Consider the following 61,808-nt stretch of genomic DNA (forward strand, 5'->3'; position numbering starts at 1 on the left):
AGTTAACTCTTAAGTTGACTATTGAACAAACTTTTGACAGAATTAATTGATGAAAATTAAGATGTATTCATCGAAACATCCTATTTTTTTTGCCCAACAACGTGTATATATGTGTGTGTGTGTGTGTGTGTGTGTGTGTGTGTGTGTGTGTGTGTGTGTGTGTGTGTGTGTGAGAGAGAGAGAGAGAGAGAGAGAGAGAGAGAGAGAGAGAGAGAGAGAGCCTTGTTGTAATTTTGTAAATATTTACCAACATTATGGTAGTGTTATTATAAACATGCATGAAAGAGTCTTAGAATCCTAATTAACTACAGAATTACACTCAAATTAATCTAATTTTAATAAATAATTGTATAGATTTTCGTTGATGCCGATGCTTGTATTTGTCAGGGTTTGGGACATTTTTGTGCATCTAAACTTCATGACGTCTTCTATGTACTATTTCTGTCACAAAAATATCATATTTATCGTCACATCTCCTATTGATATTTTAAAATCGAGTTTATTAAAGGATAGACTGAGAAAGATGCTCAACTAACCAACTATAAATAAACTTTTCAATGAAAATGATAATGACGTCAAGTTTAAAATATGAAATTAAATACCTACCAGTGCGTGCAAAATGCTTTGTATTCAAAATTTATATCCATCGTGCTGAGTCTTGAATACGAAAATCCTTTTTTTTTTCATACAATATAGGCACATTTTACAGTTCTTTTTTAATGCAGCACCTGCAACGCTCTGTGTTCTTTGATTTCTATTTTTTTCCAGCTTTATCAATTCCTAGTTCATTGGAGCAGGGTTGCTTCCTCTTTTTGTTGTCGCCTAAACCGTTTAGTTTTGGATGATCGGTCAAAGATTCTGACAACCAGCGGGGAGAAGCACGACGCCCAGCCGGGGAGGGAGCGCAGGAGGCCGGACAGATCTACTGGGCTGCATCGGGGAGACGCACCATTAGACAAGGGAGAGCCATGCCTCACAGCGCTGGTCGATCAGGTAAGGATTTGTCCGTCTACCTCATACTAATGTCAATGTTTGTTTGCAGGTATGTTGCCTGCACTGTGTGAGACAAAACTGTTTGGAGGTTGCAGCTCTCTGCTTATGTAGTTATCTGTGTTTGTATTTTATTATATTTTATTGTTCTCATTAAACAAAGCATGGTGCGCTTTTTGTTCCAGATTGTGCAGTAACTTCATATATTTATACTTCGTTTTTTATTATGCATAATGTCAGAAATGTAAGATCAGGAAATTATTATTATTATTATTATTATTATTATTATTATTATTATTATTATTATTATTATTACATAAATTAATAGTCTATTAAATTCACCTTTATGCTCGGGGCTTTAATTGAAAACATAGATCACAATCTAATTCACCTCTCAATTTTGGGTGTAGATGGGAAGATCAATGGAAAACAGTTGTAATGATCTAATTAATTATGGCAAAATTAAAAGCAAGTACAAAATCAATCTGTGATGGTGTCGAGGATGGAGTCAAATTGATATCCATCTGCTCCCGTTATAAAGCACATGAATAAGCAATCTAAGGACACAGCTGATATCCTGCAGTTTGGCATAGCCTACCCATATGGCTTTTTGGGTGTCAGGAGACACCAAATCATTGTGGGGTATTGCAAGTGACTCCCGATATGATGCTGATGTTTTCACTAATAGGAAAAAAATGGGGGACATGTACACAGGACTGCCGTTTTTCTACGTCTGACGTGCCACGTAATGAAATGAGCTTTTAAATAGAGGCTATCTAATGCAAGAGAGTGAAAGTATTAGGTGTCAGTATTAAGGCCTAACTCACTGACACCTGGATGTCCTCGTTGAGATGATAACCTATTTATTTCTAGATGGAGTTTATACATCTAAGAAGTGAAAATTGAGATTGTTTACATTTTTTTTATAAAAAAAAAAAAGCTCATACAGATGAAAGTAAATGCATTTATCATTAAAATGGCTGCACGGTAACGCATGGTTTATACACAAATTCTTGTACAGGACAGAAAATGAAGTGAACAGGCTTTACACGTTCAAAGTCAAACTGTGAACTTGCAGTGGCTCCCAAACTGGGGGTCAGTGGACATCATGCTCCCTGAAATATATTTCAAGTTTCCACCAAAATAGTTGAAACTGTATTCATTTTATGTCACTCTCCAACCTCAACTATGCATAATAGGGTTATTATCTTTAAACAGACAATCAAAAATTGAAGTCGATGCTTAAGGGACCTTGGTTTCAAATGTTTGGAAACCCCCCGCATCGCCTCACACACTCAGAAAAGACACAGCAGGAAGATGAAAAAACAGCAATATCGATTGTTGACGTGAACGTGCGTTACAGGCCACATGTTTCACACAAAAAAAGAAAAAAAAAACGGAAGAAAAGGATTTGTTTTATCCTCCGTGGAAATTCCTCATCCACCCCTCCCTCTTTCATTTTTGTCTGTCTTTACAACAGATGTATTATTAGGATTGTAATAATAATAATTATTATTATATGACACAGACGACAGGCATATTATATATAGCATATTGAGGGGACAATTTAAACTCAGCTGTAATCAATAAAAAAACATTATGTTTAGAAAGCAGGAACGTTTTTTATAATTGTTGAAAGTGTATGAAATGTGTTATATATTATCAACAGTTCTCATTGTGTGTGACAACTGTGCCGACTCTCTTAAATGTCTAATGCAAGCCACAAAACAAAAATCGAAGACAATAATCGCATTAGGTCCTCGGTGGCTCTGATTTTCAAAGGGGTGAAGTCGGGACTAACAGTTTCTTAATTATCACGCCATTTGTTTTGCTGTACTGTGACACGCGGACGTCATCATAGCAGCGCAGAGAGGTACGGGGGGCAAATCGGGTGTTGTGGGGGGAAATAGCAGCAGCTTTAGGGCAAAAGTGCACTGACGTGTGAAATTACAGCCCATGGTGCTACATATTGTACCAGAAGCTCCCTCCCAAAAAAAAAAAAAAAAAAAAAAAAAAAGCAGAAACAAAAAGAGGAATCGTCCTCAAACTTGTCCAGAGGGCAGCTGGACGCAACACGGAGTCTTGCCATGAAGTCTACAAAGCCTCTAAATAACAGCTACAGATTTGTCATTATTATTAGCATTATTATTTTTATTTTATTTTTTATTTTTTATTTTTTATTTTTATACTGCTGTGTCTTTAACAACAAATGAATATTCAAGTAAAAAACGGGAGCTTCAGACATTATTTTGGATAACTTTACCACAGTGAAACACTCCACAATGTCCACAAACACTCTGATAATAATATAGAAATATTTTTTAGACTATCATGCTGGAAAAAACTGCAGCTACTTTAGTTGAATAGCAGCCAGCTATAGAAATACAGAAGTTACTATAATGCCATACTAGAGACATTTAAAATCTATGAATCTTTGATTGAGTGCTTTTTCTCTCTGTTTTCTTTTGGATTGAGTTCTACCGGAAGAGATTAAGAGTGCATAACTCGGCCACAGTAGGTTTACCCACAACCTTTGACCCGGCCAACCCTCAGCAGCAGCAGCACTAGCAGCAGCAGCAGCCTACCTGCCTGCCTGCCTGAGCACAGGGGGCTGTGTAACCTACTGTAAGAGCGCCATCTACAGAGCGATGCTGCACACAGGCGGTGAGTGGATGATGATGATGATGATCATGATGATGATGATGATGACCTCCTGACTGACTCTCCCCTCTGCAGGCTCACCTTGCACACCTCCTCTCTGACCACACACATGCTAATTTGACTGTCTTTGTCGAGGCATGAAGTACAGAGGCTTTTTTAGTGCTGATAATGTTTTACAATAAATCGGATTCATTCTGTACTCAAAGACATGAAAAGACACGCAGGCCTCTTCGTTAAAAAGTGTTTTTCTGGTCATTTTAAGAGCAGGAAGCTATATAAATACTGTAAAAAAAAACACACAACATTTTCAAAAAGTAGAAGGGATTTTATTGAAAAACTGTGTAATTTGTCTGCTTCATATTTGGAAACATAATTAATTTGTGATATTGAGATTCTACACTTTGAACCAGAGGCTCACAAAGTGGGTTATTGAGGGAAAAGTTGAATTTTATTGTTATTTAATACATGGGAAATTTTTGTATGTTTATGATTTTACGAATAACTTGTTCCAGGCTCATTAATATCACTTTAGAAATTTAGTCCCAATAACAAAAATCTTCCCATGTGCGCATCCCAGTCATCATGTGTTTCTATTTGGAGTCCTTCATATGAAAAGAAGCATCACTTTAAACAACACACACCAGCCTGACAGTGTTTTACCTCTCTTCTACCCCCCTGCCTTTAATTTCCTTGATTCTTCACCCCAAAGTCTCATCATTTCCCATTTCGTCTCCCTCCCCTTCCTGGCTGTCGGATGCAGGGACCTCCTCATTTGAGCTGCAGGTTTTTACGTGGGCGAATCACAAAGTGTTGGAATCTATTGCCTTTGTCTGACAAGTCATCCATCTCTATGCGAGGGGATCTGTGGGATGGAGGTGGGAGGAGGAGGAGGAGGAGGAGGAGGAGGGGAGGGTGGTGGGGGGAGGTGGAGGGGGGGGTGATCTGTGGGACTACAGCTTTTAGAAACAGACACACAAGGAGAGGGGTTTCATTCTCAGCCCAAAGCTTCGCTCAGGCACAGCCCATTCCGGAGGAGAGGGGGACACACTGCTCTGTACTTCGCCGTGTCCATGTTGTTGTCATCTCCGCCCCTATCTGATTAAACCACAGAGTCCTCCATCCACGCCGGCAGAGGAGAGGGATTTTTTCGGCCGCAGCGGACCCGTGGAAACTCAGCTATTCTTTTTTTTTCTGTTTTCCTCATGATGTCCTTTAAACACAAACTGTGACCCGGTTTGAGCCGATGTTGCTGCGACTGGTGCGCTCTGCACACGCGTGGGTCATGCGCTGCACCTGACAGCCCTTCTGCAGACTTTTGAGTTTAGACTTCAAACAGGAGGAAAACTTAGCATCGCCGCCAGTAAAGCTTGTGCTCTGCTGCAGCCTGCGGACTCTTCCCACACGGACTGTTTTACACAAAAATATAAATCCTTGTTGTTGTTGTTTTTTTGTTGTTGTTGTTTTTTCATTGCTTTAAAGCTGCACCACCGAGGCGAAACGGCGACCTCAGTCGATTACCTTTCTTTCCTTTGCTATCCAATGGATATTCACTGCAAAGCAGACCCCTTCTCGGCGATGCACCGTGAGTATACTGAAGTAGTTTGTAGACAACAACAGCTCTGTGTTGTGACTTTTATTCCTGCGGGCTGATTTGCACAGAAAACCAGCAGTAATACATTTAAAATGGCCTTATATACAACCTATGTATTTAATATTTAAGTTTATCACGTGTTATTTTCCAACGTGAAGTACAGCTCTCAAACATTTAACATGTTAGTATTTGCCATTTTTTCTTCAACTATTTTTTTCTTCTTAAAAAACATTGGCAAAGTTTTCCCAGAAGAGTCTTTTAAAAATAGATTTAGTAATGTTAATTCTGACTATAGAAATTAAAGTAGGAAGCACAGAAACTATTTAGATTAATGATACATTTTTAAACAAAGAATTCTCTGTTTAATTCTTAAAAGCACAGGTGTTATCCAAGTGTTTTGTTTTTATTTTTTTCAGCACTGATTTTTCTGTGTGAAGCTTTGTCTTATAGAGATAAACTGACATGGGAATATATGAGCTGTTTACAGCTACATTTACTGTTAAGTGAGAAAATGGAAACTCCTTAATTTAAATACAAAGCTTTTTATCACCTGTGACATTACTGCAGAGAGAGACAAGAGCACGTTGTGTGTAAATTGACGTGTCACTTTATGTACCATCCCTCACTTTAAACTCAGGTGGTAAAGAATAAAACTGACGGCAAAAAAAAACTGAAACAGTTGCTCCAAGTGTTGCTGTTTTCCTTATATGTTTTCCTCCATATGATATGGGTAAAGAAGACCCGGACTCTGCGTAAATTATTTATTCCTCCTCTCATTCGCACCATCCGCGTTTGTAATATGAGTTATCAAAGCTCATTTTAATTATTTACAATAATTGTGCAAGGAAAATTAAACAGGTTGAAACGTAATATGTGCGACATGTGTTAGGCTGCAGTGGAAGAGGTGATCTTGGAAAATATTACCTAACCAGGCCAATGGACAGGGAGAGAAGAGCTGCTGTTATTGTTCCAAAAGAGCCCTGAAAGTGAATTTATTTTGCGCATTTGGAAGCAACAAAAATACCAGAATTTTATTATTTTTTATTATTAGGCTGCTTCATTTTCTACTATGTTTTTTAAGCAACTATTATTCTTATTCTTATTCTTATTCTTATTCTTATTCTTATTCTTATTCTTATTCTTATTCCTATTACTGTTATTATTATTATTATTATTATTATTATTATTATTATTATTATTATTATTATTATCCACTAATAAATCGTTCAGAACAGGAGTTTAAAATGTATTTGTATGTGTATTTGTTTGTGTCTGTAGGTGTGTGTGTGTGTGTTAACAGTAATGTGATTTAACCTTTAGATAGAAAATAAGAACATGAAACACACACTGTGCATTTCTCCCAGACAATAACAGAAAACCAAAATGTGAGGACGTGTCTCCTGCAGGTATGTAATGTTATGCTCTCCTGTGCTGCTGTTGTATCCCACGCAGGGCACGGCGGTGTGAACCAGCTCGGCGGGGTGTTTGTGAACGGCAGACCCCTCCCGGACGTGGTGAGGCAGCGGATCGTGGAGCTGGCCCACCAGGGCGTCCGGCCCTGCGACATCTCCAGACAGCTACGGGTCAGTCACGGCTGTGTCAGCAAAATCCTCGGCAGGTAAAAGGGGGGAAACCACTACCAACAGAGCCCTATGTGTGTCAAACATCAATCTTCTAGCTCGTATATGCGCACCCAGCTCTATTTCAGCCTCAGTCATCGGTTATATAGGCAGGTCATTTTTTCTTTCTTTCTTTTTTTTTGTTTTTTGTTTTGCTTGAACACAGCAGTTCTACGTACGAAATTTTCTATCCATCACCTACAGCCTTACAAAAGAAAAGCATCATAATCACGAAATAAATCTTAGGAGGAGAGTTTACAGCTAAACATTAAGGATAATAAATACCCCAGAAGAATATGAGGCTGTATTAAAATTATAGGAGACACAGATGATAAAGAAAATACCATAAAGTAACATGAGGTCACTTGAAAAACGACTTTTCAGTTTAAAAAAATACCGTAAACACATTCTTTGCGCTCCTATATTTTCTCATCAGTGCGAAGTTTAAACCTGAGAAATTAGCTCTACATAATTTTTTTTTACATCAGAGCACAAATGCTGTGAGATAATATTTTGAAATATATTTTTTTCAGCTATCAGAAGGCATTTCAGAGGTATTTTCATTTCACACACACTGAATGTCTGTCACCAACATTTACCAGTAGGTCATGGTGGCATGTCGTGCATGCTACTATAAGCTCATAGAGACTAGAAATTAGGTCTAAACTGTGCTCTTACAGCTAAACTGTCCTTTGTTCTGTCCGTCTCACTGCTTATTGTGTGATTTTAATTACACTGCTTTTTTTTGTTGTTTTTTTTGTTGTTGAAAATCCGCTCTGTTCACCCTCCAGCTGACACTCAATTAGGGCCATATAACAGCACACTTCCAGACTAATTAATAGATTAAAGCCGCCATCATATTTGTAGGTAATATTTTGCCCTACATGTAACTGCAGAAGGTCGGCGCAGATTTGTTTCCACACAAACGATTTCAGGCCACCTTTCCCATCAATCAGACGACTGACTGGATGTTGAATTGAAGGAGGGATCCATTCAGGAACACTCGCTCTGTCCCCATGCAGGTACTATGAAACCGGCAGTATTAAACCCGGAGTCATTGGTGGCTCCAAACCAAAGGTTGCAACCCCGAAAGTGGTGGATAAAATAGCAGATTATAAGCGCCAGAATCCAACCATGTTCGCTTGGGAGATAAGGGACCGACTACTGGCTGAGGGCGTCTGCGACAACGACACTGTCCCCAGCGTTTCATCCATCAACAGGTAGGTCCATAAAACATATATTTTATTTTATCTTATTGGAGAAGGCATGCAGATTTTTTTTACATATAGAGAGAAAATGATTTATTATTTCTTCCTAAATGTGTGCATGCATCTAAGAGAAAATTTGTGTGCCAAATACAAATGGGGGGAAAAAAATGAGATAAGAAGCAAGAGCGAAAAAAAAATCTTGTCATTTATCATGCGTGCATGCTTTAAATCGAGCCTATATAATAAATAGAAAATAAGCAGAGAGCCATTGAACTATAGTCAATTCCAGCCAAGCCTATCCGGGGTGGTCTCACACGTGCAATTCAATCCCCTCTGTGGCCCTCCACAACACAGCCAGCACGGGAGCGGAGGCTGGGGCCACGAAAAATCACATCTGTCTCGATAAAAACCGATCAATACCGCGTAACCAGATCCAGAGGCAGAGGGAAATACCCAACAAAGTCGTTCAATACGCGGACCACACTGCGACAGAGACGGCAGACTCTTTATTGCCAAGCAATTGCTCTGTTTTCTAACACCGAGGTGCATGTGGAGCAACAGCAGAACACACATTACTTTGGTTGGACAATTCTAAATTAACCACACATAATTAATATTATTGATATTATCATAATTAATTACAGAATAATTAAAAGAAGTCTAGAATAATATAGAAGATGGAAAAATTCAAGTATTAAAACAGTGTTGATGCGTGAATGTACTATAAAAGAGTTTCTGTTCCACTGAAGCAGATAAAGAAACAGACACCCTACACCTTCACCTTTTCACATGAAGTGGGACAAGCAGTGGACAAAGTATCTTTAGACAGAGGACGGCGAAAACCCCAGTGCATGTGTGCAAAGTAAAAAAAAAAAAAAAAAAAAAAAGCCCCATAGTGCCTGGCGAGTGAAGAACTTTGGTTAGGAGGCACTGTTCCAGAGAGCTGGTCATCGGCATTACATTTTAATGAGCTAAAGAGAGTCTCATAACACATCCAGCTAAATGCAGGAGATGGATGAATATCCTCAAAAAAAGAGAGAGAAATCTTAGAAAAATTAGGCAGGCATGGAAATTGTGGTTTCAACAGGTCTCTCTGCCGCTGTTCTCTGTTTTCACCTGTTGTTCCTAAAACTGAAAACATGTTTTTAGTATGTATATTATATATATATATATGGAATACTTTTAGAAAAAAATATGATAATCTCCTCAGTTTGAGTTGTGTGAAACAGCACTATTAGGAGAAAATTGTGTCATTTGAAACTAAGTTGGCCTGCGCATTAATAATTAACACCAGATCTTGTGAAATTTTTATTCTTAAAGCAGGGCCTCACAGATCCTAACATAACAATCAGTAGGTCTCACTCTTGAATTTTTATTTCATTCCACAAGCATTTAAGATGTTAATTTATATTTATTTTAAAGCCTAAAAATTACAGAGATTGTCTATAAAAATCTAACCATAGCTCTTTTAAACCCTGTTAATTCTCACTATGCGTGCACTTTTAAATGTTTCATGTTTTTCTTGCTTTTTTTTTTTTTTTGGTTATAAGTGTTGTTGTGGAAAGGAGTGTTGGGAAAGATGTGGGGGAGGAAGACCGTGAAGTGGAGAAGTAAAAGGAGGCAGACAGAGGGAGAGAAAGAGACAGTGGACCCCTGGTGGTCTTTGTGGTTAAGGTGGCTGACCTCTGCTCTGTTGACTAAAGAGGATGTCCTGGCTTTAAACACATTTTTCCTGCATGAATTATTAAAGATTACACAGAGACAGGGTTGCACTTTGTTTTGTTGCCGCAGAGAGGAGTTTCCACCCACTGCACCATGACCGGTGGACAGAGGCGTACCCATAAGGTCCTGAGCGGCTTTCAATCATATTGATCCACATTTTAATATTTCTTTGGGGATGTTGTGTTTTTTTTCTACAACAGCCAAACGCCAAAGTCATTAATTCACCCATCCAAATTGCTTATTCAATATCAACAACATAGACTCGAAACAAATTCCTTGAATTTATGAGGCTCCCTCGAGTCATGAGGTCAGATAACTGTTGTGGTGAGATGTTAGAAATTCAAATAAAATATTGATGTGTGTTTTCTGGAGGAGGCTGCGAGCCTTTGTTGCCCTGCCTGAAGGAGAGAGTATGGAGGACACACGAGATAGCGAGGGGAATGAAAAGAGTCTGATGTACATTTTGCCCCTGAGGAAGTTAACCCCTATAGCTGCCGGAGTCAGAATTGATAGCTTATTGCTCAGTGCCGCATGCACACGAGAACGTCGTTTGCCTCATCTGCAGTCTGTAAAAGTCTGTTTTTTGTCACATCTCTCGAGTGAGAGGGCTTCTATGTGGGATTTCTGTCTGTAGACAACGCTGATTGTTATTCAATGATCTCACGTTCGTCTGTCAATCAAAAGATTACCATGGTCATGGCTTAATGTAATACGATCATGTCCCAAGAGCTAAAGCTGAGCTTGTGTAAATCCCACTGTACTGTGAGTTTTACTAAAAGAATTACAGCAATCCTCAAATTTACAAATGTAAAATTATCTTAGGCCTCTAGTTTTTGCATCCGTACAACTGTTTTATAAAATGCACAACTCTAAAGTTTAAAGATTATTGTGACTGCTGCTTTAATTTCTTTTCTTTTTTCTTTTTTTTTGAGAAAGAAAGACATTGGATGTGGCATTGGTCTCAGGTTGGGCCAATAAGACACTATTGCTTTCCTGTCAGATATTATTTATAGATCTCCATTTGCATTTGCTGTTCCTCGCTGCCATTTGTTGTCAACTTTTCTATCCCGGAGTCCCAATCAATAGGCTGTGATCCTCAGTGAGCCTGGAGGATTCCTGTGTGCAGTAAAAAGACCAAAAACTACAACAGACACCAGAGAGGTGACAGAGAGGAATAGTAAAAATGAATCGCAGAGGAGTAAAGAGAGAAAGAAGGAAAAGAAAGAGATGAGGGGTGTGAGAGACACACAGTGTGAAACACGGGCAGTAAAACAGTGAGCACATTGGACAGTAGGGAGAATGAGAAAAGAAGATGAGGGTGGGAGTGAGAGGAGTGAAAGATCAGGTTTGAGAGATGGAGAGAGAAAGAGAGCGAGAAGAAAAGAGGGAGTGGGGAGCAGGAGAGGGAGATTATTAGAGTTGGCCAGGTAGAGTCAGTGAAGCTGATCATTGAGGTGAATTGATGTGATTTCATGCTTTGTTTGCAAGATCATTCAGACCAAAGTGCAATGAAGACTTTCCCGCCACATCACATCTTACTGGTATGGGGACTTTATCATATTTCTAACCTCAGAATCCAGCTAGATTGAATCCACAATCTCAGGGGGCAGCTCCTATTCAGCCTCACACAGGAGCACAGAGATTGCCCCTAAAGCCCAAAGATTGGCTATTTGTGACGGGGGCCCCAAATATGAGGATACAAGCGCCCCAAACGATGGAGCACTTGTACATGCACAGGTGTAAGTGGACGTGATGTGCCATGTTTAAGTGTCCCGGGGCGGCTGGGCCGGTGTGAAATCTCCATGCTCTGGAAGCAGTATTGATTGATCCGTGTCTGTTGTTCACTTTACCAGGATTATCCGCACCAAAGTCCAGCAGCAATTCCACCCTTCCCCTGACGGATCTGTCACGCCGCTCTCCACGCCCGGTCACACCATAGGTGAGCATGAATGAGGCTACGCACAGATTACAGCATAGTCAAATGAGCCAATCAGGGCGGCTGTTTGTGGTAGAAACTAGAAATAAAAGACATAAGCATTTATACGCACTGACCCACATACACACACACACACAAATGACCTACTCACACAGACACACATACATACATACTGTGCACACCCACTAACTCAGCTTTCTCCATCAGTGCCCAGCACAGCCTCCCCCACTGTGACCAGCGCCTCCAACGATCCCGTAGGATCCTACTCCATCAACGGCATTCTGGGTATCCCCCGCTCCAACGGCGAAAAGAGGAAACGAGACGATGGTAAGGGAGATACAAGATCCCTTTTGTTTCCGTCCTTTTAATTCTCTCCATCACTCGTCTCCTACTTTTTTTTTTTTTTTTTCTGTGTGTGAAGAAGATGGCATTTATGACAGCGCTGCAGCCAAGTGTGTTTCTGTGTGCTGTCTCCAGTGACTTGTTATGTTGTATATCAGGCAGGGCGAGTGTTGAGAGTGTGTTGTGATTCAATCAGCTTTCTGATGCCCTACGCTTTACCATACGCCTACAGAGCTGCATCTCAATTTTATACCAGACATACTGTAGATATCCCATATAGCTGTCATACAACTCTAATCCCCCTTGGCAAGGCATCAATGCTGCTGGCTCTTGCTTTCATTTCTACAATGTTACAAAAGGCAGAAAAAGTGTGATTCTTTGCCATGATAGTATCAGTTAAATACCATTTACTTAACGCACAAAATGCATTTTTTGACTAATTAATATTTTTGTATCATATTCTGCGGTGCTGAACAGCATGAAAACATTCAATATGAAGTATTTTTGTAAGACTTTATATTAAAGTATACACTACCAGGGGACTGGCAAGCAAATAGACCTAGATACGCTCAAAGATTAAGTGGAAGCCTATCCGGTCCAAGCCAGAATTTCTCATTCCTAGGCAAGGCAAGAGAGTGGACACACACTGCCTGAGGGCTAATAGATTATCGGTTGTGCAAACAATTGGCTTTTTTAATGCCTATGAATTAACATGTCCCTGGTGGAGGCCTGAACAGGTGTAGGAACAGACCGGTGGAGGCAGGGTGGGGGCTGCGCGTGTGTGTGTGTGTGTGTGTGTGTGTGTGTGTGTGTGTGTGTGTGTGTGTGTGTACATGTGTGTGTGTGTGCGAGCATGTTTGATTCTGGGGTACTGCTTTGAGGTGGCTGATGGTGGGATGACATGGTTGAAAATTATCTCAAAGAACATTCATCAAAACAGGCCACTTCCTTCTTTTATGTTTCTGTCTCTTTAGTTCTCTGGAGTGGCAACCACTTGGATGGGAGGAAAATAGGACATTGTAAGTTGAAGTTAGACAACCTTCTCTTTTGCTTTGGTTAATCAGATCATAATACTCTCTTCTTGACTGCTGTTTTTGCTCTTCCGGGGTTGTGAGCTTACGAGGAAAGAGGCGGGGGACGATTTTTTTTCCAATAAACAATCTCCTGAGAAATTAAAATAAATTAAGCTAAACTGACTGTGGAAAATCATATTTTACATGTAATGGCATGCAGTTCAATATACAGTAATGCACCATGTAGCTAATTTAAAATTATAGCTTTGGATTTCAACAACAAGAAGTAAATTGTTATAAACTAAAATTTACTTTTTTATGATTCCTCTTAATTTGGCCTGTGATGTCAAGAAACCCACTGCAGCTCTTGTGTTAAGTTATTCATGGTAATTTCCAATTGCCAAAAAAGGTTTTATTATTTCAGCATTAAAAAAAAAGCAAAAAGGCCTTCATGAGCTGGCTAAGCCCAAGTGTCACAGCAGTAGTTTACCTGCTATAATTTTAACATGTTACATTGTCAGACACCTCATTAAATACACAAATTAGTAAAAAAAAATAATTAAGTCAGTGAATAAATAAATTAAAAACTAGTGCAGCAAATAGTTTTCATATTTTTTTAGAATATTTTACAAATGACTCAGTGGACTTTGTTGCATATCTGAAAACGAGTCAAAGATTTGTGCCTACATTGTGGTAATTTCACCATGATGAACCTGAAAAACACTCTGCACAGTCCTCATACTGTTGGTGTCGCGATGCTGCTGGTGTGTGATCCTGGTGTGGCTGAAGTCAATGGTTGCCCTTTGAGGGAGAAAAAGGTCCCCACGACTGGAGGGCTGTAGAGATAATGTAGTGTGACACGTGTTATGTACACTGGGTCCCCCGTAAGACGAGCTTCAGGGACATAGGTGCCATAAGAGCCATTAATCTGTCCTTGTCATGTGTTATTGCAAATTAAAAGTAGCATGTTACACTGGACAGCTTCGAGTGAAGACGGGAGGAGAGAAAAAAAGAGAGACAGAGGAGCAGGGAGGTGGGGGTGAGAAAAAAAAAGTGGGTTTATGAGGGGAGGAGGGATGAAAAAAGTCCTGGCAGCCTCAATGAGAGTTGAGGAAGAATCAGTTTTTGGATTTGTGCATGCATATATGCACACATCTGTGCATGGAAATGTGTGTGTGTGTCTGTAACTCTGTGGCTTCAGATGCTCCTCACACAGTGAACATAGTGACATTTTAAAGAATTTGCAATTCTGCAGAGAAAAGCTATTAATTCACAAATTAACATCTCCCCCTCACCTCCCTCCCTCTATCTTGGATGTGCAAGCTATCGAAAAGACAAAAGAAATAGCCTTAAGGGGGGAAAAGAGAGAGTCTCAGCCCTATCTGTGGAGAGATTGGTTTGCATGTCTGCAAGCAGCGATACCAATTATGCCAGTGCTGGGAGAATGCGTCTCAATGCGCCCCCTCCTTTGCCCCCCCTCCTCACCCCTCTCCTCTCTTCCTACCACCATCACCACCACCACCACCACCACCCCACCTCAAATCTATCCATAGCCAGATTTATTTGTGTATCTCATTACGGGAAATGGAATGTTGTTCCTGCCAAATGCATTAATAGTGAAGTGGGGAAATTAGCCTGTTGTACAGCATGCTCTCACTCAGTCATTTAAACCTATGGAGGAAGTAGAAGCCAAGAAAAGACAGAGAGAGAGAAGGATTGGGTGACAACTGCTGTGTGATTGTCAAATGTGTATTATGGTGCTACGTCCATTTAAAAAGTTTGGCCCTTCCGTGATTTTTGAGCTCATTATTATGATCGAGCTGAGTGAGACATACCTGCTCTGGTTTGTTCTCTTTTTAAAGGAAATGCTGTTTTTTTTATCAGCTGCTCTATTTAAATTCAGTGTTTTCCTAGTCTTGCACACTGTGACAGGTTACTCCTGACCTTGCTGCTGTACACAGGCAGGTTGATGTGACATAACAGCTTCTCTAATAGCTGGCTTACCACATCCTGGATGGAGCCCAGTGGAGCTCTGGGGAGGACAGGCAGTATAGGGAGCTACAGTGATAAATTAGATGGAGAAAGCAAAGGTCATAACTTGTGATTGTAGCGTGGGTGTGGGATGAGTGTAGAAGGAGCTGATGAGTGTGTGAGCCGGAAAAGGAAAATATGACCTAGCAGGTTGTTCATTCATGACATAAAAGAACGATTGTACGCAGCAGCCGGAGTCACATCAACCTTGTTCAATAGCTTGAAGAAAAAATGAATACAGTCGCTGTTTTGATTTGTTCAAATTTGATACTTGGCCCTTTTGGAGATTGTCCGGTGTGTATCTTTTAACACATATGACCCACTGGCGGAGTTTAAATCAGTTAGTGTATGGATTTTAACCTGGGCCTACACTGGTTGGCTAGTCAAGCCAGTCCATGACAATGAGTCAATAGCGGATCACTTTAGAAAATAAATGTATCCAGAGCGAAGCAGAAATAAATGAAATCATGAGCACCATGATGGCCCTGATGGGGTGTGTGTGAGAGAGAAAAGCCCAGGTTTGAGAGGGGCCACAGAGCGTAACATAGAGACAAGAAGCTGTTAGGGCCCCGACAGCAGAGGGGGACACAAAAGGGTCCACATTGCGTTTCTCCCCCTCCTCCTTCTCTGGTCTATCTCTGCCATTTTTTCTCTTCAACATTCAATTCCTCTTCTTATCACCATCCTTCTTCTTTCTGAGTCTTGTGGGTTAACCATTTGCATTCAGCAACACGACTTCTTGCATATAGTTGTAAACAATATACAATGAGATCCGTCACAAAAATATAAGGAGAGGGAATTCATTCAATGGAGAGGAATCATGTCAGAGAAAAGTCAATTACGAGCAGCGATGCCGAGAATTAATGGAGCGATGCATTACTCAGCTTGAGGAGGGAGAAAAGGCAAGAGAAAAGAAGGGATACATTAATTGCATTTCCACAAATACTTGCCACACAGGGTGGCAACCGCTAAATGACAGACTGGTCCAGAGGAGGGTAGAGCAGCAGGACAAAGAACAATAAAAGATGATGAAATGAGAAAGAGAGACAAGGTGCACTGTAAAAAAAAATCTTTGGTCTGTAATTGAGTGTTAGTTTCTTAAAAGATGCAACAAAACAAGTTAAAAAATGCCAGTGCAGTAAGAATATTTCAGCTTGTTTCCAGTGTAAACCAATATATTTTTCTAAAATAAAGTTTTCTAGCACTAATCTGCTTCATCCTTTCTTGTTTCAAGATTAATTTTCAGAGAATTCTTGAAACAAGTTGATTTGCACTGGAACTAGATGAAAATGGCAGATTATTTTGTTTTTAGGATTGAATTATAAAAAGGTGGCTTGATAAGATGGTGATTTCTGCAATATAGTCCAAACATGTGAAACTTTTATTTTATCCAAATCAACTTACATTTTTTCCCCACAAACACACATTGGAAGCAGTTCAGTGTCTTGCTTAAAGACTCTTCAACATGTCGACAGGAGGAGCCATGAATCAAACCACCAATCTTACAATTACTAGCCAACCTGGTCTACCACCAGAGCAACCCTCTTATTGATGTTATAGTCACAAACTGTTCCCAAATAGTTGTATACTTATTTACTTATTATAAACTTTCTGCATTGGCCTGGTTCTCACAATTTAAATCCAAGTAAATAAAATGTGCTTCAAAATACTATCGACGCAGCCTCAGCGATGGCGGTGAGTGCAAATAAGCATCACTGTGCCTGCTGACAGTCACTACACTGGTTGGTGGTGCTAAATCGAATTAATAAAGCTCTTAAACACGTTGCAACATAACAGGATCTTAACAGCCATGGCAGTGTTGCTGCCTCTCTCTCTCTCTCTCTCTCTCTCTCTCTCTCTTTCTCTCCCCCACCCCACCCACCTCTCTCCTTTCCGCTTCAGAGGTTTCATAAATATAGCTAGCTTACAGGGAAGGAGTGTTCACCCTCTGGGTATACCAGTTTGTTTGTGCTCTTTTTTTTCAAGCTCAACTGCATTTTTAAAAACATCAACAAATGATCCACAATTTGCGATAGCATCATTTCACCTATCAGCACAGGACGGATAACTAAACGGTCGACTTGCAGCCTCTGATCTAGGAAACCCCATGTCATTGATTTACGGAGAGAGCCAGGCAGTGTGTAGGAATTCATTTGCCTTTCAAACAAGCCCCCACCTCTCTCTCCTCTGAGTTATCTTATCACTGGAACAGGGAGATGAAAGAAGAACATAAAGTGCCACCATGCCACCACAGGACGTTAACATCCCCCTTACAGACAAAGCAAAACAGAACAGCTTTTGATACCATTGTAGTCTGTTTAACAGTAGTTACTGACATTGGTTAACTCTGTCCGTGTGTGTGTGTGTGTGTGTGTGTGTGTGTGTGTGTGTGTGTGTGTGTGTGTGTGTGTTTGTGTGCAAATGGTTGAAAGTGCACGAGAGAGAGTATTAGTTTTCTAATGGCATGCAACAACTTTTAGGTTTATCTGACTAGAACAAAAGAGACCAGTTGCAGATTCATGTCTGTTTGTTGTGTTTGTCTGGTGACTTAGTACGAAGCATTGCAATCCGCTTGACATGCAGCAGGTTTAAATGTTTAAACACGCTATGATGAAATATATAACTTTTGGACACAGCAAAGTTGAAACAGCATCCGTCTGTTCAAGCTGATCAAAGAGAGAATTTACCAGAAAGTGCATTGCTTTAGGGATGATACGTGTGAATGTCACTGTTGGAGAGTCTTGTTTTTATCTCGGTTTGTCTCCTCACACTTTGGTGTTAAAACGAAGAGACGCAGTCAGCTGGTGCTGTGGGAGTGATAAGAGAATACCTGCTGAGACACCCAAAGGGGTTGAAGAAACACTGAGAAAATGAAACAAGCCAGTCAATGAGCCACACATACACATACACACACGCAAACTGACAGTTGGGCTTCACACTCCACTTGACACGCTGACTGTCAAAGGATGAATCTGATTTATTGCAGCTATCTTATGATATATGTCAAACATAAACCTCTAATGGCGAATTCTGAAAATAAATGATTTACTATTATTTCTATCTAAAGGCCAAATCAGCAATTTTTTGACCATATAAATTTGAATATATTCACATGCATAACTGAGGAGTTTGAATTAGAAATTGAGAAAATGTTTGTAAAAAATTAGGCCTGTTTAACTCCAATTTTTAAAATATTACTGGCATAAACAAACTTTTAACAGTATCACAAAACATTGCTAACGGGGGCTTGTGGTCCATTAAGGGTTCTGGGGTGCTGCCTCTCCCGCAATTCCAATTGTGAAATATATATTTTAATTTTGTTATTGTTATATTGTGTATATATAAATGTCAGTCGTCACTCTCACATAAATCATACATAATTACAGAAACGTGCTGACAATCTTTGTCTGTGTGCCGAAGGGTGTACTTTTCTTTGTGTAATATGTTCGGCTTTTCCTGGTGGTTCCTGATTGGTTTACATTGCACGGCAAAAATAACTGGATCTGGGGCGGAAAATTTTATGCCTAAGAAATGTTGCCAGATTGGGCAATTTTCTATTATAGATAACATTTACCGTCTGAAGGCAGGCGAAGCGTACACAGATCATTGTGGCACTGTGGTGATAATTGTAAAGTGAAAGCAGTCGCTAAGTGGCCACCAAAAGATATTTTTTTAAACTTCTAGAAACGGCAAGCCTAGCCGCTAGCTACCAGCAGCTGGCTCCCTGCTACATTTTATGGCGCATGCTCACTGCCAAAATACACCAAACTACGTATTGTCATAGCCCCACCTAGTGGAAAGTCACGCTCCACCACTGGTTGCTAATATACATTTAGTTGTTGTTTATTGTTAATCCTTGTGTTAAAATGCCTGACAATCAAGCACGAGCAGGTTCCAAACTTGTGTTTTTAATTTTGGCGGTGGGTCTTTTGAACATTCGAAATTCGCACCAAAGAAATTCCTGCGGTGAGAATTTGTGTCCTTTTGCAGCCAGTCCAGAAAGCCTGATTAAGTGTGGTGGTGGGTGCTGAGTATGGTAAGCATGCTCCTCCATAGTGAATGACAAACACTTGCTATTGATCGCGCTTTCCTCTTTTCTCAGACCAGCTGATACGAGGTAATTAATGACTCCATTTTCTTCTGTACCACAGACAACAATTGAGTTTCATACAGCAACACTAATGCTGCCCGGCTACCAGCAACCCCCAACCCTTCACCCAAGGGAGCTGTTTGAAAAAGAAAAAAAGCCTGTGTTAAAATATTCTGTTTAACGGATTGTAGGAAAAAACACATGTGGCAGGAGGAAAAAAACAGATTCCTTCATAAATGTTACACAAAGCTAAAGTCAATATACTGTATTTTACCAGTGAAACACACATATACACACACCCTCCCATCTACACATACACACACTCATACCCAATTACAGTCCTCTATTCCATTCTCTCCATGGATCTATTTCTTGGTGCGAGTCGGGTTCATCCTCTGGCCTCAGCCATTGAAAAAAGGTCAAGCAGCTGAGCAGAATGGCAATAACGCCCCTGAAATGGTACCATCAGTGGAACATGATTGATCAATTGAATTCCATAGCACAGAAAAATGTGGGATTAAGTAGAGTATTATACGCGCAATGAGTTGAGGCATGATGTTCATTCCAAGTTCATTTCGCCTCCCTCCTCTGCTGGCGGATCAGGCAATCAATAGTGGCCTTGCATATCATATATCACCGCTGGCTCGCCCAGGAGAGAACATAATCTGCTGCAAATTTAGAATGACAGATTTGTACGGGAGCTAAAGCCCTCATCCGCTGTTGGCGTGGGGTATAGGGAGGAAGGGAGGGTGGCGGGAGGCAGGCAGTAGAGTGGAGGTTCCTGGGATGCTGGCTGGAGGTTTTAGCTGACTTGATGAGTGAGCAGAGGGAGAGCTGCAGCGGTGGCGGCGGGCTCCATGGCCGAGTTGATAGGGTCAGAGATCAGGAGAACGAGGGAAGCATAGGCTCATTTGTTTATATAGAGTGTGACCGAGTGGGGAAATGCATACGCTTGCCCTCGACGCCCCGTCCTCATTCGGCCCTGAGTACCGTCCCCACTCCATTCTGCTTTCCAGAGGACAGGCAATATGTGGGGGATGGAGGGAGAGAAAGAGAGACAGAGAGAGGGAAGGGTAATATGTTCAGGAGGAAATAGTACAGTTAAATAATGGCTCTCCATTTCCCGCTGGCAGAATGAGAGGCTCTGTATGTAATCGCCAGCCCTACTTTCTCCTCCTGAAACACACACTCTCCCTTACAAGTATATATTTGCACCGAAGGTAATCCATCAATTACCATAGACCTATCACATGATGACCGTGCTGATGGTGGCCGCGAGGAGAGGTGGGGGAGGCGGAGAGCTGCCTGAGTGAGTGCATGTGTGTGAGAGGAAGAGAGAGGCCAGAGAAAAATAGAAAGAGAGAGGTAGATAAAAAGGCAGACATGCTGGTTGTTCTCCCTGAATTTACTACAGCTCCTTATGCCATCACTCTCAAACCCGTTGAGCACAAAAACATTTTTTCCTCATGCTTATCTCACATTGCTAGCCTGCTAGAATAATATCAGGTAAAAAGACTGCAGTCGTGTCCTGATGCAGAATGTTGTCGCCTTCCCTTCCCTTCCTCCTCTCCCTCTTTCTCTAGATGGCTCTGATGGCTCAGGCCCGGGCAGCGACTCTCAGGGCAGTGTGGAGAGTTTAAGGAAGCACCTGCGAGCAGACGCCTTCACCCAGCAGCAGTTGGAAGCTCTGGACCGTGTGTTTGAACGCCCGTCTTACCCCGATGTTTTCCCCCCTTCAGAGCACATCAAACCCGAGCAGGTTGGCCATACAGATATTTCTTTCTACACCATGACATTTGCAGGCCCTGACGGTTTTTGTGCTGATCCTGCTTCATGTTTGTCTTTATGTTGTATTAGCCAATAATATATATTATGGGTTTTTTTACACTGATTTCTCATGTTACAAAATGAATTAAGTGGTACACATTCTGACACAGGTGACAAAAAGCTCTACGCTACTTCTTACTCAAAGCAACCTACAAGCCTACAGCCTATTACAGCGGATAACCTTTATTTACATTCATTAGACTGTTAAACAACAAGAGACTATTAATTTTTCCATTGGAACTCTATGTGGGTGCCCATGCAGCCTTAGCAGTGCCCTAATTGAGTTCATTTTCATCTCTGCGCGATCGCGGGGAATTACAGCGGCGATAAATCAGAGGGACAGCCCCTCAGCCTGCTATACAGGCCCTAATGCAGCTAATTACCAAAGTGATTTCTACGGCAAGATCAATACCAAAACGAATTGGAAATGACTTGCAATCACAAAGAGTGGAGGAGAAGGTATTAAAAAGGCGAGAATAAGGTGGAGGAGGGGGGACGAAAAACGGCGTCAGAATGGTCCAGAAAAATCAGTTTTAATTTAATGTAATATTAATCAGGCTGCTTTCCACTCTTTCTGTGCGCCTCCTTTTTTCTCCCTGTTTCCAACACCCCCTCCTTTTCTTAAACTGGTGAAAAGGTGGGATATTAGGCTATTAGGGGCTTGTCTGGTGTCTGCGTCAGGGCATTAAAAAGCCATTTTGAAGAGGCCTGGCTGAATAGGCCTCATCCCTCCCACACTTCTGGCAGCCATGTGGTCAGGTCATTCAGGCCCCACTGTGCTTGCCACTCGCCCTCCGCCCAGCCCTGCCCAGCCCTGCCCACAGCCCATCTGCATGACAAAATGGCTCTTGTGCTGCGGAGGCCCAGCGGAATAGAGAGGAACATCCAGCCTAGTGCCAGGGAACAGTTGTAAGCAGACAATTAGAGTTTATCTGCGATAGAGGCAGACAAGACTGGGGTCACCAGCTCGCCCCTGTGGGACCCCGTCCCATTGAGACAAACAGATGCACACACGCACTCTGGTACAAACACTCACAGACACAAACGTGTGCACACACACTTATCCTTTCAAAGAAGAGGCAGGTCAGGAGGTGTCATCTTATTAACAAACAGGATTCATCACAGCTGCTAGCAGAGTCTTAACCTGAGATTAAAGTGATCAAATACTTAAAAGGTGGTGGCTGATCCTCACATTAAGTTTACAAGTGCAGTACAGCAGATGAATGCATTTCTCTAAATGAGAAATTGGACAACATCAAAGATGGCGTCTTGCGACAAAGTAGCTGCACAGCGCATTTTATCACAGTTGAAACGAAATGCAATGAAAACCTCTAACATGTAGCAAAAAGAAAATTCCAATAAAAAGGCATAAAACAATACACACTATTTTATCATTTTATTAACCCATTTTTATGTGTTCATCCTGAAGGCGAAGAACAAAGGTTGATTTTGAGGTTGTACTCTCCTTTAAAAACCCCACCACATGTCTCTCCTGTAACAAAGCCCTGAATGTCTCCTCCCTTGACTGGTCACAGGGATGACTGCAGTGGAGCACAAAGAGCCAGCTGACACCCCGTCCTTTCACTCCTCTCCCAATCCCTCTCTCATCCCTCTCTCCCTTTCTGCCTTCTCCTCAGACAAGCCCTAATGCATGCATACATCATGGGTCTTGGTAAAAAAGCACGAGGAGCGGGGACGGGATGGGTTAAGGGGGGGGGGGGGGGTTCACAGGAAATATTCAGAAGGAAACACAGTGAGAAGATCGCAGTCAGGTTCCAGATACAGCAGACATATATTGTCTCCTAAACTTGGATATCTGCTTCAAATCTGGCAGCTGAAGTAGGCTTGCATGTAATATAGCAATGATGTTAACCAGATCATGACACATCCTGTAAATTATATGTATTTTATATAAAAAGTGTGACTTTCACTTTTTTTATTGCCACCTACTCACATGTGCATCCCTCAGCTGACATATTTTTGCATGTGTTGTGTATTTGTCTACAGGCGAATGAGTACTCGCTCCCGTCTCTGAACGCTGGCCTGGAAGACGTGAAGCCGAGCCTTTCCAGCAGCGGCAGCTCCGACCTCGCCTCCAGTGTCTCCCAGAGCTACTCTGTTGTGACAGGTACAATCTGACTCATGCTAGATTGATCCTTAGATGAACACACACAGCTGCAGCACGCCAAAGACATCTCCAACAAGGTGGTCGAAATAAGTCAGTGCTGAGAACACAAACTAGAGTATTTAACTCTGCTTTCTGTATTTCTGTATTGTTTCATTGCATCTTCCCAACTGGTCAGTTTTAAGAGGAGTTCTCCAAAACTTTTTAGCTAAAATCAAACCAAAGATTGAAGCATGGAATATTACTATAAACTATACCACTTTCCCCTGTGAGTCCAGCTCAGTCAGATATTCAACAGAGGCCTTATGTGCACACTATTGGAGCTAGTGAAGATGGCAACAGCCAACGAAGGAGCTTTTTTCACCCAAACTTACTGAAAATACAATGTTAAATGTAATTTTACTCCCACTTCATTGCACCCAGTAATACTGATAACACTGATAATCTGTCACTTGTTTTTGGCTTTACTTTTACACCATTATTAAGTATTAAAACTTTAAAACTCCACTCATTTAAAATAAGCAAAACATTTTGGTTTTGGCATTAAGAAAGTATTGGAGTATTGCATCATCACTACCTTATCAAGATTTCAACTACCACTTCCTTATGACATACACATTTTCCAGGGATATAAAATTCTTACCACCAGACGAAAAGCCTTTTTGAGGAACTTTTGAGGCACTCTGTGTGTTTATTACTAAGGGACAGAGTGAGGCAATATATCATCTGAGCCCATTAAATCCTACAGGCCTTTCACACGCTGCTCCTAACTGGCTATTGTGTTAGCCTGGATTGGCCCGCTAACAGATTGACTGGGAGCAATTCTCATAAGAGACAGCTGCTGTTCTCGCCACGACACAACGTTGTCGTCAAAGGCTATGATAGCCTGTTGATTGACAGCGGCTGGAACAGCACAGTGGCTGGCTGGCTGCCTCACGCTGTGGAAAGAGAGAGAGACTCAGATACAGATGAGACACAGTGAAAGAAACGTTGAAATTACAGGTGCTTTTCAACTCATGAGCTGGTTGCTGTATTCAATAGTTAGTTCTACTGAGAGCTGGCAGGTAATAGCAGGTGCAGTGTATTATATATCTTGTAGTATTAACTATCTGTATCATATAACCCACACCAACCCACCCTAGATTGCACTACAGCTTCTTTTGCTCTGCTGTCGAAATTGATGGCTGCCTGGTTAATTGAAATATTGTTTCATTGTGGCTGCTGAGTCTCTTTCCCATGGAGAGGTTAGGTTTACTGATGGCCACACTGACTTGAGAATAATATGCCAGCTTTTTAATAAAACTCCCATAATTATGCAGTGGGCATCAAAGTCAATGAGTCCACTGTGTGTGCGTGTATGTGTGTGTGAGAGAGAGTAACTAAAGAGGAGGACAGCATGATTGAAAACTGCAGTGGCCCTTCTCAAATGATCCCTATAGTCCAGCCCCAGACCCAGGCACAGTGCTATGGGAAAAGAAAGACCCCTTTTTTATTCCTGAATATGTGGGAGGTGGATTTGCCCCAGAAAGTTGGGCCTCAGGAGAAGAAAGGTGTGTTTTTGTCTTTTATGCTGGACTCCTCCTATGAAAGCGGTCTCGCTCCGGGGAACACACTCATAGCAGGTGGCCTCCAAGCCACCTGGGGGCCTGGGGCCTCCTAACGCGATACATGTGAGGGCCAGAGATTGCATAATGAGGGGGTGAACTAACAAAACTTTTCTTAAAATGGAATATGACAGCACACTACAGCCGTTTGAAAAAATGACCCTGAGAATTATGAGCACCAAATTAAACTCAGAAGAAATATCCAGTAAACTTTTATTACTTAATTTTCACCACCATGCAATGCATGAGGCATTTGATTGGGTGTAGGTTGTTAGTGCATAATATTATTTTTTCTGCCATTAGCAAACCCTGTAAATAAGAATGTATGCCAAGGTTGAAAAAAAAATGCTAAATGAGCTTCCTCACTTAGGCTGGGATCCAATTATCAATAAATTATGCTCTCATACTGGATGGAGCTACGAGATTATATTCATTCTTTAAATGTTTTCTGCTCCCAATTAAAATTCATACAGTTATTGATCTTGTTGATTTTTATGTCCTGAAATTTACATAATCTATTAAAGATGAATGATTAATGAAGTACTTACTTTTGCGTTCCAAGGGCGCTAACAAAAGCAACGTTGGGCCATCTTTTGTGTCCTCTGTTTACCCTAATGTGTGAAAGAGGCGGTTACCTAGCAAGGAGGGTGGCAGAGAGCAATCAAAGCACCAATCATTTACAAATAATTTACGCTCCAGCACGATGACTGTCTTTAGAATTTCAATATGTAAATGACAATCCATTATAATGTAACCAACTCAATGAAAATAAGGAAAATACTCTCTTATTCTTCCTAAAGAGGAGCATCATGAAACTTCCCTCTTGATAATATTGGAAAGTAGATAATATAAAATTTAATAGCATCATGTATTATACTTATTACTTACTCGTGTTATACTTATTCCCTTGTTTATGCTAGCATGGTGCATATCCAACTGGAAAAATAAGTAAATAGGGCACTTTTTTCCGGTATATACAAACTGTAAAGAGAGTGTTGTACTTGTTTGTGTCTGTCTTTAGTAGATGAACACTGTCAACTGTATAGTGCATCTGAATTCACTCCTGGTCGCTGGCTCTGAGCCAGAATTCGTGTGTCTGCACAGTTGTCTATTGATACCTTAACTGAGTAAGTGACATATGGTATCTAGCAGATCATGTGCATGTTGATATTAGCTATTCTAATCCTGATGCAAGCTTTACATTTGAACAGATGATTAGAGTATAATTTTGTAGCTACTTATCACTGGTTAAACAGGGTTATGCCCAATGAGATTTCAGTAGTCTCTGTGCAGGCTGGGTGCTAGATAATCACTTTCAGCAGAGCCTGTGGGGAGGCTAGGTGTAAATGGCCCCCCCTCTGATCTACTACAACTCTAGCAGATGTGAATATCCCATATAATTCTATCTCTCTTTATATATTTCTACCTCCTTACTTCTTACTTACTTGCCAAGAAAATCACAAAACTGTACTAATGAGAGAACAGAGGTGAAAAAACATGCTGTATTTGAAACTTACATCAAACTCTGAGACTTGGCAGTACCAGCGATTCTCTGCTGGGTGGCAAACAACAAGCAGCCACCTTACTTGCGGTGCCTGGTGTGTGGCCTGGTGACAAACAGCTTGTCTCAGTTCAGTTAACGCCCACAGCCCCGAGCTCGGAAATTAATGTTTATATCACCCCCCACAATGGCATACTAACCTTTGAGCACACATTTGATAATGAATGACTTTAAACCCTTGGACAGGGAATTTAAGCTATTTTGCCCTGCAAATATTCTTTACTCACTCACAAATGGATGAGCTTGTTCTTTTGTTCCTTTCTAATGTAAGTGTAGTTTAATGTAATGAATTACCACCTCTACAACGCAAGAGAGGTTAAACTGGCTGTACTTGAAGCAAACATGAATGTGTCCCTGTTGAGGTAAATTCAACATTTAATTCTCAGTAGACTCCTCTCCAGTTGACTTTGCCGTACCTACACAAGAAGGAAGTTTCACTGTGATCTTGAACATACTGTGAGAATGAAAAAGTTGTCTGTAGACTGAACAGCAGCCTTTGAAAACAAGAGTTCTGCCAGCAAATGGTTCACACACAAGTTCCTTGGTGTACGATTAAAAAATGAAATGCTCACTTGAGAGAAGGCTGTTGTAGCTATATCTGAACGCATCACTCAGAGGACTGTTGTAGGTTCTTAACAGTCCATTTCTATGGTTGATGGGGTCTGTAGACGTAGTATCAGTGGTAGAGAAGAGACAGATGTTGGAGAACTCTATAGCTTCTCCACTCTCTAAGAGATGTGTTTGCTGGGTAGAGGAGTCCCCAAGGACCCTGAGTTTATCTTCCATCTCCATCATCAGGGCATGTGATTTGACAGGCTCCCTTTACCCAGGCTCTGCCTCATCTCCAGGACAATAAGCAACACCATGTCTGATTAGTTTCAGAGTTCAGTGGTCTTGAACGCAGCGTTTGTATCGGTTGTTGTTGCGTCGTAACCCCTGTCTGTTTGACAATGGTTGCTCAGGCGCTGAGAAAACAGAAGCCTACAGTAGTATGCAGGAAGTCTCAGACACAGTGTAAACACATTTGGCTTGGGCTTCATTTTTGGCAGCCTCAGTTTCATCCTGAAGTTTCAGATTCATGTTCTAAAGTTTAGGTGGCCAAGTGTTAGCCTGATAGCAAAATAAATGCCCCAGAGAGCAATGATGTATCTGCCTAAACAAGATTCACAATACATTTTTCTAAACTGTATCACACAGTGATTGGATTATATTTTATAAAGACCTCTCTTGTTGAGTTTGCCTTTGTTTTTAACCATGTTTCCTTTTTTTTATCTGTATAACTGCGGTAAGGCTGTTCTACACTGTAGCATCTCAGGTTTAGGCTTGCTGTGATCGTCAACATGGGTAAAATTGCTAATCTAGCCAATTTAAGTGTATATTACAGTGTTTTTATGGTAACTCCGACAGAAGCTAACCACTAACATCATCCTTGTATTGTCTTGTATCAACGAATACCCATTTTCTCTGCAGGGATGAGGTTTAAATATAACTTGAGAGAATTGAATAGACCACATGTTAGATATAATTAACTGAAGAGCAGGACTGAGCACGAGCTGTTTCATATGGCTCCTTTAAGCAAACCCTACTTCCGATGAATGTATGCCATACTTGTACAGCACAAACTTTAGATCCACCCAATTAAATGCAAAGCTCACTTGTTATAATATTTCTGTTCATGCCAGAGGTTCATGGCTCTTTAATGATTTGATCACACTGTATGTCTTGCGCACTTGTTAAAAACCTACATTGTTAAACATTGTGCCATTCCCATAACAATGGTATTTGTCTCAATGAAATGAAGGTACTCTGTAATTGCTGTACCTCTGTCTAAATCCACATTTACAGCCATCACAGCGACACAGAGGGAGAAAGATATTTAGAGAACCTACTACAGGTTTTTTATGGGAAAGCAGTTAAGTTTCCTGATTCTCTGGCATTAGGTTCATAGAGCTGACAAGGTTGCATCCCCCTTCCATAGAGCAGCCCTTATCTTAATGAGGAATCGCAACACACAGTCCTGTTGTAAAACAACAATGATGGGGGAAGCAGCTAATGAGGCTATCATGGTGTCGGGAAAGAGCCATCTCTCCCTACAGGCCCCAGCAAACAGAGCAAGCTCTGCGGCAGACGCAGAGAGGCCGGAGACAGAGCTCACATTGATTGCATAGGTTTGAGAGGCAAAGCCGGTGAAATGAAAGATGCCAAGACTCATCAGCTAAATTAGATCAAAGTGTAGAGTTTTGAGCTGTCTGCAAGCCGATTGTTTGGTTATTTGTGGGAGTGATTCTGTTGTGAGAAAGCAGCCGTGAGATCATGCTGTTTGTTTTCCTAAAACCTTGGGGAAATTTTTACGCATTTGAGCTTGATTGATCAGGCGCGATGTGTTGTTGCAACATTTCACTGGTGTATGTTTCCACTTAGTTGAATGAATTACTGCTGGGTGCATATGAGATTATTATTATAAGCTATGTAAATGAACAAATCAACTGCTAAAGACTGTTTATCTATTCAGAATCCATAGGAAATGTCTGTTCTTCAAAGGATTCAAAATTATACAACAATACATGTAAAGTAGCAAGTACTCTTCTTATAACTCAGTGTTCCTCATATGAAAGATAGTCCAAAGCTTTAGGTTTCCTTTAATTCATACCACTGGTCTGCTAAGCATTTGGAGCATTGTCTCTGTATGATTTAATAGCCTGTGGTAGTGTTTGGTTATGTGCATGATAAATCTAAAAACTTTCTTTTTCTCCACTGCTGTGCCACATTTGTCAACACACAGTATTTGGCCTGGTACAGTAGTTTTTCTTTTGGTTGTTTGGTCACTTAGAAAACTAAACATCCATCCCATCATACATCTGTGTGACTGAAGTGAATGCATGTATGTGTGGAGTTGTATGTCTACATTATATTTAGCTTTTTTTCTTTCTTTCTTTTTTTCCCCACCCGGCAGACTCTCACCCATCATATCCACCTTCCATGTGTGTAAAGCGGGAGCCCCATGAGGCATCCTTTGCCCCCTTCACCCCCTCCTCTGTTGGGGACTCTGTTCTAGCTGACATCTTGTCCCACCAGTCCAGCCTCTCTGTAGATGCCTCTACTCCCAGCTACCCTGCCCATGCCCATGTCTCCTGCTACAGCCAGTATGCCAGCCAGCCTTTAATAGCAGGTACAGCTTTCCTAAAGGCTCCAAAACCAGATCAAAATTAAATCAAACTCACTCTGTCCAGTTGATTTTTTCTTTACTTTCCTCTTTACTTTCCTACTTTTCCGTTTTGTTTTGTTTTTTAAATAATTTAGTAATTCTCAAATATACACTAAATGAAAATGGCTGCTTCTCACGTTGCAAAAACAACAATCCCATCATGCTTTTTTTTCACTCTACTGTTGTGTACACAGGAGCAAAACTGATTGCTTGGCCCTCATTAACAGCGACTGCCCTCACCCCCTTTTCTCCAGCTCTGACCCCTCGCTTGTCTCTCGGGTTAACAATAGACCTCCAGGTCCTTCCAGCCTCGTGACAGGCCCAAGGTCTGAGGGGCCAGAGGAGGTGAAAAGTAGGGGGGAGGAGAGGTTTGGGGGGCAGAGGCAGAGACTTAGGGCTGATGCTGGGGGCTCCTTTGGACCCATAGCTTTCTGTCCTGTGTGCCCCCTCATCCAGTCAGACCCGATGCTGTCAGTGTTAATTACAGAGCTGAATGTGGAGCAGAGAGCAGAGGGTGCTCTCACTGGTCTGATGCTCCTGACAGTTTTAAAGCTGCTTATAACTTTGGTATATTAATGTTATAGCAGTTGCAGTGCCCCATGAGATAATTCCATAAAAAATCATTTAAATGACTGGTGATAGATTAGTGACCTGTCCAGTGCAAGCTGGGACTCCAGCCCCCTGCAACCCCAGACAGGATGAACAGCTCAGAAAATAGATGGACAACATGCAACTTCATTAAACATTTTACATATTGTGGTGGCATCTGTAGAGATGAATAATCTGTGGTTATTTTTTTTTAGCATTTTTTAACTATTTATTTCTTCAGATTATTGCAAAATGATCTTGCATAAGAAATTAAATGGTCTGAAACATTTCGACAGACAGTGGCATCATTTGTTTTTTCTCTGTGAATATACAATATGCATCACTTCACTTTATATCATAATTGCAATATTTAGGATCTAAAAGAAAATTGTTTTTCCCCCCAAGAAAGTGTGTGCAAAAATACAAAAAATAAATGACAGTGTTACTATACTGGTTAGTAAACAATGGATTAAATTGAACAAAAAAGCCTTTTTTTTCATTCTGACAATGTGTTGTGAATTATCAACCCTGTCTCCTAGAAATTATGTTACATATAACAAATTTGCAACAGAAATTAAATTTTGATGGAAAAGTGATGCCACCTGGATTATGTTTTCTTATCAGTAAAATGAGGAGATGTTAATTAACATATCTGGCAAGTCATGAAATGTATTGAAGGTATCAGCAACACATTGAATACAGAATTATTTTAGTTTTTCGCAGTTATGGTTATATTATGGCACTTGCTTAAGGTTAGGGAAACTTCATGGTCATGTTTTAATATAGAAAAGTCTGCAGTGACTTTACGTGCAAGACATCATGTTTACTTTATTTACATCAAACCAAAACGATGAACTTTCACTGACCTTAACCAAAGCGCTTTTGTTGCCTAAACTTTACCACATGTGGGACTCAGGATGTGAATCCCAGTCTCCAGTGGCAAACCAAGCATTTCTCAAAATGGCACTCGACACTCGAAAGACATTGCCTGTGACACTAATCGAGGCAGTGATTACATTTCTTATTACAAATAATTTTGATATAAACACAATTTCAATTGCATCAGGGTTAAAATAATATATATGTTTCAGATTTACCATACAACTCTCTCAAGTAGTAATAGAAACCATAAATTCATATTCAACTTTTCTGTATTTGAGTCTCCTTATGACTGTTTTCCTTTTGTGTGCCCTCAGGTCGAGACATGGCCAGCACCACCTTACCTGGCTACCCGCCTCACGTCCCCCCCACGGGACAAGGCAGCTACCCCACCTCTACACTCGCTGGAATGGTTCCTGGTAGGTGACACTACACCCTTTTTATGATGCCATTAATTTTAGTTTATAGTACCCTTCAGTTGATCTTGTTTAAAAAAAACGTGAGGTCAGTCTAAGCTAAACATGTGATAATGCCTTTCTGTGATGTATCGTACAGTATGTGAATACTTGTGACTGTGACAAACAAATACCTGCACACACATTTACTATTGAGAGACAGAAGAACCCTATAAGCATGCTTCTGACTGAAAAGATTGAAGCAAGCTTGTTATAGCCGTGTTAGACTGCGGTTAGCGTGTGGTTAGCGTCTGCGGACGAGGACATTAGATGAACTCAATAGGCGATCACCACAATCAGTGGCCGTGAGATAGGACAGTTCCTCTCAGTTACACTCCAGCTCCCAGCGCTCATTACCCTCGCCGTGTCCACACAGCGCACTCTCACCAGCCCCGTCGATAAACACTGCTTTTGCTCCTCTCCTCGCCTCCCCGGACACCCAGGGCTGCAGAGCGTATCTCTTTCCCCTCTACTTAACCTGCAGTTCAGGTTCACAGCAAACAGTTAAGGGTCAAAACACAGAGGCGTGGAGGGCCTGTAAATATTTAAATCACTATCTCTCTCAGGGATGAGCTCGAGTTACGGGACCAGCAGTGTGGATGCTATAGCTGCCAGCGTGTGTAGATCTCTCCTCCAAACAACTGAAAACACAATTCCCTTTATTGCTTGGAGACATGTATCTTTCACACTGACCAATAATCAAAGCAGGCGTGCAGTATTTACAAGTGAGCTCAGTGTGTATGAGGGTAACAATTCAAGATATACGTGGGGGTAAAAGCTGATATATCAAATTAAGTTAAGAAAATGACTTTTGATTTACTGGATTATACACCACTGGAAAGATACACAAACAAACCCACATACAAGCACACAAGCACAAAGGCCTTCTTAATCCAGGGGTTGTAGGTTTTTTTTTTTTTCGAATGACTAAGATTTAGTGTCTGGCCCCAAACACTGTTAAAGCAAAGGCCATTCTTCAGCAGCTTCATATAAAACCCCGCCTTTATAGTCTCGTAAAAGAAAGAAACCTGTGGACCCACAGCATCGCTCTGTGACATCCCCTCAGCCTCCCGTCCTTCCCGCCACGACCCGCACAGGGAGGACAAAGATAGAATGAGAGTTTGAGAGAACCTATTAGGGAGTTTTGAAGCGAAGCATCATAGCTTAAAAGCAGTGAAGTCCTCACTTAAGGAGAGAATAGAGGAAATCCTAAAGACTAACAGAGGATTAATAAAACAATCAATTCACCTAAAGGGACTGTTGAGGAAAGCTATAGAAGCAGCCAGGACAGAAATGCTTCAGAAACATTGTTGTGTGACAAGATTGTAATGTAACTGCAATGTAACTCGGTGAAAAGGCATCTTTTTACAGCTTTATATTTAACAAAAGGCTGTCAGTAATTTGTTTGTTAGCTCTTTGCTAATGTTTGTTTTTATTGATTTGTTGTCTAGGAGGGGACTTTTCTGGAAACCCTTATTCTCATCCACAATACACCACTTACAATGAAGCATGGCGGTTCAGCAATCCAGCATTACTAAGTAAGTAACTTATATAATAAAAACTACCAAATATACTGTAAATACTGAACTTTGATCTGTTCTAGACAAATACAAACCATATTTGGAGACTGTAATAAAAAATCTCCAGGCTCCATATATTCTCTGTCCTTGGAGCTTTGCACACATGTGTCTTACATGATGTTTGACCCCGTGGTTTCCAACGGCTCGTTCTTCTGTTAACTTTCAGGTTCCCCTTATTATTATAGTGCCGCATCCCGTGGCTCCGCACCTCCCACTGCTGCCACTGCATACGACCGCCACTAGTTACCATGGAGACCAATTCAAACTGCAGGGCCAGGGCTTTGGCGTCCATATTGTCCCCGTCTGAGATACACTGAGGTCAAAGGGAAGCGAGGAGGAATCCTAAAGGAACCCCCAACCCCCCAACAGGAAGGATCGGCGAGGTCGAAGCCGATGCAACTAGCCCAGCTTCAGCGTTACACACACTTTGGGCCAAAAGGGCCCGCGGGCGTTCAGAACTCAACCATCATGCCCTCACTGTCTCACAGGCCTGAACATTTCCAGAATGACTTTAAGAGATTATATAAATATATATATTATAAAATATAAATTGAAGAAAAACAGTGTGAAGAATACCATGTGGAAACAATGTTGTGGGTTTTTATTTTTGTTTCTTTGTTGCTGTTGTTGTTGTTGTTATTTTATTCATGGATCCTCACATTCCTTTACTTAATGAACTGCAGTATTTTTCTGCTCTAAAGAGAGAAGTCCAGGGGAGACGAGAATGGTTCCATAGCTTGATGATGCAGAGACTTGAGCCAGTGTTGGAGGGCCCCTCTGACACTTAATGAGATCCTGGCTCCACACTGTAGGGCGGGCTTTACTCTGGTGCTTTGACTATGTCTTCTGCTCCCATTTCTTCAGTCCCGCCGACATTATCAGCATGTCCTACAACATTTACTGACCCTATAGACCAATGGCAACTTCACCCTCCCTGTGGCAAACAATCAGATGTAAAAAAAATGTAAATCGTTTTTTCAAAGTATTAAAAACATGGCGACCTTATACTTAAAATGGTCTGGACAGAATTTTTAATACTTTAAATTATTTTTTCTGTCACTATTTTTAATGTAAAAAAAAGGTATCAAAGATTTTTCAGAGTAGTTGTTTTGTCACATTTCCCTCATTTTCCAGTCATGTCCATGTCCATGCACGATCGTCCTTTTGCTCTTTTTTTGCACTATAACCTCAGCTTATTTGATTTATTTGGCACATTCTCTTAAAATTAAGATTAATTAACCTACCCAGTTAGAGCATAAGTTAAACATATTTACGTTGCATAGGTGTAAAAACACAAAGCAGACAGACAGACAGTTGTGATTTTGAGTAAATATCTTTTTCAGAGTTTCTGAGGAGTTTGTAAGCCATAGCTCTTTGGCTACATGAACAAATCTTTCAGTTCTCTTGGGTTATACTTTATTCAGCTACTTAGTCATACCACTAGATGCCTACACAGTTTAGAAAGCTGTCCGCAGTTGAGCAAAACAACTGTAAATTAACTTCAACAATTGCCTTACAAACCTGTTTTTCCAAACTAAATTCATGCCTGTTCAATGAAATTAATTGCCTTTACAAACACATATTCACCACCACCCTCCTCGATTTACGTTCAACTCTCCACAAGGACTGAAAGAAAATACTGGTTAAGTTTGCTTTTTGGAAAATATTTTGTGAATGTACTTTTAACTACATTTGCCAAAGACTTAGTTTGATATTTAATATTTTATTTACAGTATATGTATGCATAAATAAATCAGTATTATCTTTTAAATAAGTAGTCAACACCGAACATGTATGTCGTGTATTTTCAACGGGCAAACCACATGATGATGCATATGACTGTAATGAAAAAAGGTGACATTCAGTGACTCAATATTCCATCAGTTGCAACAAATGCTGCTTTGTAGAATGATTTGTGAATAATGTGAAGACAATTCTTCTCTGTAAATATGATCACACACACCATTGCAGTATCATACTAATGTACTGGCTCCCTTTGTAGATATACAGACTGAAAAAAAAACATGCATTACATTTGTGTCTTAATGTAATGTTGTGCTCTAGAGAAAGGCACAACTTCCGTGTAACCTGTGGCTACTTAAGTAGCAGGTTTCAGATGCTAACATCACATACAGTAGGTTGTCTTTGTCATTTTATTTTATTTTCATGATATTGTCATGATGATGTTTTATGTCACTATGCAATGAGTTAAATGGCTTTCTGTATCATCTTTTGTTGTTGGGCTTAGACTAAGTAACCCTCAAGGTCTTCTATAGGAAAAATGGAGAACAGCATAAAAGTACAATTGACCTCCAGCGTGACATGGTTTCTCTCTGGTTTCACTTTTGTTCCCTTAAATGAAGATGTTATCAAACTGAAGTCCTTGGCAACAATCAAAGATAGTGTCCTGTTTGCTGTTAGTAGATGTTGTGATCATTATGTTAATCCAAATTACAGTCATCTGTGCCTCCATGTATAGAAATACATCCAAACTTATTCCCACTCACCCATCTCTCCCTCCTCACTCCCTCACACTCTCTCAGCCCAGCTATTTAGCATAAGGCATCCAAGATGAAGTTTACTTTAATTCCACACAAGCAAACACATCATCTGGTACCAGGGTTAAGCGGAGGGCACCAGATAACAGAAAAAATAAAGACTGCGGTCCTGCTCTACGGGAGAAGCTATCCTCTTCAAATTGCACTTGGGATTTGCCTATTTCTGTCTACATGTAGCCTGACATATCTGAAAATGAGAGTGCACGCCACCGTCATTCAGGCGAAGTCTTTGCTTTAGTAAGTGGAGCACCTCTGAAGAAATGGGTCTTCTGCTGTTGTAAAGATGATACAGGAGATGTGTCATGGACATAAAAAGGATTTCTGATGAAAATCTATACGGAAAGCCTTGTGGCCTCAATCATTGTTCTGTTTCAGTTCTGTTCCAATTCTTTTTGTGCACATGAGAAATAAATTCTTTTATATGTCAGTCGTTGACTCGGTGTCCCCTCATTATTAACCCCATAAGAAAATGATTCAGAGTTCAAGGTTCCCAGAGAGCGAGCCTGCCGCTAGTGTATTGATGTTTGGTTTTATGAATGTGACTACAGAAGGCACTCGTACTGGTTACAGCTCTCAAATGTGAAATGGGCTACATGATAGCTGCATAGCACGTTGTTTGTGTGAGGTTATTCCATGTGTGTGGATATTGGTAGAAATCAGATAGATTATGATTTCTGTTTAAAGCATAATAAAAACAACTGCAGTGATGTTAGTGCATGTGTGTTTGTGTGTGTATGTGTGTGTGTGTGTGTGTGTGTGTGTGTGTGTGTGTGTGTGCAGGACAGAAGGAGAAAGAGAGAAAGATAGCGGGAGAAAAGGGTGAGACAAGCAGGCAGGACTGTTGGGAAGGCAGGAGACTGTTGCCCCAGCTTCTGACTCCAGTATATTTAATGATGCATTGGTTTCATCCATACCACGCTGCTGCTGCTGATGCTGATGCTGCTGCTTCGTCTCCTCTCCACACTCTCTACTCTAAAACACACAACCCCAGCCAGTTGTAATTCAATTTCTCTGCTTCCTCTGCCTATTGTTTATTTCATGGATCCCCTGTGAAGCATCAAAAGCTGCTGTATCTGTCAGCCCCTAACTGTCCTATGTATTTGTCATTCAGGCCTTGTTAAAAGATAAAAACACACACACACATGCACACACACACACGCTAACACCCCCTCTTCTCCCAGCTGAGAATTCCCAGTGGTAAAATTATTCCATTTAGATGGGAACTTTTTTGTCACTACCCTGTCTAAATTGGCATATCTGGCTCTCTCGTAGAAACCAATAAACTGTGAACCCGGATGCATCTGTCAGTCAAGCTCATCTTTACTTTAGCGGGCCAGATGACAACAACAGGAGAAGAGACACACAGCAGCAGAATGGGGTGCACTGATTGGCTCTCATCAGTTAGGCATTACGAAAAGCACCTGTCATCCTTGTGGGCTTCTCAAACCCGCACAGAGAGGCCCTGCCACAGGGGCCAATGGGCCTCACGCAAGATTTACTGAAACACTTCACCCTCATTGTCGACTTGGCCTGGTGATGCCCTGCAGCTCGGCCTCTTTGGCATGATTCATGTCTGTCACTGATAATATATACAGTGAAATAAGCCAATTTTAAAGAGGAAATTCTGAGGACATGCCTTGCAATTTTTAAGTTTTATTCAGACATAAACATATTGCATTAGATTGTATTTTTTTATATTGCACTTCTTTATAACCCCTGCTACTTTTTCTTCCAATCCTAAGTATCTAAAATAAGATTAACAGTCAACAGGGTGACCGGAATAAACAACGCCAGTTACAATGTTAACACCTAAGAATTCAATATATAATCATCTCTCTTTGTGTAAACATCCATGAAATGACCAGAGAGAAAGATTCGATGAATCGTGAGGTGCCATAATAGCGCAGTATTGTTCAGAAATGAGGAGTGGTGGTGGTCTAGCAGTGACGTCCTGTCATCTGTCTGCATGGGAGCCTGTCATCAGCCTCATCATGTGGCTGTCATAGTTGATGCTGGCGAGGGGAGAGGCCAACCCTGCTGTGTCAATCAACGGGCCCTCATTAGAAGCGGCTTTAATTAGTGGCTGCATGGGTGCAGTATTGTTCACAACTTCGTTAAGCCTGTTAATCCCAAATGGATTGGGTTGGGAAGAGGCAGCAGCATAGTGGTCCAGTGGTATAATGTGAAGCGACTTTATGGGTTACTGGTTGAAAATAGCTCTTTTTCATGTTGTTCATGTCTTCAAAGTCTACTCTTTAAGTGTCTCTGAAGAGGCATCTGTGTGTTTATGATTCTGGTACAAGGATGGTCAACAGGAAAAATTAAATCTAAATTAAGTATTGTGAAAATGTCCCTGTGAAAATAAATCACCATCACACAGTAAGATTATTTCAGTGTAGCAGGGGAGTCAGAGAGTTCAAGCCCGGTCTCTGATGATCCTGATCCTGACAGAACGATGATTATGAGGTTATTTTCACTGTCGGCGGGTGAGACCATCCAGGCGACAAGAACATGACTTTGTGATGTTTGTAATGAGTGAGCATTGATTGACTCAACACAGCCTAAAGAGCTCTCCACGTTCAAGCTCAGAGGATGCTTGGGCTCTGTGTGTATCCTGTACTGTAGCATAGTTCGCAGTTAGAATAATGAGCAGTCGGAGAGCTGTCTGGAGAAAAGCAATTGCTGCGTTTCTCAACCAGGCCTCATCTGCCAACTATATGCTATTATACCATTCCCATCCCTGTTAGATCAGTCAGCAGTGCAGAGCAATTTCCCTTCAGGAGCTAAATTATCGTTTTGAATGGCCATTGTGCGACACATTGTGTAATTAAGCACTAAATATGCCTCGCTACCTGATTATGTCACTCTCCAAAAGGGCTGAGGAGCTGTGGGGTGAGGAACGGCGTTTCTGTGTTTGTGTGTGCACATCAAGTGGTGGGGAGGGATTTGAGGTTGGGGAGGAAGTGTATAGGGGCATAACAAAAGGCCAAAGTGTGTAAAATGGGGTAGCACTGACCTGTGTGCCCCCTTCAAGCTGAGAGAGGGTCTTCTGTCTGACAGAAACCCAGCCCGAGGGGGTGCGGGGGGGTTGATTTGTTTGAGTCCTAACTGTTTGGGTAAAACTGTGCAACAAGAACATCCAGCCTTCTGCAGCTTGAGCAGGATGGAGGAAGAAGACGAGACCAGGCAAAGAGGGGAGAAAGAAAAGTGGGAGGCCACAATCACCAACCCCCACCACCTCTGACTGCCTCCACACCCCGCTTCAACCCCCCCCCCCCCCCCCCCCCCCCCAACACACACGCACACACTCACACACACTCTCCGACGCCTCTACCCCCTCCCCTACCCAACACCCAGTCACTGTCAGGCCAAACACATGATGAATTGCCCTGTCAACAGAATTCATTCAGGGACCAATTAATTCAGCAGAAATGAACTAGAGCCATCAGTCGCTGAAAAACTCAGTGCAAAGAGAGCAAAGTAGCCCCACTTCAGAAAACGAGGAAGCAAAGGGAGGGAACGAGGGAGAGGGGTGAGACAGGCTGGAGAGTGTAGTGGAGACGAGAGGGCAAGCAAAAGAGAGAGGGAGAGGGAGAGAGAGCGCGGTGGAAGTTAGTCTGACAGAAATTGGTCATTTAATGCTTTAGCGCACTGGAGACAGCCCCTGTCATAGACGAAGGCATGGCAGGGGCTCCCCTGGTATTTTATTTATTAATTATCCTATGCAGCGAGGGGCCTTTAACTGTCTCAGTCCAGCCCCGTCAGCCCGACTCCGTGTCATTTTCTCTCCACAAACAGATCCTTTAACACCGTGCTCCAGGTTAATGGAGACAAAGCCAATATCCAACCAACCTTGCCTTCTCCCCCAAATACAGTATTCATCTGTACCTTATCCAGGTAATTATGTCTCAGACGATCTCCTGAATATGTCGTTGGGATGCTAATAAACCACTTTAGAGCTGGCGTGCAGAACACATCTGACCTTTTCAACTCACTGCTTCATGGTGGCTACACCTCCTGAGGAGGGCAGCAATTATTTACACCTTATTGGGAACTGCATGTCATTGAGAATAAACACAGTTCCAAATAATTTAACGATGGCTGCATATATTATTCAGGAAATAAGCAAGACAAACTCATGCTTATGTCCTCATAATTGACTGCTGATATGTGACAGGATTCAACATGAAATCTTTGTTGGTAACAGAAATGCCTAGGAGAGCTACCTGTCAGAGGGGATTTTACTCACATAATTCATATATTTGTCACCTCAAATGCTCCTTCTCTGTTTCCTTAACTGTGTTGACAAAATTCAACAGAAGCATGCTTGCCAGAAGCTGTTTTGTTGGCGGTGACAAATTAGCGCTGTGAAGGGCGATATCAACACCAGCTAATTAAGGTGTCGTGTGATTTTGGGCTCCAGATCAAGAATCTGCTGATTCATCCCATGGGTGATTATGATGTCCATATGGTCAACGTACAGCGCTGGGAAACACTATCGGCCCGCTGCAGCGCCGGCTTTGCCAAAAGTTTGATCTTGTCTTTTGTGGCGGTGTTGGGTGGTGTTCATCAAGGCTCTGAATTATTAACGGCATCTTTTCTTCAAGCCCAGGATCCTCTATTGGAAAACACGGGATGAGGGGCAGCTGGGAGGCTGCCTGCGACTGGCTGGTCTTCGACATCAGGAAGTGAAATTCTACGCCGTTTCCACTGTCGTCCATTGATGGGCCCGTGTACCTTGGATGCCCCCATCTTAGTGTCACTTGGTTTTAAGGAATTATCACACCGTGCAAGAGAAAGGTTATTTTAAGATGGGTGTTTGGTGGTTTCAGTGTCAGATATTTACCAGGTTACATAGCTTGTTGTGTATTTATATCTTGACACATTTTATCAATAAACTCAAGCCAAAATAAAGCTACATATTTCTTACTATTAACTTGTTGTGGCCAAAAGATGGGTAATTACTCTGGGGAGTCAAGTAAACTGACTTCTTTTCCTTTCTCTCATTCCTCTCCATTCAGTCCTTTACTGTAGTGCTAAGCACAGTGAAAATACACCTAATAGACAACACTGGCATACAACCCAAGTGAACTTGACAAATGGAACAGAAAAGCTAACAGAGAAGAAAGAGGTGCTTAGGCCAACTGTCACAGGTAAAGTGCTTTCCTGATTTCTGTTTACTCACCATGCTTGAGACTTGTCTTGTTTTCCTGCAGCTTACTGAAGAGATTCTGTCTGTGAGTCAGCTGGTTGTCAGCGTGTCTTGCAACAAAAACGCTCATTTGGGCGTCTAATTTGGAGGGTGGAAAAAGTTATCAAGAGCAGCTTTTGAGGGTATAATAACGTGGTCAACTAAAGGAAGGGTTTGTTTTGTTTTTTTCATTTCACATGTTTAATTTGAGTAAAAAGTCTGTCATTTTTCGTACTTAAAGACCGCTTGATTCAACCAGAGGACAGCTTATTAACAGCTACTGTAGCTCAAACACAACCTCCTCTTCCTCTCTGCAAACTCCCATAATATTGCTGAAATACACAACATGAAAAGGCTTCTAATTTAAACTGTAAAGAATTAGAAGAGTCGCAGGACGAGAGTGAAACCTACAGAACGAAATTGCATATGAACAGAGAAGAGATGTGCTGTAGAATATAATTAATTAAATGAGACTAATTAGGAACATGAGAGCAGGTGCCAGGCTATGAGCTGACAGGGAAGACAGCGAGACAACATGCCAGCACAAAAAAAGAAAAACACAGTCTCACACACACACACACACACACACACACACACATGCAAAGTGCACAACAAAACAGACACACACACACACACATGCACAAAAACACACAGCTGCGGTTATGAGGGTGTATCGTGACAGGCACGGGGACAAAACAACTTTCTGCGTTTTGTCATGTGAAACCCCGCAGGAATACTCATGACAGGAAGCAGAGACCCAGGCACCATGGGGGTCTCTTGCCTTTGTCTCACACACATTCTCTTTATTATTTTGTTCTGCAATGGTGGAAGGAAGTTTGCACCAGCCAAAGATTTCTCTCTCCTAATTATTTCAGCACTCCAGACTGCAAGCTGTGTAAATTCACCAGACTTCTTCTCCTCCACTCAGACCTCTTAAAATGCTCCTCATTCTAGAGCTGCTTCAACAGGTTACACTTAAAAAGATTAATATAAATTTGATAATGCAGAAACTGATGGTAAAAGTCCACATTGCATGTTGGAATAAATACTTTTCATATAGAATACATTGAATAATTTCCTACAGAATAGAGAAAAAGTATATGCCATCCAATTATTTTGGTAATCAAACTGAATGTGCACAAAAGTTGTGAGAACCTGATACCTGAAATTAACTTTTATTTAAACATTTTTTGTTACTTATTATATCACAAAAGTAAACATAATTGTGCAGATCCAGAAATTATTTGAAGTGCAAGGACCAAAACTGAAACCCAACCATACCCAGTTTTTAATCCTAACCTGTGAAAAAACAAAATAGATGTGGCAGTAGTTTCATTGTTGTTTGCCAAAACTAGACTATACACTCACTGAGCACTTTATTAGGAACACTTATGCAATCTAATCCAATCCAATACAGCAGCTCTGCCATAAATTCTACTTTTATGAGGCTTATACATTATTTGTTGACATTGTCATAGAGGTGATAATTCTACTTTATGTTTATTATTGAGGTCGTAGTGGGTTGTAGTGGTGTACTGGGGTGCATTATATTAAAAAGTGTTCCTAATAATTTGCCCCCGTCATGTATGGTAATGGCTTGGACAAAATGTGCATGTTTTTGTTATGAATCCACTTCTCATAGGATATGATACAGTTTGTGGTTTTTGTGAGAGTATACAGAGCTGAGATGAAATAATTAGCAACTATTTTGATAATGAATCATTTTAGTAAGTTTTCAAGCAAAACTGCCAAACATCTGCTGGTTCCATCTTCTAAAATGGGAGGATTCGCCTTTTTATATCATTGTCATTTTTTTTTTATCTCATTATAAATAATGGGCAGATAAATCAGTAATGAACATATCTTTTAGTTGCAGCGCTAAAATGATGTGCAACATATCAAAATCAAGTCTCAAATGTTGGCGCTAGTTAGAAATATTGTACATACATATTGTATACCCATTTAGAAGAAGAATCCCTGTGCAGAGATGAAAAGGGTTTGCACTTGCTCTCACTGCCTGGCCTTGACAATAAGGTTAAGTACTTCTTTACACATTGCCACAATTAAAAATGTCACTTGTTCCCACCAAACAGAAACCCATGCCAATGTGTTGTTTCTAATTCCTCCACCACAACTTACTGTCAGGTTTACAGAGTGTGTGAGCTCCTGCACCATACTGCAAAATGAAGCCGCACAGAGACTCTTTCAAACAAACAAAATCACCTGATTTCTTCTCAGACAGTAATGAAGCTCTCTGAGACTTCATCTTTTTGTGGAAATATAAAGGCTGAGTAGTCCAGTGGGATATTCTCACTGATTTCTTCAGCTGGCATCAAAGGGCTTGAAAGTATGTATCAAGGGGATTTAATAAAACACATTTTCTTAAAGACCATCAACTGTAAAGGACAGTTCTTCTTTTTTTCATGTCAGGATTAATAATAGCACAAAAGCAGTTGTTTTAGCATGAGTGAAACAAAGGGAAACCCATTCTGACAGGAAGAACTTGATGAAACCTCAGACTTTTCTGCCGTCAATCACACCCAAACACCTAGGATCTATACCTAACTTTCCTCCAGAAAGCACACAACACAGCTGCATTTAGAAGGCTACGTGGTCCTACAGCCAAGACTCTGCGAAGCGGACAGCTCAATATCTAGCCTTAGTGCGGCTTGTCAATGTAACACCAAACTCAAGACAGAGAGAGATGGGGGTGTGGGTGTGGGGAAGGCTTTTTTAATTATCTGTGGTTGGGTCGGACTGTGCATCATCATTAGAGAGACTAAATAGCAGTGGTCACTGACTCAAGTAGTGGTAAACGGCACAATTAACAAGCTGAGGAGGGAGAACTGTATTCAATTTGAAAGCCTTCTCTCCTAATCCATCTCCAGTGATCAGCAGTGCTGCTGAGCTACGCCCTTTTACATTCAATTACATTAATCAGGTTATTACCCAGCAAAAAGTCAACATTTTAATCAAGAACTGGCAAAGTAGGGCAGGACATTATACCTAGACATGGCTAAGTGACAGTCAGAGGAGTGGAGTGATGATATTCTGCTGAAGATAATCTTTTACTCATGGTAAATGGCAAAGCAATGGAAATGAACGGTTAGTAAGTTCCAGATATATGTATTTTGATTAAAATGATCCATTTTTACCAGACTTTATCCTTGACGATGTCTACATTTGTACAAGTCTGAATTAATCTCAATCTTTAGTGGGAACTTCATGAATGTATACAGCTCAGGTCAAGAATTCAGCCCCTTTTTTTTTTTTTTTTTTTTACACCCCTATATAGGCTGCAAATCCTCTTGGATATAATCCTTGCAGGGGTGTTGTTAGCACAGCAGGTGTGTAAGAAATGTAAAAGCACAGCTGCAGGGTTCACATCCCAATAACTATCCTGATACTCTGAAATCCTTTGATGTGCTCTTTATGGAAACATTGTGGAAATACATTCTCTAACACAAGCCATTATTCATGTATGGATGGAAACAACTTGTCTAAATGTATGTAGAGCTATCCACTGTGGTCAGGTTGGGGATTATTTCATTCACAGCAGAAAAAAGCCAATTTATATGAATATGTGCTTACTTCACAAGCAGTTCAAGTTGACTTTGCTGACTGATTGCTGACTGCACACACCAAGTGAATCTAATTTAGTAGAACCTCTGGCTAAGCAGTAGTTTCTCGCCCATTTTCTCCCCCTAACAGGGAAGAAATCAATTCTTGGGCATCTATGACATTCAGGAGATGCTCGTCTTGTTTTTATTTTTTTTCTTATATCCCTGCTTCTTTTTGCATTTTGGCTTGTTAGGAGTTCTGTGATGGCTGACCCGAGGACTGGGTTCTGATTAACGGAGGGAAATTCTTGTTGTCCATCCCATAATGAGAGAAGACAGAGGTGAGAACAGCTCAATAGGAGAGATAACCACTCTTTGATCCAAACGGTCATGCAGAACCTATACTCGCTGCATCGTCAGAAAGTGTACTGTCAGGCTCCTCACTTTTAAATCTCCCCTCATAAACTTTGAAAGGAAAAGGTATGCTTTAGCAATGGGACAGGTACGTTTTTAACAATTGTAATAAAACTAAGCCAATTGGAGTTTGGTAGAAGTTTGTCTGTTGTTAATAATAAAGCTTGCAAATGATAGCAAACTGTCTGCCCTTTGAGCGTATTGTTTCCAGATCACAGTCTGTAGACTATTGCAGTATAATAATTGACTTCTTACACTCAGTTACGCACAAACAGCAGCCCAGTGATACGGCATCTTCACACATTTTCAAAATATTAAACTGTCTAAGTGCCATTTCTGAATCCCCACTAACAAGACCCATCTCAACTTAAGATGTCTTGTTAAATTGAGACCTTGTTCCCCAGTGGACTTAAATGTAAAACATATCTCTACCCTTGACAAGCAATGTTAATCCATTTAGTGTAACGAACTAACATGTCCCTAATTAAAATATGCCTTTTAATGATACATACTGACATCCTGGAAAACACTGTCACGCTTCCCTCCTTTAATACAGGAATATGCTAATTGTGTCAGTAACACTGGTGTTCAAATCCCAAGGCTACCGCCACATCCTGAGGGATTTAGTGTTGGGGGTTTGAAACCTCTGTTCAAAAAAAAAGGCCCTTTAACGGCTGTTTCTTGAAGATTATTTTGGCCAGCAGAAAATGTTTGATATCTTCAGGGGCTGACACTGTTGATTTCCAGACATTCAATTTACCATTCAGGATCCCTAGCCTCATTCACACCCCTTCAGTCCACCGCCACACCTATAGGTGCTGTAGGGCAGGAGGAGAGAATCAGCAATCCACCCCATCCCATGGCAGCTCATTTAAAACAAATCAGGCTGATTGCTAAGCTGCTGCGCTCACAAGGCCCAGGTGATAAAGCAATTAAAGCCTTCTAATTCTTTGGATCGTAGAGGGCCAGTAGGTAATTAACTATATATAATGAAATCCTTTTGTTACCTCTTTGTTTCTCAACATTTGATTTTTGTTTCCCGATGAGTGTGACTGTTCATTTGATGGGCAGTACAGGGACAGGACCGTGTGGGTGGGGTCTGCAGCCCTCTGTGGCAGAGACCCGGGATGAGAGTAGGGCTTTAGTTAATAGGCTCTCTCTGGACAGATGAGGTCCATTAGGAGGTTAATTTAAAAATGAATAGAGGACATAGAGAGACAGAAAGTGAGATGGGGGCGGAAAGAAGGCTGAGCACATCCACATCACACAGTTCATGGAAAAGAGCAAAATATACAATCAAATATTTATTTCTCTGTGAAGCAATGCCGCTAATTAAGCATGTGATAATTAAATAGCCACAGATCCAGAGGAGCCATTTAAGCAGAGTCTTGCAAATGACCAAATGAAAACAAGAAAGCCTACTGCAGAACCAAGCACAACTGAACCCTATCACTTCCCATCCATGAGGCCGTTTCTTAAACATTGAGGCATTGTTCAGATGCATGGACTGCAGCCCCTGCCTCCCAATTTCCATTTCTTTCTCCCCTGCAGAAAGGCTGAATCTGATCCGGACCCATTGGTGTGTGGATAATGAAGGGGTTACCAGGAGCTGGGAGAGGCCCAGTAATTCCCCGCACCGGGGGACTGGGTTTTTGGGTGGGGTTTGGATGAGTACCCCTGCTCCGTGATGCATGCACTCATGTGAGCTTGTGACAGCCTTACCCAAATCCAAGGCCAGACATAGACACTGCATGTATTATATCAAGATACAGTACAGAACCCAGCTTCAAACATTCTGTTGCTGCAGAAATGCTTTTTTTCCCATACAAATGGAGCTGATGCTGTATACATTAGTATTTATGTGACTTTGATCTTCTGTATATATTAAGTATCATAGGAGACAATCATTGCACGTTTCAGTTATCATTGCATTTGGCAATATGTATAACAGGATGTATTTGTCTCTGTTTGATGACCTCAAACCAACATAAACATTTTAATGAAATTCAAATTAAAGACATGTAAATAAAATCTCTATCTTTGCATGTCTTGCCGAGTTCATCATCCTCCTTTTGCCATAGACGTGGGAGTAACCCAGCTCAATCTAAGGTCACAAAAATTAGCATATCATCTGGCAAAATGGTTAGCCAATGTGTGGGCGTCTCCCCGAGGGGGGTCACCTTAAACATCAGTGTTAAGGCACCATGAGACCCCCACATACTCCAGGGTTAAGTATCTCTACTTCATTATGATAAAGATGTGAACAACTACCCAATGCTACCAACGATGTCAATAGACATTGAGTCCTGGCTCAATCCAGCCTGACTCACCCTCTCTCAGGACCCTGCATGAGCCTCCATCCATCATCTGAATATTCCAGGCCCGAATCATTGCCGATCATTATAGTAACAGAGAGAGAGTCCTGATGATTAGCTGTGATTGCCGGATCACAGGGATCTGAGGGGTGATCCATCACACCGGGTGGCACACTAACACCTCTGTGTGATGGGGTTCACCTCAGGGGTCAGGGCCAGGTCAGCAAGAGGAGACCCCCTCCACAGAGAATACCTCCAACACTTACCTACCAAAGGCTCCCAAACTGCAAGTAAAAATCATTGCTTTTTGCCATTTCACTACTCATGTTGCATTAGCAATCAGTAACAGTGTAACAAAGTGAGTGAGACCAAACCCATTGTCCCCTTTGCACCTTGATGTATTTCTTTCCACACTTGACATTTGCTTGTTTAGCCAATATAACATCTATTTGTAGCAATGCTTTCACCTACTGTCCAGGGTTTGTTCGTGTTTAGCATTGTTTTGTTACATTTACATCTGCATTTCTGGTTTAATCAAGACAGACAAGTATTGTTTAAGTTCAGTTATTGTTTACTGATTTAAGTCCTGAGTTTCTTGAATTATATATTAGCTTGTTGTGTTACCACACTCACCATTATTTCCAGGAGTCACCCAACCACTTCCTGCTTTTAAGCTCTCGCTGACATCACCAGTGATGTCATTTTTGTCATCTTTTTTTTGTTTGTTTGTTTTACTATCTCTTACTCAGCTCTGTTTATTCTATTTAATGCAGTTTGTGAGCTCATTAATCCTGCGATATAGGCCATGGAATGATCTGTGTCCTTGTTGCAGGGCTAAACTCTGAGTGGGAGTAGTGCAGGAAACCGTGCGCTGACACTTTCCAGTCGTGTCTCAAGAGTAATGAAAACCCTGTGGATGTGGAGTTTGTTGAGAGTGTGTGTGTGTGTGTGTGTGTGTGTGTGTGTGTCTGTGTGTGTGTGTGTGTGCGTGTAAACAATGTTAACTGATACAAGTAACATTGTTGTTTACCTGTTATAGGTGTGGGAGACTGAAACATCCCTGTGAGAAATATGGTTCTGCTTAGACAGATTGAAGGGCCTATTTAAGGGGAGAGTTGCTGGTTTGAGGAGAGAGCAGAAAAGAAAGAGGATATCCGTGTAGCTGTGTGCATGTGATCATGCCTTAGTTTGATGAGCTTTCTTGAGTTAAATCACTTTTAGCTGCTGTATGTTTGATTGATTTGTTTTTCATTTCATTTATTTGGAACATGGGTCTTAATAAATCACTTTTTTTAGTCATTGAACAAGTCTCTGAGTCTGCTTCTTATCACCTTACTTGACGCTCTGGTCAAGCTTCCTCACAAACAATATACAGATTTTTCAGAGAAGGTTCAGATATTAATAGACAGACAAACTGGATCCTTCACCATCATTTGTACATCAGAACTCCTCTCTCCTGCTTCACAACGGAGGATGAGCATGTGACCCCATCCGACTTGTTTCTCAAAACTGGTGCAAAACAGCACAGTAACCCGAGGCTATGTGTTGTCATCCAAATGAGATAAGTTTATTTTCCCTGGACCAGCATTTGTTCCATCAGCCTGTAGGGTCGCAGACCACACTAGGAAGCAGTGGGGAGTCCTACTCAGCACCTGCAGCTCCAGCGAGGTGGCCCGCTAGCGAGGAAAGGCTTTGGCCGCTACCCAAATATCTGCCTGCACCTTCTGTGCAAACGCACCAGCCTTAGGAAACCAGGAGGCAGCAATATTGTGGAACAAATGTCCTCTAATCTCAGCCTGCTGGTCTGGGGTCCTGGGTGGGCCCTCCTCGTTGTCCCATCCAAACACTTTTTCTTTTGCTCTTAAAGCCTGATGCACAATGGTGGTCACAGTGTTGTGTGTCACAGAGGTGTGATAGCAGGATTAAGGTACACCAGCTTCACCTGCACAGATGCTTTATGCTGACTTGCAATAATGAAGCCCTAATGAAGAAGAAGTTTATAGCAGCAAACAAGGAATTTAAAATTGACTTAAACTTTAAAAAATGTTTGAATATCTCTGTGCTAAATGAAAATTAAATGGCAATGCCCACTGTTCAGGGAACGTAGAAAGAGTGTAACTGAAAACAGATCAATTTATACACACAGTCACATTTTCCCATAGTGTTTACATGAAATATAATTAGAAAGTGCTTATTCCCTCAGGCTGCAGAGAGCTTAAACCAGTGGGTCTTCATCTACCTTCACCTACCAACCTGCCAGAGAGATGCATGCTGGGTAAGCAAGGCCACCCAGTGGCTTTTTGAGTGGTATCACCAGGAGATAACACTCATAAATCTCCAGGTAATTTGTAATTTGTCATTAACATGCAAACTCAATGCTAACTCTTTTTATATATAATGCTAGGTCATCATTGGAAGCTGGCTTTATACCGTAAATAAATCAAAACCAAAATGTTGAAAAGTCTTTAATATTCAACTTCCAAGTCTGGCAGGTTTAGTGTAGATTGATGTATGATACAGTAATAACACACAGTTATGAGCAACCACAGTCCCCGGTGTGCAAAACTGAATACTAACCACCTCTCATCATTATAAAGGCTCATGTACACTGAAGTTACTGGACTTCATTTTTCGATATATCCCCTTAATAGGCTAATCAGCTACCATTATTATTAGATGATTAAGTATGACAATGCAAGAAATTCCTTTATTAGATGCTTTGTTTCTTTAGATTTCAGTGGTGCCATTGTAGATAATTCCTCATAGTCAGTATTGCATGATCAGATTAAAAATCATAACACAGCTAGTTGAGGTAGTTTTGTCAATAAAATACATTTACAGTTTATTAGCATAAGACAGTTCATGAGAAATTATGTGTGTGATGCCCAGTGAGAAGCCTCTGATCATCATTAATCCATGAAAGAAAGAAACAAGCATAACCCATTGCTATTATAGGATAATAAGGTTCCTCAAACATATACATGTGTATGTATAAATATAAAATATTTATTTGCAATCTCAGTGTTTGAAGCAAATATAAATATACAGTGTACAATGTAATTAATCAGTAATTTGGTAAATTACTTTAAGGAAGCTAAGATGCTGGTGAGCCTGTGTTGCTGCAGAGTATTTTTTAACAATGAACATGATGCACAATATGTTAAAGTGTTAAGATAGAGCTTGTCTATGTTCTAATTTTATTAACAGCATTACCCAAAATCTGCCGATAATCTTTTAATGTTATTTAAAGATCAACAGATAATTGATGGTTTCATTCTGTCAGACTTGTCTTATCTCTCCAGGTTATTCCCTGCGTCATTTAATCACTTACTGAATGGTTTTAATTGGCCGTCCTTCATAGTTTAAAATTCCTTTGATTCATTTCTGTTTCTCTTCAAACAGCTGAAGATAAACTGAAATTAACTGGGTTTTGAAATAAATGACGATCCCATAGTATTTATACATTTTCTAACTTAGAATGTGTCATTTACAGAAGTTCATGCATACATAGTAAATTCCAGTCCATTCAATCAGTGAACAAGACCTGTGTCTTGTGTAGCCTAACACACAAGACGCTGCCCCGTGGAGTGTGTTATTGGAAAATAATATTTGAAATTATTTTCCTGATCACTGGCTTATCTCTTGGAATCCTTCCACCTCCAGTGGAAAGTTCTGCAATTTGAGCAAAACAAACAGAAACGCAGTCATCTACAGTGACAGAAATTTATTTTTACTGTTCCAAAAACTGACTTTCCATTTTTCATAATCAATTCTAATAGATAACAATTAAACCTTAGAGTGCATGAAAAGAAAGAGTTTTCTGCCCTCAGAATCAGTATTCATATTGTTCAATGTTCACTTTTTAGTTAAGTTGGTTAGGAATGAGACTGATGAAAATGGTCACTGGACCAAGTAGGAAAAAGATCAAAGATCAATCAACATTTGCTGATATACAGTATTTACATGTTTTCTTCAAATGAGCAGTCGACTGGGGGTGGAGAATGTATCTATGGCAACAGTCTGGTCCCCAGCTGTCACAGTGAAGAAGAAGATGGGTGCCATGAGCGAGGAGACCACTTAACCTCAGCTGCTCCTCAGCTAAGGGGAGTCAAGATGCTGCTGAAACCCTTACAGAACCTCACTTAATATGTAGACAATAACCCCCCCCCCCCCCCCCACCCCCCACCCCCCCCTCACCAGACAAAAGATGACTTCAAACCAGCCGGTGGAGGAAAAAAAAGACAGAAAAAAACAGAGAGCTTTGTCGAGGCTCCTCTTCATATGAGCAGAGTTAACTATCAGAAGCTCCAATACACCAGATGGAATGTTTAGGGGTATGAGAGGGGGGAAATTGGCAAAAGCTAATTAGATCTGGTTTAACTGGAGAATCGCTTTAATCGTTAACCGTTAACTTCAGATAGAGGGATGCCATTTTGCAGCAGATTTTAAGCTCAGCTGTAACCATCTGCTGAAGTCACATCAAACTACACAGAATGAATACAGAAACAGTGGAAATTAGCAAGCATTAGTACTGTATGTTATCTATGGAGCTTTCTAAACAAAAAGGAATCTTTGCTTTCCTCTTTCTCTTTGCAAGAATGTAAAACAACAGTAACCACTTTTTGATTTGTTATATGCTGTTATATGTTTTAGTTGTAAGGGACTGCAGATGAAAATTAGCTTCAAGCTAACTCTAGTGCAGTGTATCAAATGCTAAGATTTATGTTTAAAACTGTACATTGTTTTAAGCATAAATGAGAGTTGTATTGTAAAAAATACAACACAACTCTGTGAACACTGTCAGTTAATATCATATGACATCCAAGCACCAAGGATGTCAGTGGACTCTACATTATAGGTCATAACATGCCAAACCTTTTAAAAGTGCATGATTTGTCCTAGCTTTAATAGCAAAAATGAACCTGCACAGATTTCATGGAAATTGAAAGTTATATACAGCATGTCATAATTTGAGTCATAAAACCACTCTATCTATTACATATCTACTGCAACTATACATAATTAACAGATTAATCATTTGGTTGATAAAATGTCAGAAATTTGTGGAAAATGCAGATCACAATTTCTTAAAAGTGATGTCATCAAATTTCTTGTTTGTCCAACTAACAATCCAGTTTTTCTCTGATATGTGTCTGCTTGAAAAATGATTGAAACAATTAAATGATAACAAGACAGTCGCAGATTAATTTTCCTTCGAACAACTTGTCGATTAATCAACTAATTGTTTCAGCTCTAGTAATGTTATAATCAGTTGTTTCCTGTATTCATGATATATGTAATTCCAGGGACAAAAAGTCAGACACAGACATTTCTATGCAGCACCAGTTTTTCAGGTCCGTAAGGTATAAAATGTCCAATCACTCTTGAGTTCAAATGAGTTCCAAACCTTATACATCCCAATATCAAGTGAAAAATAGCAAGACTTGTCATGGCAGTACTTTAGTGTTGCGGTTTGCTTCAAAACTTACCTCACTACCAGTGTTGAGGTGGTTTTGAACAACATAGTACCTCCAGGTATACAGATAAAAGCAGGGAAAGCAACAATATAAAGAATGACATAAGAAATAAATATCTCCCTTTATCACACCTGCTGTTCAAAAAGTGAATAATTTAGGGTTCATCAGCTGACAAGGTTGGACTGACTGACTTGAGGTTGGTGGGAGGGAAGGGGGTGATGAAGGGAGGGAGGTAGGGGTGGATCTGACAGGGTGTTGTCGCGGCTGTGACACGTATTGCCGGTGACAGAGGTTATGGGGTCAGACAGGAAGGTCTGTTGTTATGAAGGGGAAGAGGACTGCATTGTTCACACGCAGCCCTCGCTCCCTCCTTGACTGCGCAGCGATGGCCTAATCAGGCTTTGTCGCTGTTGCCCGACATAGACAGCACAAGCTCATTCTGTGTTTTCTCCTTTATCTACCATTGTCTCTTTGTCTGTTCCTGTCTCCCTTTCTGTCTCCGCGATCAATGACTCTCTTCTCTCATGCAAGCGTTCTTTTTCTTTCTGTCTCTCTCCTTTTTTACATTTCTTTCCTTCTTTTTCTCTCTGCACATTTTTCTATGTCTATTCCTCTGGCATAGATTTCTCCCTCTAGCTGTCTGTATGTGCATGCATTTGTGTGTGTGTGTGTGTGTGATTCTTTGCCTCTAGCCATCCCATGGGAGGCTTCACAGGCTTTAGAGGCCAAATGAGGTGTAAGTCTATTAAAAAGGCAGAGCTGATGTGCAGATTCCCAGCATGGCTTGTCATTCAGGTGCAGTTAATTTCCACTTGATCAACAGTAGATGAGAGCACAGAAAGACTGACAGGTCAGCACCTATACATTTACCATCTTTCTACGTCCTCCACTAGCCTCAGGTGAACCTAAAAGGCCTTTCTATGCACACGCTACAGCTGTTACTGAGGTTAATCTTACAAAAACATCCTACCGCACTGATCATGTGTGGAGGTCTGAGCTAATTCCAAACACTGTCAAAGTTTCCACATAAATTCAGAGAATGACGGATTGGTACTGCATCTCTCAGTTCATTTGCAATGGAGATTCTGTTGATGACCATTCAATGGAAAGAGGACAAAACAAGCATGTTTGTAGGCTACGCATAGCCTGCTGTTAGCGTCTATGTGCCACAAAATCTCATGAAAGGACAGAGAGATTAAATAGGCCTGTTTATTCATATGAAGATGACAAATGTAGTAAGTTGGAGGAAAACGAAATGCTTGGAGGACACACTATTCATTATAAGATCGCCTGTGGGTCATTGTGTTTTTATCTGAATCAGGTCCCAGCCCATTTTCTAAACCACACCACCAGGCTAGACGCTTGTGTTTCTGCTTAACCTACTTCAGGCATTCAGTAGTGTTTTGAATACTTGACTTTCTTCTGCACCCTTCTAGAAAATATGAGGAGCATGGATAGCCAATGAAATATGCTGACAACAAAAACTGGAAAAATAGAAACTGTACAATTTAATTTGATATGAATTCTAATCAGTAACTGCTGTGAGTAGCTCTGAGCAGTGTGTGTATTGCAGGCAAAGTGACATGAGAGCAGCGTAACCAGAGTCTGTCAAGGCTAATTACAGGTGATTCTGAGTGTAGCCTGCATTGCTAAAAAATTTAATTTGCTATTGATTTGATACTTAAATGGTCTATGTCTATTCCTATCACTATAACATGGAAGCACGGCTGCCAATACACAAAGACCACTGACTCCTCTCAGGGTGACTCTAAAAAGCTGTGGGGGAGGTTTTTTTTATTTACTCAGCACCAAATGAATTCCCAGCATTTTACTTTGCTAAGTTACACTTAGTGTCTCTTTCTCCAAATATGATACAATATAATATGATATCTTAAGATAAAAATATTTATCATTATTATCATTATTATCCACAATGTGATTTTCAGTGATTTTCACAATAGAAACTCAGGCTGTGAGACCGATAAATGCAACAATAAATTCAGCAATAAGGAAAGTATATGCAAAACAAACAAGCCTCAAAAACAAAACCCCACAACCCAACATTCCTAGGAATTAGGTTCATATTGAAGGGCTGCACATTTCACAATTTACATCCAGAGCCAAGCACAAGAACCACAAAATTTCCCTAACCTTAAAGGATAGGTTCACAATTTTTCAAGTCTGTCTTAAAACAACAGTCAGTGCCTAAATGACCATTGAAACAGGTTTTTGCTAGCTTTAATCATTCCTCCTGTTCATACTGACCTTTAGAAGATCCCCTCCTAATGTGCTTCCATTGTAAGTGAGCAAAAATTTATTTAAAAGTTTATCTGAAGATGATATGAAGATTACATGTCCCTCATCTAACATTCAAAGCTTGCTCCTGAAAATCCATGAAATCCACTTGCTTGTTTCTCAAAGTAAGACTGATATTTTATCAAAGTCAGAAACATGACAGTTATGTGAACATCTCAGAAATTTAATCGAAATGGTGGATGAGTTTTGTGTTTGGGAGAATAGACATTGATATCAATTTTCAAGCAGATATTTACCACAAAGAATTAAAGACTATGGTTGGATATAATACTGGTCGGAGTTTGTTACAGGCCTCTGGACCAAAATCATTTCCATGAACTGCTTGAGGACATCTGTGCAAACAACATCACAAACTCCGAGGCTATTATTTTAGGCGGCTTTAACATGGAAATTCTAAAAAAGGACATGTCTTTATATAAAGCATATGATAAGCCCAAGTATCTGGGCTAACGCAGCTGATACATGAACCAACACGTGTCACTTGAACCACTGAAACTATTATTGATTTGATTCTTGTTTCAGATAAAAATAGAAGTGGAGTAGTAAGTTATAGCTAACTAGCTAATTAATAACCTGTATATAAACACCACAATTCAGTCAGGTTGAGATGCTTAAAAAGATACAACAAAGATGTCTTTGTTGAGAGTCTAAAAAAGACCAATCTTTCTCGAGCACTAGAATGTCAGGATGTTGACAAAGCCTTCAGCCTTTGTCAGTATATGTTAAATAGGGTGGCGCCAATGAAAACAGTTAGAATTAAACAGAGATCTGAAATGGAAAAACGATGACATACTAAAAGCCATCAGATCACAAAATGCAAGTTATGTAGAGTTTAAGCAGAGACCAATCAAGTTTTCAAAAGTTTAAGAATTTGAGAAATGAGGTAAACAGAATGGTCACAAAGGCTAAGAAAGTTTTTTATTAAGTGAGAAAATCTCAAAAGAAACAATGAAGTTTTGGAAATGCCTTAAGGGATTGGGGTACAGTAAGTTTAAAATCTAAAGCAAGCAATAGCAGTCTGGATATAAATGAAAAATGTGGCTGAACATTTGAATTCACATTTTGCTACAATTGCAAAAAAAAAACCTGGTTGACAAACTTCTTCAGCATTCAGGTATATATGGTGAGAACACACAATAGATTTTTATTCACAAAAAGGCAATCAAGCCTAACTCTTAGTTTTCTCTGAGGTTTCTGATGCTGTTGTTTTTATAATGTTTAGTGATTTGAATCCTGCTAAAAGGCATTGGCTTAGATCACTTTCTGGCAGATTTCTTAGAGATGCTGCAGAAGTGATCACTCCTATTGCTCATATAATTAATATGTCTATTCAGTCAGGTAAAGTTCCAGATGAATTAAAAACGGCAAGAGTAATCCCACTATATAAAAAAGGAAGCAACTGCAACCCAAGCTACTACAGACTAGTATCCATTCTAAGTGCTTTCAAATCTAAAGAATTATACAGGAACAGTTAAATGAATATATTTAAAACAGTAACCTTTTATATGAGTTGCAATCAGGATTTGGAAAAACCCAGTCTTTTTTTTTGTGTATATTTATCGATTTCCAAAGGGTCAGATAATAGAGAGTGAAAGAGCATGATAAAAAATTATATACCCTCTTTTCCAACTTACCCTAAATACTGAACACATTCTCCAAACACACAAAAGAAAGAATTCAAATAATCAAATATATTCAAATAATCAAAAAAAAAAGAAAAAGAAAATAATATGAATAAATAAATAACAGCGATAAAACACCAAGACGGAAGGTTTATACAATTAAGTATAACAAGGGTAGTCAAGCATAATGAGTGTTTAATATGCTAATGGAATATTAAATACTAAGACCTACACGGAAATGTGCCTTGAGATCTCAGTCCATGCTAGTCAGTAGAGACCACTCCGAAGGGCCTGGGCCCTGTCATCTCCAATACAGCCCAGAAAGGGGTCTCAAATATGAATAAACTTAAATGGTTTGTCCTTGAGCCAGAAGCTCATACCTTACAAAGGGATAAGTTCCATAACACTGTGGATCCATTGCAAAACCATGGGGACAGAGTCCGAAGTCCCCTGAAGAAGAACACATCTCTTTACACTCAAAAGACACACCTTAAGCAGCTTCAGTGAAGTGGGGCTAAGGTTCGATGCTGCTCGCTGTATTCCCAGAATGTAGAAAATGGGTTCAAGGGCCAGTTTTTTCTTAAATATAATATCAATTTCCTTACACACTTTGACCTATTAGTCATTAATAAGAAGGCATTCAAAAATACAATGGAAATATGAACCTTCAGTGGTCTTACACTTATTACAGTATTTTGAAAGCAAATGATTAAGCTTGTTAGGTTTCACTGGAGTAATTTGAAGCCTGTGTATAACCTTGAACTGCAACTCCCTGGCTTTGTTGGTAAATAAGCTACCTGAAGGGCTTGACCAAATACTGTCCCATTCATCATCCAAGATAGTCTTTCTGAAGTCAGCTTCCCAGATGGACCTGACACAAACCATGCATTCATTGTTTGGGATTGACAGGGCCCTATGTAACCTCATGATCAGTTTTCCGGTGTCAGGATTTTGAATAACCTTCTCCACAGCTGAAAGATAAAATCCACTGGAGTGCAGCAGAAGTGATAAAACTGCATTTATGTAAATATCTAAAAAAGTTATTCTAAGGAAGGCTGTACTTCTCTCTGAGCTGATCAAAGGACATCACAGTGCCATCCGTCACCAAGTTGCCCACAGTCCCTGCCAGACCATAAGGAGAAGGCGTGGTCCACCAGACCAGGGGGGAATTCTCGGTTTAAGTGGACAGGTGTTAGAAGAGAGATAAAGCCTTCTTGGTTTTCTAGTTTTCTTGTGTTCTGTAGGATAAAGTTGCCCTCTACATTAAAATGAACCTATTGCTTAGAAGCTTACAAAATGCTACGGAGAGGACTAGGGACCACTGGGGCAGCCTCAGGGGTAATCCACGTAGATTCAGGGTAATCTCTAAACCAATGCCACAGATAAATACAGAGGCATGCAATTTGGTAGCATTTAATATCTGCCGCCACCAAACCCTCTTCTTCGAGAGGACATTGTAGCATAGTACGTTTCAACCTAGCTCGCTTATTTCCCCGCAGAAAGGAAGACAAAGGGCTGTTTATAACTGTAAGTGATGTCCTTGTTAAAGGTCCAGTGTGTAGAACTTAAGGGCAACTGTTATGTTAAGTGTGTTTTAATTAGTGTATAATCACCTGAGAATATGAATCATTGTATTTTCATTACCTTAAAATGAACCCTTTATATCTACATAGGGAGCGAGTCCCTTTCCACAGGGCCCATCATTTTGCACTGCCATGTTTCTACAGAGTTTTGCGGCCATCGTAAGCTCTTCTACATGCTTGGAAGGGGAGGGTAAGGAGAGGGTTATTCAGTTGGTTGCAATCTGCAACCACACCGTTAGATGCCACTAAATCCTACACACTGGACCTTTAAAAGAGCCGGGATCATTTAAAAGGGGTACAACAACCATGGACCTTAAAAAGGTTCATTCTTCCTAGGAGAGACAGTGGCTGTCTAGCGGGCCAGGTCTTCTCTAAACTTGTGAATTAGGGGCACAAAATTCACTTTGTACAGGTGAAAGAGGGAGGGGATAATGTGTAAACCCAAGTAGACAAAATCTGATGGTGACCAACGAAAAGGGGCAGAGTAAGCTGGGGACCTGGATACATTGGGGGTCAGGGGCATTGGCCAAAGGATCTAATTATCTCAACTACTCTCACATATATGGGTGATAGTGGAGGGTTAGCTTTCTCACTAACATGTTGAGATTGGGCTCGACCTGAATGTTCCTGGCGAGAACTACCTCTCCAAGCCATACCAAGATGTATCTTAAGTGGTCTGACAATAAAAAGCACTCAAAGTAGAGGGCTAAAATGACATTTGTCACCCTATTAATTAATGAGTATGCAGGAGCTGGTAAAGACATGGCTACTCGTTAATCATGCTGCCGCACTTCCAGAAGAACCCATTCTACTGAAACATGCTTCCTGTATCTAACAGACCTTATTGGAAGAGAAGTGGATGGTGGGATGTTTTGTGGTATGGTCCTGCTGGATTTGCACAACGCATTTGGTACAGTAGATTATAGCATTTTATTAATGAAATTAAGAGCCATGGGTTTCAGTGGGCTGACCCTGAATTGGGTCCAGTCATACCTATCAAATCGTACTCAAATGGTTGACGTTAATGGGACCCTTTCAGAGTCAAGAATCATGGGATATGGGGTGCCACAGGGTAGTATCCTGAGTCCTCTATTCTTATTAATATATATAAATGACTCATGCAATCTTTTTTTATATGCTGATAATCCTATTTATTGGTAGAACATAAAGATAAAACAGTGGTTAAGAACACTCTCAGTGAGGAACTTCAAAATGTAAGTAGTTATCAGATAATAGGTTATCCCTACACTTGGGAAAAACTGAATCCATTCTTTTTGGCTCTAAATAAAATTAGCAAGGTCACCAGGTTTTAAGGTCAAAGTTGGAGAGTTCCATATTACTGCTAAAGACAATGTAAATTATCTTGGTTGCATATCAGACAGGTTTTTATCAGGCAAAAATATGCCTTTAAAAACCCTCACAAGACAAATCAAAGAATTAAGTTTCTAGCCAGAAAAGCCAACTTTCACGACAGCTCAATTATTTACACACTGACTGGAGCTCTAGTTCAAAGTCATTTTGATTACGCTGCCATCTGCTGGTACACCGGATTGTCACAATACCTCAAAAAAATCCCATTCTGGCTGTTTGGATGCGCATCCAGAGACTTCCGCCGGCCAAGCCGGCTAACTTCCAGTTAGTTCTCTGCTAACCTGAATGGGTATATATATATATATATATATATATATATATATATATATATATATATATATATATATATATATAGCTACTTTACAAGAGGTAGCTCGACAGACTTCATACCTTTTTGATTCAATAGTCTAATAGGCAAAAACACATTTCTCTACAGTGCAGCAGTACAGTGGTATTATCTGCCCACAAATCTGCAATTGAGTGTTTCACAGAGCACATTTAAAGTGCCCTTAAAGAAATAGTTACAAAGTACCATGTACCATATTCAATTCTCATACTAACTTTTTATGACCAAAAATATGAGCAAATTGACATAGCTACTCCACTGCCTGCTATTTATATGCTGATTGTATTGTCTCCTCTTGCTGTCTTGTTGTTGTTTTGCTTTTATCTTGTAGTGTGTTAAGTGCTATACCAGAGGACCGCAATGGAACTAAGCCTTCAGGCTTTATTGTGTTTTCATTCTTGGTTTTTAGTGTTATATGTGTTAATCATCAAATAAATTCATTCATTCATGTTGAGATCTACTGACATGACTGCAAAGGTTAATTAATTATTGAAAGTGTACATGTTGATATGTTTTGATAAAGGCAAGTGAACACAAAAACAGACACCTGCCATCAAACTGAGTATTTCACTGTAGTCTGCTCTATCTGTGTGCGGTGGCTAAGGGGGGCTGAGGTCAGTAGCCCAGCTCTGACCTCTGTGGACCTATTTCTCTGACAGACATTTGTCACTCTGCGGAGGGCTGTGTGCTGTAATAGATTATTGACCACCTCAGCAGTCCCATCACTCCACACAGCTCAGATCCCCAATACAGCCACCTTTATCGCCACACAGGAGCTAGAAGAAAAGGCAGAGAGCAACAGCATCAGGAAGGAACACGTTATGATTAATGAAAAGCTGTTACTTACTACATTGTGTATATTATATGCATGTGAATGCACAAATTGCTGAAATCTCACCACTTAGAATTAGATGGTTTTTCAGAATGAAAATCTATCTCTGAATTGCTGAATACAAGCAGAGCAACCAGTGAGACATTTCACAATGAACTGCAACACTACGGAAATCTATTAACAAAGTGCACCAGTATCAAGTGTAAAGTGTAAGTGTAAATGGGCTACAAAGTCAAAGCTTGTTCCTTTAAAAGAGGATGGGACACTGGTCTGTCTCTGAGGAATTAAGGGGAAAGTAGGTCTTTCCTCCATATTGTGTGTTTTGTGTTTTGGCACATTCTGGGGTCCTTAATTGTATGATAATTCATCTCGGAGCACTAATTTACCCCCTGCCAGTCGCTTTAAATGTGGGACCATTTTGTGTACCAGCTCTCAGAATTAGAAATGAGCCAATGGCTCAAAGAAGTGTGTCTTCTAGCTAAGGAGCATATTTATAACCATATTCTGCATTTTTTCAACAATAGATGTTTTGGGTATATTATTGCCCATAGGTAGTATTTTCTCATAGAAAGACATTGTTTTAACATCTAATGTTTCATGAAAAAATTGAATAACACTACGATAGTATGTAAAGTAATATTTTGTCTTTTTTACAGTGAGGCTTTTACGCTGTGAAAGGATTTGTTGTGACATTTAAAAACACTGCTACACAAAAAGCAAAAATAGCAAGAAACATTGTGCAGAAAATTTGCTTTTTTCCCCACTGAAACGTACCACGCACACATAATGACTCAAATCCAGTGCAGTGTCATGGTTTTGATGTGGCATGTTGGGTCTGCAATATGTCCCTCTCCAGCAATTCATATAATAACTACCTGCTGTTCGGATTCTTGGGCCCTGTCTGTCATGCGATTGGGAGACATTTAGGCTTATTTTGCCATTGCTTATTTAGCCACGGGAGGCCTATTAATTTCAGCAGGCCTTGTCCTCTCCAGGGGCGATCACTACCCACAGCACGCGCGTCCCATTGTTTAGATCCATTTACATCTGTGGTCAATGAATAATGACAGCTCTACGGTGTAGACTCCAACACAGCAAAAACACTTAATCGCACACAAATGCACAGGGACATGAATAGACGCATGCGTTGAAAACAGATTTCCCCACACGTGTAGGATTAACAAAAAAGGAAAATA

General features: G+C 40.6%; 1 protein-coding gene across 8 annotated transcripts; it reads left to right on the forward strand.

Annotated features, from left to right (window-relative positions):
• The first annotated feature begins 4,626 nt into the window (after positions 1-4,626).
• Positions 4,627-36,012, forward strand: pax2a (paired box 2a). Of its 8 annotated transcripts, none has more exons than XM_067610206.1 (12): positions 4,628-5,233; positions 6,695-6,860; positions 7,884-8,081; positions 11,645-11,730; positions 11,935-12,054; positions 13,044-13,088; positions 20,787-20,962; positions 23,038-23,158; positions 29,274-29,489; positions 31,310-31,411; positions 32,899-32,985; positions 33,213-36,012. In XM_067610206.1, the coding sequence occupies exons 1-12, from the start codon at positions 5,191-5,193 to the stop codon at positions 33,332-33,334; spliced, it is 1,482 nt and encodes a 493-aa protein (XP_067466307.1). In that variant the 5' UTR covers positions 4,628-5,190; the 3' UTR covers positions 33,335-36,012. The 8 variants fall into 8 exon arrangements, with proteins under 8 accessions (XP_067466309.1, XP_067466307.1, XP_067466310.1 ...); XM_067610207.1 differs by having other exon boundaries at positions 4,630-5,233; positions 33,194-36,012; XM_067610208.1 differs by lacking the exon at positions 13,044-13,088 and having other exon boundaries at positions 4,627-5,233.
• Positions 36,013-61,808: the final 25,796 nt, after the last annotated feature.

Source organism: Thunnus thynnus, chromosome 14 (genome assembly GCF_963924715.1).
Source record: "Thunnus thynnus chromosome 14, fThuThy2.1, whole genome shotgun sequence".
Classification (NCBI taxonomy): domain Eukaryota; kingdom Metazoa; phylum Chordata; class Actinopteri; order Scombriformes; family Scombridae; genus Thunnus; species Thunnus thynnus.

Excerpts from the sequence above, each read along its gene's own strand:
- pax2a (XM_067610206.1), top strand. The coding sequence starts at position 5,191 with ATGGATATTCACTGCAAAGCAGACCCCTTCTCGGCGATGCACC. Across the intron at positions 11,731-11,934 it reads CACGCCCGGTCACACCATAG|TGCCCAGCACAGCCTCCCCC; the intron begins GTGAGCATGAAT and ends TTTCTCCATCAG. Across the intron at positions 12,055-13,043 it reads AAAGAGGAAACGAGACGATG|TTCTCTGGAGTGGCAACCAC; the intron begins GTAAGGGAGATA and ends CTGTCTCTTTAG.